Raw genomic sequence first — 70,062 nt, 5'->3', positions numbered from 1 at the left:
TGACAATGATTATCAACACTGTCAATAAAAATGAACTTGATATTAATAATTGTAATCTATCAGTGTCATTCCATGTTTGGGTTTTTTTTTTTCTTTTTGGGTCACACCCAGCGATGCACAGGGGTCACTCCTGGATCTGCACTCAGGAATTACCCCTGGCGGTACTCATGGGACCATATGGGATGCTGGGGATCGAACCCAGGTCGGCTGCGTGCAAGGCAAACGCCCTACCCGCTGTGCTATCACTCCAGCCCTGTTTGGGGGTTTTTTTGATCCTTTTGTTTTAAAATTGTATTTTAGGCACTGTGATTTACAATATTGATATTGGTAAAAAAAATGTGTATTTTAGGCAAATAAACATTCTCACCTCACGTCCCCCTCCAACCAGTTCTCAGTTTCTGTTGCCTTTGAGTGTCAGTGACACCATCAGTTATTATAGTTATTAATAATGATCCACTGTTGTCATTACTTGTTAATTGCTATTAAACATCAGTTACTGCTTACCACCATTCTCAAGAAACACTAATGTTTGATTGTCATCATTAGTATTCTTTTCTTTTAAATTATTCTCAATTGTTACTGGCTGTTAAAAATTAACAGTGAGCGCATATGCTGCCTGAGCCCATGTGCTGCTTGTGCCCGCGTGGCCGAGCACATGTGTCGCCCGAGCACATGTGTCGCCCGCATCTCCCCTCTTGAGATGTGTACTTTCATGCATTCATACTTCTGTGTATAAAGTTCAGTAATGTGTAGGGGCTTCCTCCACCCTTGGAGAAGCCCGCGTTCTCTCTTGAGCGCGTTATTTTCACTATTCTCTCTCCCACTTATCCCTTCCTTTTTCCCTCAGAAACCTCTAAATAAAATCTATTTACTTCAAAAAAAAAATTAACAGTGACCCATCAAGATCAATAAAGTCGTTAACGGCAGCCATGTCTCCAGACTGTGAACTAACTTTTGCTTTATGCGGCCCCAGAAAGGGAAATGATGAAATTTCCCACTTAAATCTCCATGTACTTAATTACTAAAACACAGAAATCCTAAACCTTCATTATATCTCTTCATTCTCATTTGTGGAGAACTAATTATCAAATGTTTCCTTGTCAATAGGGCCGTATTTTGGGGGGGATAAACTCCAAGAAGAATAGTGAGTTCTGTGTTGAAATATGGAATGTCATCAAGGTAAAGAAAAAATGAAGTGAACTTTATCAGTTACGCAGGGGGTGGGGGGGTGGGAGGTGGGGGGGTGGGAGGTGTACTGGGTTTTTTTTTTTTTGGTGGTGCAATATGGGCACTGGTAAAAGGACGGGTGTTTAAGCATTGTATAACTGAGACATAAGCCTGAGAACTTTGTAACTTTCCACATGGTGATTCAATAAAATAAAAAATAAAATCATTAATGGATTTGTAAAACATAACTGTCTAATCTTTATCAGTTCATATTGTTGTCATTGTTTATGACCTATCAGTAATTCTTTTTACTGGTCTCTTGTTATTACTGTTACTATTTGTTGACCAGAGTCAATCATTTCTCAGTAATTTTCTATTTCTCTATAAAACAGAATATTCTCTATTTTATAAAATAGAATTTTTTTGTTTTTTTTTTTTCTTTTTGGGTCACACCTGGCGATGCACAGCGGTTACTCCTGGCTCTGCACTCAGAAATTACTCCTGATGGTGCTCAGGGGACCATATGGGATGCTGGGAATCGAACCCGGGTCGGCCGCGTGCAAGGCAAACACCCTCCCCGCTGTGCTATGGCTCCAGCCCCATAAAATAGAATTATTTTAAATAATTCTGATTATTGAGACTGGAGCGATAGCACAGCCAGTAGGTGCATTTGCCTTGCACATGGCCAACCCAGGTTTTATTCCTCCACCCCTCTCGGAGAGCCCAGCAAGCTACCGAGAGTATCCCGCCCACACGGCAGAGCCTGGCAAGCTCCCCATGGCATATTTGATATGCCAAAAACAGGAACAACAGGTCTCACAATGGAGACGTTACTGGTGCCCGGTCGAGCAAATCAATGAGCAACGGGGACGACAGTGCTACAGTGCAGTGCTACATTAATATACCATTATTATCGCTATTAATCTTTCTAGTAACCAGTCATATATGTAATCTTATAATCTCACCCTGACACCTGCATTTTGTGGGTGCATTAAGATATTCATCTCGCCCACCTCTCAGTTCCTGTGACTCAGTTTACCTGCCCAGGCCCTCCACATAGTTCTGAGGAGAACATCTGCCCCAACAAAAAAACACAAGAGAGCTTTCGCCTCCTGACGCCCCGCACCTGAAGCCTCAAGCACAACCAGCTGTGTGACCCTAGGCACTCACTCACCCTCTCTGAGCAGCGTCAGGAGGGAGGGGCCTTAACTAGTCCATTGTCACTCTGACCTACTGTAGTGTAACCCCCAGAGCCCCCCATCCACCCAACCCCTGCCCTGAGACCAACTCCAGCACTGACACCCCCCAAACAACCCCTGCTCTAAGACCCCTCAGTCACCCCAACTCCTGCCCTGAGACCCCCACACCCCCTGAATCCTGCCCTGAGACCCCCCACACCCTCCAATTCCTGCCCTGAGATGCCCCACACCCCCAATTCCTTCCTTAAGACCCCCCACATCCCCAACTCCTGCCCTGAGACCCTCCAATACCCCTGGCTCCTGTCCTGAGACCCCCACACCCCCAACTCCTTCCCTGAGACCCCCAACACTCCCGACTCCTGTCCTGAGACCCCCAACACCTCTGACTTCTGCCCTGAGCCCCCCAATACTCCCAACTCCTGCTCTGAGCCCCCATGCCCCAAATTCCTGTCCTGAGACCCCCCAACCCCTGACTCCTGCCCTGAGACCCCCAACACCTCTGACTTCTGCCCTGAGCCCCCCAATACTCCCAACTCCTGCTCTGAGCCCCCATGCCCCCAATTCCTGTCCTGAGACCCCTCCACACCCCTGACTCCTGCCTGAGACCCCCCAACACCCAACTCCCGCTTTGAGACCCCCCAATACCCACAACTCCTGCCCTGAGGCCCCCTGTCCACCGCCAACTGTCCCCCAACTCTCCCTAGACCCCCAACCACTCTTACTCCTGCATGGACCCCAACTCCAATCCCAATTCACTGCCATGGGACCCCCCACCTCCCCACTCCCTGTGGTGGGACCCCCTGACCCTGGAGGGCTCGGGGGCTTCCCAGTGGGAGAGACGGGGTCGATGGGGGGGGTTGGAGTTCTGGCCCCCCAGGGTCCGCTGGCTGTGGCTTCTGGGGTGTGCGGCGTGCAAGGCGGGCGTCTCCCCTGCTGTCCTGTGGCGCCGGGGCGGGGAGGCCTCGGGTGGGCGCTGGCCCGTACGCAGCCTCGCGCTGGTCAGGGCTGCCCGGGCCTGGAGCGGGTGGGGGCCACCAGGGCTGCCCCCGTGATGCCAGGGGGGATTCAGCACTGGGACTCGAACCCAGGACTGGGCAAAACACACACTTCGCCTAGATGCAGCCCCCAATCCCATGGGTTAGTCTAGGGCCGTCTCCCCCCCAACCAACTTGACAGACCCCACCCCCACCTTGTGGTCTCTGAGCACTTTAGTCCTGGCTCCCTTCTGCTTCCAGCCCGAGCCAGCGGCCCGCCCCAGCCCGGATTGTGAGTGACCATGGTCAGAATCAGATCTTGGCCCAGTGTCCTCATGCAGGGGTGACCTGGGCCGAGTCATTTCCCTGCCTGCGCCCTCAGTTTTGTCATCCATGAAATGGGACTGTTGGCCTCCGGGGCCCTCCCTGAGTCCTTGGCATCCATCCCTCCCCGGCCTGTTCTGCTGGGCGTGTGTGTGGTCGGAGGCGGGGGTCCCTTCAGAGGCAGAGACCCACATGCAGAGGCCCCTCGGCCCCTGGTCCGGCTGGGAGGATTAACGAAGGTGGACAGCTGGCAACCTTTTCTGGGTGGAGGTTTCTTCGGGTTATACTCAGCAGTGCTCATGGGTTACTCCTGGTTCAGTGCTCAGGGGACCCTACAGGGGTCAGCCAGCCGCAAGGCCAGAGCCCTCCCTGCTGTCCTATGGCTCGGCCCCTCTGGCCGAGCGCTGTGCCCCGGGCCGGACACTGGTCTGTGGGCAGCTCCGGGAGAGTCCCCGCGTCAGCCCTGACGCAGCCGGGCTGGCCGACACGCGCCATCGCACAGCCCCGGGGGCCCGGCACCCCACGCACGGAGCCTCCGGCCCGCTGCAGGAGGACGGTGCAGCGTCCATCACTGGAGCCCTGCCCGGCCTGTGCGTCCAGGGGCTCTGCAGGGTCGGGGCTGACGCAGCCTGGGGTCCCCGGGGGTCCCCCCCCACCCTGGCACACGGCCACACCCTGCGTCCACACCCACACCACCCACACAGAGCAGGGTGGTCCCCGAGCAGACGGGCCCCTCACTGACCACCCGCCCCGTGCCTCTCTGCTGCGGGGCCTGGAAGCTCCCCGGGTGGGGAAACTGAGGCCCGGGGAGGGGAGACTCACAGGTCAGGCTGGCAGAGGTGGGCAGGAGCGCCACCACCCACACCCCCCGTGGTCTGAATCAAATCCCGGCAACCAGTGTCCACGCTTCTCAGCATCACATTCCCCTTTCAGATGGGGAAACTGAGGTACAGGAGCGCGGGTGGGGTCGGAATGCGCCCTGCGTGGCCCATCCCAGGAGGCGGGTAAAGCCCAGCCACGGCCCTGGGCCGCCTCCGTGGGGCTGGGAGCTTCCGGAGGGGCCCGCAGCCGGCAGATGGGGGGCCGGATCTGTCCTGTCCGTGCAGACCCCCGGGTATGGGGGACGGGCAGAATCCGACGCAGAGACAGGCTCTGACCCTCTCCGGGGTCAGTAGGGCCCTCTGCACCCGTCTGGAGGAGGTGGGCGAGGAAGCCGTCCTGGGGAGAGGCCGTGAGCACAGTGCTGGCCCCCCGAGAACCAGTGGGCATGGCGGGGTGCGGCCTGTGTCCCTTTCCGTGACGGCAGCTGCGGGACACGGGGGCTCCCGTATGCCCCATGACCTCCAGGTCACCCCCGGCCCACCCGGAGCTCTGCAGCAGCCGAGCTCCCCCCGTCCCATCAGCCCTTGATCCCGTTCCCTGGCCGGGGCTCCTGGCCGGCAGGCGCGGCCCTTCCCCTCCCACTCCGTGCTTGGCAAGGGGCGTGCGTCTGTTCTGCGGCGGGCCCCAGGGGCCGGCTGGGGCCAGCGGTGGGGGGCGTGGGGGGCAGGGCGGTGCAGTGACCCTTTCTGGGGGCCTGTGGGGGGCGCAGAGGCTGCAAGCCGCAGAACCCCCAGCCCCGGGGAGACAGGACTTTCCACACCAGCGTCCACTGGGGCAGGTCCTGGCGGGGCCCCCCAACTTTCTAGGGCTGTACAGGGGTGATGAAGGTCCCTGCCGGGGGTCTCCATGCTGAGGACTCTGCCTGCCCCCAGCCTGCCCCCCAACGGTCCAGGTCCCCCTCGGAGCCCCATGTGGGGTCCCCAACCTCTGCCCTCTGCCCTGCGCTCCGTGGGTCTCTCCCCGGGTACGGCAGGTGTTGTGGGATACCCCGAGCTGCCTCTTGCAGCAGGAACCCCACCCCCGGAAGCAAAGTGAGGGGTCTCCCCAGAGCTGTGCCCGGGAAAGCCCCCCACCCCCCACCCCCCGAGGCTGCCCTGGCCTTGGTTTGCTTTGTGGAGTCAGAGAAAATACTTTGACCGTTTTACGGGGGACTCTGGGCAAGCGCAGGGAAGGAGGGGCCGGGCCAGGCCGCGGCCAAGAGCAACAGGCTCCGAGGCAAACCCTGCCAGGAACACCCGGGGCGGAGGGTGCCCGGCGGGGGAGCCCCCAGCCTCCTTCCACCCCAGGGCCGCCCCCGGGGCCCCCCGGCCCAGCTCATCCCCCTCCCCTCCCTGCTCTCTCCCTCGTTCCCCGGCTCCAGGTTCACGTGGCCTCTCATCCCCTCCCACACTGGTTCATTCGTTCATTCATTCGTTCATTCATTCATTCATTCATTTATTCGCTGCCACATTGGTCCCATGGAGACAGCAGTCACATTAGCACAGGACATGGTTCCCACCCCGGCGGTCTCAGAGCCTGGAGGGGGACCAAGGGGCAGGAGGGGAGGGGGTCGGCCCCCAGTTGCTGAAGGAGGGGAGCACACAGGCCTGGGAACCGGAAGCCTCCGAGCACAGTGCTTGGGCCGGAAACTCGAGGCTCATCCTCTCTGGCGCGGCCCTTCAGTGTGCTCTGCTCTGGCCGTGCCCCGCAGCCCCTGGGGTCCCCGGCTCTCCCCCGGGGCCGGGGTCTGCAGCTGGAGGCAGGCCTGTACTGGCCATCCCGGGGACACCGAGGGCCCCATCCCCTGCACCCCTCGGCACTTCCTGTGCTCTGGGTCACCAGCCCCCTCCATGGGGACCTCGCCCCTGTGAGGCCCGCCAGGGACGCGCTGAGTGGGCTTCAGGAGGGGAAGAAAGAGGGTCTGGGAAGCCGGCCCAGCTGGCCGCCCCTCCAGCCACTCGGAAGCCCGTGGACTGCGCCCTGGGGCCGTAGCACTCCCCGCCGAGGGCAGCAGGTCGACCTGGGGCCCACGGGGGACCTCTCTGAGTTCCACGTCCGAGGGGCCACAGAGGCTCTGTTGAGCGGGTGTAGACGGCAACACACAGCCATTCGCCGAGTGGGTGTAGACAGGCCGCAGCCACGTGCTGAGCGGGTGTAGATGGCAACACAGCCACTCACCAAGCGGGTGTAGACGGCGGCACCCAGCCACATCCAGAGCTCCCCATGGCTCCACTCAGCAGGTCAGAGTTTGTTTTTGTTTTTGTTTTTGTTTTGGTTTTTGGGTCACACCCGGCAATGCACAGGGGTTACTCCTGGCTCTTCACTCAGGAATTACCCCTGGCGGTGCTCAGGGGACCATATGGGATGCTGGGAATCGAACCCGGGTCGGCCGCGTGCAAGGCAAACGCCCTAGCCGCTGTGCTATCACTCCAGCCCCAGCAGGTCAGAGTTTGGCTCCTTCCAGGGGTTCCTGGGCTTGCCCAGAGGGACCCCAACAGGAGGGAGGACTCGAGGATTGCAACCAGCCCGAGCCCGTGCTCTGGTCAGCTCTGGCCAGGCCGCCTCCTGGGATGTCTGCACGTACTTGGCAAACCAACTGCGGGTTCTGGGGGGCCGTGAGGAGGGGCACAGCCCACGGAGTGTGGCTTTCAGGGACGGACCTTAGGGTCAGCACCGAGGCACGGGGCCCCGTGCCGTCCAGAGGACACAAGCTGGGGCACAGTCTGGGGGACGGGTAAACTGAGTCAAGGGCCACACTGAATGGTGGGGGAGACCACGGCAGAGTCCCAGGCTCTGGTGCAGTGTGGCCTTGGGAGAGGAAACGAGGCGCGGGCGTGTGAGAGGGCCCCGTGGCACTCAGGAGTCAGCCTGGCTCCGCCACGGCCCCGCAGTCATTCAGGAGCCGCACGGTTCCAGAGGCCCGTTTCCTTGGTGCCTCCGCTGGGACATTCTGCCGGCTGCCAGCCAGAGCCAGAGCCCAGCCACGCTCAGGCACGTGTCCCTGAGCTTCCCCTGCCAGGTGCCGCTGGCTGGAACCCTCCTGCCCCCGCTGCAGCAGGGCCGGGTGGCGGAGAACCCGCCAAGGGAAGGAGACTTCCCCAGGAAGCGGGGCCCGATGGGCTGCAGGGACCGTGAGCAGCGGGAGGGCGGGCTGGAGGATGCCAAAACAGTGACACAAAAAACCCACCCGCAGGTGATTAGGGTCGTGTTGTGGTGGTATTACCTGGTGCTTCCGAGTGACAACCTGCAAGTCGTGAACAACTTCACTCTAGCCTAAGACTCTCGGTGGCCTCAAACCATGGGAGAGTTGGGGGTGTCTAGCTTGAGGTAAGGCTTGATCCAGTCGCTTCAAGGGGGTCCTCCACAGCCCTAGTCTGAGCACCCAGGACCTGGGGCTTCACGCTAAGTTGCTGAGTACAGGGCAAGAATGTACAGTATCTTCACTGGAAAAATTAAACTGACCCCCTAATCCGACATGCAGAAGCGACTCTTGGATGATTCCGGAGTCAGCACGTTTGGTGACATAAAAGAGAAAGTAGGGGCCGGAGCGATAGCACAGCGGGGAGGGCGTTTGCCTTGCATGAAGCCAACCTGGGTTCAATTCCCAGCATCCCATATGGTCCCCCAGGTACCTCCAGGAGTAATTCCTGAGCGCAGAGCCAGGAGTAACCCCTGAGCATTGCTGGGTGTGACCCAAAAAGCAAAAAAAAAAAAAAAAAAGAGAAACTAGGACCCCCCATTCCCACCCCCAAACACCTAATGTTACCCTCAGACAAAGGACCCTCTGGAAAAAGATTATTTTCCAACTTCAAACTGTCTTACAAAACAGCAGTGATGAAAACAGTGTGGTGCTGGGATACAGACAGACCCTCTGGTCAGTGGAACAGAACTGAAAATCGGAGACACTCCCTGAGGTATTCAGCCAGTCAACCTTCAATAAAGGAGCGAAATTATGACTTAGAGCAAGGAAAGCCTCTTCAACAAGTGGTGCTGGGAAAACTCGCCAGCCACGTGCAAAAAAACGAACTCAGCTTTCTTCCTAATCCCATGCATAGAGGTCAGACCGGAATGAAGTGAAGCAGACAGCAGACCTGCACTCACAGAGGAAAACAGGGGCAGGATCCCAATGACACTGAAGCTAGGGGCATCTGAAGGCTGAATCACCACTGGCCGGGCAAGTGGACGCCAAGATAAACAACTGGGACTGCGGTAAGAAGTTTCTGCACCTCAAAGGAAATGATGACCAGAACGCAAAGCCAGCCACAGTCTGGGAGAAATCATCTGCCCACCACTCATCCAATCGAGGCTGAGTGATGGGCAAATAATTTATACACAAGATATTTATAAATCACTGTCAGAACTCTACAAGAAAAAAAAAAAAGTAACACCCAAGCCATCCCCAAATGGGTGAAAAGACAAATAGAAAATGCTCAAAAAAAGAAACACAATGGCCAAGAGGCATATGCAAGCATGCTGTATGTCACCAATCACCAGGGAAATGCCAATTCCAACAGCACTGAGGTGGCACCTCATCACACCAGAGACTGGCACTCGGGGCTAGAGCGATAGCACAGTGGGTAGGGCGTTTGTCTTGCATGTGGTCAACCCAGGGTTCGATTCCCAGCATCCCGTTCCGTCCCCTGAGCAACGCCAGGAGTAATTCTGGAGTGCAGAGCCAGGAGTAAACCCTGAGCATCGCCGGGTGTGACCCCCCAAAAAAACCCAAAACCAAAACAAACAAACAAAATAAAAAAACAGAGACTGGCACTCATCAGAAGAACAGCCACCAGCATAAGCGAGGGTGTGAAGGGAGGGGACCCTCATTTTTCCCTGGCGAGATCACTGGTAGGATTGTTGACGGGTTCAGCCTTTTGGGAAAACAATATGGACATTCCTCAAAAAAACACTAGGAATTGAGCTTCCCTAGGACCCCGCAACTCCACTTCCAGGAATATGCCCCAACGACCCAAAAGCACAAGAAATAAATCTTCAAAAGCCATCTGCACGCCTGTGTTCATTGCAGCTCCGGAACAGCCAAGTCTAGAAACAGCCGAAGCGCCCGAGGACAGATGACTGGATGGCGACGCTTTGGTGCAGACACACTGTGGAATACTACTCGGCCGTGAGGAAAGATGAAGTCATGCCTTGAGCTGCTCTGCGGATGGTCTGGGGAGGCTCCTGCTGAGTGAAATGAGTCAGAGGGAGAGGGACAGACGAAATGATCTCACTCATCAGCGGACAGGAAGCCCAGTAGGAAGCAACGTCAGAGGCAACAGAAACCAGGAGCAGAACCGGTGGGAAGCTCGGCAGTGCGGGGTGGGGGACAGGGAAAGGCCCACTGTGACAGGGACGGAGGGAAGCGGTCACTCTGGACCAGGGCAGGGTGCGGAGAAGAGGGAAAGCTACACGCACGCGACCAGTTCAGTAACTGTTGCAAACCAAAGGGCCGAAAAGTATGAGGGGGATTTGGGAAGAGAACTGGGGACCCTGGTGGGGGAAAGTGGACACCGGCAGAGGGAAGTGGACGCTGGTGACGGGATGGGTGTCAGAGCACGGTATGCTGGAAACCCAATCACGAAGAACTTTGTAATTCACTGTGGTTTAATATTTTAAACTTAAAAGAAAAAAATAGAGGTCTAAACTATTTAAATAAAAATTTAAGGGGCCGGAGCCATAGCACAGCGGGTAGGGCATTTATTTGCCTTGCACGCGGCCGACCCAGGTTCGATCCCCGGCATCCCATATGGTCCCCCAAGCACCGCCAGGAGTAATTCCTGAGTGCAGAGCCAGGAGTAACCCCTGAGCAGTGCTGGATGTGACCCAAAAAGCAAAAAATAAAAAATTAAAAAATTAAAAAAAATTTGAGAGAGAGAGAGGAGAGAGAGAGAGGAGAAGGGGGGAGAAAGAGAGAGAGAGAGAGAGAGAGAGAGATTTCCTCCAAAGCCACTTGGAGGGAAGCGGAGGGGGTGGCGGAATGTGGGCTGAGGGAGTGTGTTCGAGTCCCCAGGTCATTGCAAAAGCATTTCCGAGAGGGGCCTGACGCTCTTCTGGCCTTCGCCAAGGGTCCCTCTGAGCGAGCCTGCAGGACGAGATGCAGGAGAGGGCCGGGAGGGCCGGGCTGAGCCCAGCGAGAGGGGTGGAGGGAGGCGGGGAGCTGAGCAGTGGCAGGAAGGGAACTAACCCCTCATCCACAGACCAGCCGCGTGCAGTGACCCCCAGCTCCCGAGCCTGGCAGCTGGGCAGGAAATGACACCTCACAGAAACGGGGGGGGGGGCAGGAGACAGGACGCCCCTGCCCCCCACCAGCCAGGCACAGACTGTCCTGCAGGAGGACGCCCTGGCCAGGACACCGGCCCCGGGAGCAGGCCAGAGCGGGCCGGGCTGGACCCGTGTGCCCGGTCTGGTATCAGACGTCGGGGTAATTCCACACGCTTTTGGGCACAGCTCGGGCCCTGCAGAGCCAAGCTCTGCGCAGCCTGTGCCCTGGCGGCTGGCCACGGGCATCATCTGCAGAGAATATTCGGAGATGTAAACATGATTTCATCAAGGTCCGTGTGTCAGGGGACACATGTGCAGACGATGGCAGCCCATCAAACTGTGGAAATTCTGACCCGGACGCTCAGACACAACAATGCGGGGCCCCGCCCCCGCCTCCTCCTGGCCCGCGCCCAGTTCTCAAACATGGTTAATTAATGTAATGAATTATGACAAACGTGGATGGCGCCTCTGATTTGTGGACAGCTGATACAAACAGAGGCCGTGCCAAGAATCCCAGCGCACACATATCACACACACACTCTCACACACACACACTCCCACACACACACTCTCCCACACACACACTCCCACACACACACACACACACACTCACACACACACACTCACACACACACTCTCACACACACACACTCACTCACACACACTCACTCACACACACACTCCCACACACACACTCCCACACACACACTCCCACACACACACTCCCACACACACACTCCCACACACACACACTCTCTCCCACACACACACTCCCACACACACACTCCCACACACACACACTCCCACACACACACTCTCCCACACACACACTCCCACACACACACACTCCCACACACACACACTCCCACACACACACACTCCCACACACACTCCCACACACACTCACACACACACTCACACACACACTCCCACACACACACTCCCACACACACACTCCCACACACACACACTCCCACACACACACTCCCACACACACTCTCCCACACACACTCTCCCACACACATACTCCCCCACACACTCTCACACACACTCCCCCCCACACACTCTCACACACACACACTCTCACACACACACACACTCTCACACACACACACACTCTCTCACACACACACTCACACACACTCTCACACACACTCTCACACACACACTCTCACCACACTCACACACACACACACACACACACACACACTCACGTTATGCGCATGCGTGCAACCACAGTTCCACCCAAAATAGCTTGCAACCAGGTTTGTTGAAGTCCATGGCTTTTTCTTCATCCGGTCTGGAACATGCCAAAAAAGGACCCACAGAAGCTCCAGGTGCAAGAGTGCTGTCTCTGAAGGCCCAATTCGCCTCACCATGGCCCGTCCTCAGTCACCCCTGCCTGGCTCACCTCCCTCCAACCCCGCATTCCTCGCACTGTCTGAGGCCCTGCTTATCGGGGGAGGCCTGGGTCCCCTCCCAGAGCCCTGCCAGGAGTGCCCGGCCCTGCAGAGCTGGGGGTCTCTCCTGAGCACAGCCCCCCCCCCGCCCCCCACACACACGTGTGCACAAACGGACAGAACTCCATTCCGGCCAGGCAAAGCGCCCGTCAGAAGGCCAGTCTGGGATTCCATCCCCAGACCCCACACGGTGCCCCCAGCGACCCCCCGGCATGGGTGTGGCCCCGAAACCCATAAGCGCAATCCAGAAAGAAAGACTTAAGTCAGAACGCTTAAGTTACAAGCAGCAGAATGCCAGTGGCACGGGCTTTACGCTGAGACACACGGGGTGCGTGGAGAGGGGCAGTGGCGGAGCAGCAAAGGGATCAGCGCGGAAAGACACTCAAACCTCGGGCGGGGGCAGCGGGGGGGTGGGGGGCTGAGACATGGGATGCGTGCTGGGCTGTCTCTGGATCCCTCGCCCCGGGCTCCCGGGCTCTCACTCCCGTGCCTTCCGGGTGGGCAAGCGTCCCTCTGTCCCCCAAGGTCTCTGCGCCGAGCAGATGTGCCCCGCTCAGCGGGAGCATGGGCCCCTGCGCTTCCCGTGTCCAGCCTCGCTGCCCACACTGGGACCGCCCGACGCCTCGCCCGCTGGTGCAGGCCAGGGCCCTGGGTTGGGGAGTGCCCAGCTGCCCCGGCCCACCCAGGGGCCTCTGATGTCCGAGGCGCCTCCTGACTCTGGGGCAGAGAGCAGCTGGGTCCAGGCCTGCAGCGAGCACCCCTGCTAGGAGTGATTCCTGAGCACAGAGCCAGGAGTAACCCTGAGCATTGCCAGGTGTGACACCCCCCCCCCCAAATAAATCCCCAAAGAAAACAGAAACACCAAGGCAGGGAGATGCCTGAGCCTCCACGCCTGCACAGCACAGACCCTCGCCCCGCGCCCCAGCAAGTCAAGCGGGGCTCGAAGCGCTGAAGACCCGTCAGCGCCCCCTCCCCCGCCCAGCCGCTGAGCATAACTGGCAGGGGCATAACCTGGCCAGCACCGCTGAGGAGGCCCAAGCAAAGTCAGTCCTGAGCCATCTAGACCTGCACACTTCAACTGCCGACCAGTGTGCGGGTGCGGGTGTAGACGGATTGAACACCCCCGTTCTGTGTGCGTGGGAGGCCAGCCACACAGCCGACCACCTGCTAGGACACAGGGCTGCTTGGCCCCGGGCGGGCTCCTCCGGCCCAGACAGACCCAAGTGGCCTCAATAAACATTTTCCACCTGTGGGAGAGCCACAGCTCCTGAGTGAGGAAAGGGAGGGCACCGAGTCCCTGCCCTCCCACCGTCTGTCTCCGTCTCCCGGGCCTGCCCCGCTGCAGCGCAGGCGCAAATCCTGCCTCCCAGGGCCCCGGAGATGGGGCAGGGCTGAAGGCCGAGCCCAGTCCATCTGCAGCGCTGACCCTGGCTTGGTCTTTTACCTTGCAGCGGGTCCCCCAGGCACCATGAGGGATGAGATCAGATGTGGCCCCCAACAAACAACTAAGCAAATGTCTGCTTCCTCTTCAGCTCCCAGCGAGGCGCCCAGGGGTGAGCCCAGCTGAAGGTGCACCCCGTTACCTTCCGGAGAGGCCTCAGCTTCCTCCGAAACCCTCGGCTCCGCCGTCTACAGCACCGCCACGAGTTCTCACGGTTGTAAAGTGGCTGCCACCGCTCCTGGCATCGCAGTCTCCTGGCCAGACTCCGCCGAAGGGTCACAGCTGCACGGCGGCAGCGGCTGCAGGGCAGGCTGGGGAACGCCCCAAGAAAAGCTCCCACGGCCTCCCACCCTGCCTCGCTGATAGGCTGGGATGGTCACGTGGCCCGGCGGCGTCCCACCCCACCTCGCTGATAGGCTGGGGCAGTCACGTGGCCCTGCTCAAGCTGGGAGCGCTTATAGGCTGGGACGTCACGTGGCCCGGCGGCATCCCTCCCCGCCTCGCTGATAGGCTGGGGCGGTCACGTGGCCCTGCTCGAGCCCGGGAGCGTGATCACCTGCATGAGCCTCAATGCATTGAGGCCGAGAAGAGGCGAGTCCCGCGCACAGCGGAACTTAATCGAGTCTGTGTCCTCCCAGGTTCCGGAGGACCCTCCGGGGCTTCACACAGCTGCAGAAAGACGAGCGGGCATAAAGCTCTGTGCCCGGCCACGGGGCTCCCTCCCAGGCCCCCCCACCGAGGGCTGGCCCCTGCCCCCGCCTTTGCCTTTTCGTTGAGTTCTCTGGCCCTTACCAGTTTGTCTGTCCATGAGTCAGTCTGTTGGTGGGCACTGGCCCAGTGGGGGCACCCCAGCGCCTAGGGGTGCCCTGGGACTTGGGATGCAGCAAAGGGAACCGCCAGGGCCGCAGGGAGGGGGTGGCGGAGAGAGGGAAGCCGGGAGCAGACAAAGAGAGTCCAGCGGCTGCGGTGGGCCCGGGAGCCCTTTCACCGAGGGGCCCAGGTTCCTCCCTGCGCTTAAATAAACCCTTTTACCTCAATGACTTGCAGCAGAACACAAAGGCTTTGACTCAGCCCGGGGAGGCAGAAGTTCAAACCCAACACTAATTGCCTCCCGCAGAGGTCAGAGGCCAGCCTGGGATTGCCAGGGAGACAAAAGCAAAGCCCTTGACTCCTGAATTAGCTGCTCCCCCTCCTGCGGTCCCCCACAGCCCTCCCCAGTGTTGTGTCGCAGGTGGGTGAATGGAGGGAAGGAAGTAGAAGCGACTCTGGGGAGGGGGTCGGAGGGGGGGAGGTCTGTCCTCAAAGGGTGTGGAGATGAACTAGCTTTGTCCCAGACACTTGCACCTTCTACAAATTCCCTTAGTCTCCAGCAGAATAAACCTGGGTTGAAACCTTAAATTCATGCCCCCCCCCGAACACCCCCCCACACCTGTTTCCATTTGGGGGGAGGGTAGATCAGGTGTAGGCAGATGCTATTGCTTCTCTTCCAAGGCCTCCCCTTCCCCCAACACAGCCCTTCCCTTTCTGCCCCTGGCTCTTCGGGTCTCCTCCTCCTCCAGGAAGGGCTCCCTGACTCTCCTTCTGCATCTTGTCCCCCACTGTGCTGCGGGCATCTGCGGGCGGGTGGTCCGGCTATCGTCTGTCTCCTCGTGACACAGAGGGCCTGCTGGCACCAGCAGCCCAAGAAACTGATTACAAGTGGCAAAATGAGTTGGTTTCTTTAAAGATCAGATCTGGGGGGCTGAGAGGTAGTACGGGGGTCCTGCCCACGGCTGACCCCACTCCATCTCTGGCATCAATGGGGCACTGGGTCCCCTGGGCACTGGGCACTGCCCAGAATGACCCTTGAGCACAGAGCCAGGAGTAACCGCCAAGTACCACCACTGGTGACCCAAAAACCAAACACAAGAAATAAATAGCAATGAAAGTGCAGGGCCTGATCAAGCGTGAACGAACAGCTCTCTGGGCTTCGGGGGCCGGTTTGAGGGTCCCAACATTTAGGGGCCATGACACCTGAGGTGACGGTTGTCAGAGACAATTTAAAAAAGTGCAAGCCTTACAAAAGGTGTCCTCTTGTCTCATAGTTTGTGTTGTTTGTTTCCCAGGGTGCTTCTCCAGGCCTGGAAAGAGACACCCACATCAGTGTGGTGGGTGGGTGGGTGGACAGGTTCAGGGACGGAGGGACGGGTGGGCAGTCAGATAGACGGATAGTAGAGGAAAGGTGGGGAGATGATGCTCAGAGAGATGCACGGGTCAGAGAGAGGTGGTGGGTCAGGACAGGTGCAGGGAGGTAGGGAGGCAGAGGCAGGCAGGGAGATGACAGACAGCAATATACACACATGCAAGGGAAGATGGATGGAGGGCTGGAGGGTGTTCACACACACACACACACACACACACACACACACACACACACAAACACATGCAGGCGCCAATAGAGCACACCGGCAGGTAAAGACAGCTGAGTGGATGCGGATAAGGGCTGGAGAGACAGGACAACGGAGAAGGCACTTGCCTTGCACACAGCCAAGCTGGGCTCAACCTCCGGTACCCCATATGATCCCTTGACCCCCCCACCAGGCGTGACCCCTGAGCACAGAGCCAGGAGCAAGCACTGCTGAGCATGGCTGTGCATGGCCCCCAAAGCAAAATCAACACCAGCCCCAACAAACCCTCTCCCAGCAGGGAGGGGAGAGAATTCACTAACAGAACTGGGGAGAAGGACCTTCTACCCTTCCCCCACACAAAGCTGCTGGTACTCAGGAGATGGCAGTGAGCACCGCCCCTCTTTGGGGATGGCAGGGTGGGGGCAGGACAGAGACTCAAGTCTGGACTGTGGCCAGGAGGGCCGCCTGGGCTGCAGGCCTCCTGCGAGCAGAGCAGGTGAGTAGAAAGTCCTGCACTAATGAGGGCCCGGGCAGGGGAAAAGCAGGGCCTGCACGGCAGGGGGGACCTGGCCAGGATGAGCCTCAGGGCCATCTGGTCCCCAGCCCTCACCTAACTCCTCCTGCAGACCCTCTGCTAATTGCAGGCCTGGGGGGAGGGGGGCCTTCTCGTCCTTAGCACCTCATTCGCCATTGTTTCTCAGGAAGGGGGCTGTGCGGCTAATGGGGCATCCTGGGGAGTGGGAGTCACCTGGTGGGCAGGAGCCCCACAGCCAGACACCCCCATCGACCTCAGGAGCTCCTGTTCCCCTCTGCACAGAGGCCCCCACCCCAACAAGCACTGCAGGCTTCAGAGCTGCTGGGGGAGGGGCATGTGGGACAGGGAGGGCAGGGTGCCCATAGGGCTGACAATGTCTCAAAGACCAAACGCCTTCCATGGGCCTCAGTCTCTCCATCTGTAAAATGGACCACCTCACCCCTCACTCCCAGGGCCCTTGAGCCTGTCCCACGAGCTCATCATGCCCAGGGAACCATCCAGAACTGGCTTCTGTGCCCTGACTTGATCGTCCAGATTCACCCCAGAAGTGTGTGAAGAGGGTCCTAGGCGGAGGGTGGGGCGGCAGGTAGGCAGAGACCTGTGCCCCACACCTCTGCCTACCCCAGGCATAGTTTTCAAAGCGGGTGGGAGATAAAGCCCATTTCTCCTTCGTGTAAAATGTATAGACTGGCCCTTGTTCTATCTGCCTGGCCCTATCCCCCGGTTTTCTGTCTACACCACACCAGCATTCGCGCATTCAGGACCCACCAACAGAGGGCTGGCGAGGAATCGGAGGAACACCGTTGACGGGGCAAACACGTGTAAACCCCACCTTGTTCAAGGGCCAACTCATCTCTGCAGACAAGGGCTCTTAAGTGCAAATGCACTGCTGGAGGTGGGGAGAGAGTGAATGAATGAATGAGTGAATGAATGCTTGCTTGCACGCACGCACGCACGCACAAAGGCAGGCAGGAAGGAGCAAGGCCTGGTCACGGCGCAGCGGAGATCACAGAAGGACGAGCACACAGGGGCCTGGTGGCCCCACTCCACCTCAGGGTGTCTTAAATAATTTGTCGATTGTTTTTAATTGTTGAGGCAGTAATACTTGGTTCATGAAACTGCAATATACAGAGAGGTGAAATAAATAGCTTATATATATAATATATATAATATAGCTGGTTTTAAAATATTCCCTTATCATTGGTGTACTAGGTCACGTGAGTCGTGGGGGGGCCTTAGCAGCATCCGCCAGAACCGCGAGCCATGCAGGGTCGCCGTGATTGGACGAGGCGTCTGTCGTCGGAAGTCGGGGCGCACGCTTCCCCTGCGCGAGTCTCGGGGGCAGCTTGCAGCGGACAATAAATAAATGACTGCAAACCAGACAGCGATTTTTGTTGGAGTTGGGGGCGAGGAAGGGGGCGAGAAGGGGGGAGGTTTTGGAGGAGGGACAAGAAGGATGTCACTATTTCCTCGTTCTCTTTTTTTTTTTCCTTTTTTTTTTTCCTTTTTTTGTTTTTGTTTTTTTGTTTTTTTGTTTGTTTGTTTGTTTTTGCTTTCAGAACCTTTGGGAAAAAGGACTTTGGTTTCTCCGAGTGTCGAGTGTCGTGTACGTGTTCTCGCCCTCGTCTGGGGGCGACTGGGGCGTTGTCTGTTCCTAGAGAGAGACAAGTGCCGGTCCTGGGCGTGGGTCCCTCCGCGTTGTCAGTGGGGGGTTTCAAGTCAATCGTAAGATCCTTATCGCGCCCCCCCCACACAAGAGTTCTAGTTCTGTTTTTTTTTTTTAAACACAATGTACAAAAATAGAGCTTCTTCCTTATTTTTCATGTAAAAATATTCCTCTGAGGCAGTTCTCTGTGAGTGTGAGTGTGGCCGGGGTGGCCCAGGGTGGGGGGTGCGCTGCCCCCGGGGCCAGCCTAGCCGGGGTGCGTGGGGCGGACCCTCCGGGACCGCTTGGTCACTGTGGTATACTTAAAGGGCTTCTGCAGCTCCGCCTGCCCCTTGGGGTACCGCTTCATGAAGTGCACGTCCTGCTGGTTTTCCCGCGTCTTGGGGCCCTTGCGGGGGCGGCCCTTCTTGGTGAAGCCCACGTACCAGCCGGAGTACTTGGCCGACATCAGGGCTGTGTAGTTGTTCTCCAGAACCTTCTCGATGAACACGCACTCCTTGCTGGTGCCGTCGGGCTATGGGGTAGAGGGGAGAGAGGAGAGGCGGTGAGGGGGGAGAGAGCTGGGTGGGGGGCAGCAGCGTAGACAGCCCTGCCCTTGCATTCTTCCCGCCCCCCCCCAATTTACGTAGCAGGTGTCCGGGCTCTGTCCTGCGCCCCCCCCCTTCTCCACTCCTGTGCCACCAAGAGATCCGCCAGTAAGACCCTCTTTCCAGGCAGCCTCCCAACATCCAGCGGCCCCGGGGGTGAGCGGCGCCCCCCCAAACTGGGAACTTAGGCAGCTTTGTCACCGCCATGAGGGAGGACCCGGCCTGACCAGCTGTCCCCCCCCCACACCCCCGCCCCAGGACCCAAAGACCCAGGGCAGGAGAGGAGACAGCAAAGCTTGGTCACAGCCCCTGGGCTCCCGACCCCACTGCACTGGGCACCCTGACCTTCTGGTCTGGTCAGCCCTTCCTGTTTGCTTCTCTCGCTTGCAAACGCAAAAGGAACGCCCCCATTCGGACGCGTGTCCTGCCGAGGGGCAGAAGGGTCCCCCACCTAAGACTTCTCACATGACCAGCCTCCTGCCGTGCCTCTGGAGCCGAGATTTCTAGCTATGGAATTGCGGAGCCTCGATGTGAATTTCCTGGGAACCTGTGCCAGGCCGGGAGCACTGGACTGGGGAGCTCTGAGCTAAATCAGTTCGCACGCTGCCTTGTGGGACCTCCGGCTGCCTAGTTGTGCCATCTGAAATTGGGACAATGATGCCCACATCAGAGGGGTGAGGCGTGGCGTGCAGTAACGAGCCCGGTGCCCGGTGGGAACCTGCAGCATTATTTCCAAAGAACGTTATTTCCACGTCCCCCTCAGGTCAGAGCTCTGCCTGGAGTGCTGTTTGTTGGTTGGTTTGGTCTGGGGGGGCACACCCAGTGGCCTCACTCCTGGCTATGCCCTCAGGGATCACTCCTGGCAGGCTCAGGGGAACCCCGTGGAGTGCCAGGGATGGAACCCCACCAGGCAAGCCCCGGCCTCGCTCCGGCCCCAAGGAGTTCTAGAAGGCAGAGATCAGACATCCTCCTTCTGCCCGAGACAGCCCCAGAGCCCAAGGTGGCAGGGTGGGAAAGCGGGAGTTGGCCGGCCTGAATCGGCCATGCTCGAGTTTCCAAAGAACATCTCCAAATTTAGGCCAGCCCCACCGCTCGTTCCGGACGGCCGCCCGGCCAAGTTGGAAGCCTGGCGCTCTGGCCGTGCGTGGAGGTGAGGTGTGAGTTCCAGCCTTTTGTTTGAAGTGGAAAACGGGCCGGGGCTTCCAGGAACGTTCACCTTTGTGCAGAGGGCAAGCCTGGGCCTTGCAGACAAAGTGCTGAACTTTGCAGAAAGGGGCGGGCAGGGAAAGAAAGCACTCTCTGGAGGCGGGGGTGTTTCCAGGAGGCCACGGAGCAGGCCGGGGACACTCACAAGACCCGGGTTCAGGCCTGGGGGAGAGCAGAGCTATGAGGGAAGCCTTGTGGCGGGGGAGCCAGGGGCAGTGGGGAGGAAGGGCTCTGGAATGCAGTTACCAGGACCCCGGGAGCCACAGGGCTCTGCAGGGCTGAGCTGCCCACCGTGGGCTCCCTGACATTCTCCTCGTGGCCCTGGTGGCAGCCAGGCGCTTTCAGACACTGTGCGTGGGACATCCCCAACCCCCCCCCCAAACCCTGGGAAAATGCCAACTCCTCTGGCACCCCAGACCCTCAGGGGTCCCGTGGAATTGGACTCGCACCTCCTCCTTTCCAAACCAGAGTCCTGTTTCTTCCTACTTGCTCTGAAGACGGATTTTGATTTAATTGTGTTTTGTCTGCGGTGCTCAGGGCTTACTCCTGGCTCTGTGCTCAGGGCTCACTACTGACAGGGCTCGAGGGACCCTGTGCAATGCCGTGGGGTCAAACCAGGGGCAGCACCAGGCCAGGCAAGCGTTTTAAGCCCTGTGTGCTGTCTAGTCCCCAATCTTGATCTGAAAGCGGACCCAGCCCTTGGGCTCTCGCTACAGGAGACAGAAAGGTCGCGCCCCCACGGCCTAGTTGTTCTCGGTCACACCCAATGACAGGGTGCCAGAGAGCGGGTGCTGCGCGAGTGACTGGGAGTAAGGTCCCAAACAGGTGCGGTGTCGCCTCTGGAAGGGCGGCTGGGGGGTTCAGGGACATGCAGTGAGGACCAGAGAGGTGCAGGGGGGCTCCACCAGCCCCTCTGTCATCCCTTGCACAGATGGGGCACTGAGACAGGGTCAGGGGGTTCCTGGCCTGACACACAGAATTCACAGTGGGGCTGTGGGCGGGGCTATGGCGGGGCTGTGGGCGGGGCTGTGGACAGGCTGTGGGAGGCTGTGGGCGGGGCTGTGGACAGGCTGTGGGAGGCTGTGGGCGGGGCTGTGAACAGGCTGTGGGAGAGGCTGTGGACAGGCTGTGGGAGGCTGTGGGCGGGGCTGTGAACAGGCTGTGGGCGGGGCTGTGGACAGGCTGTGGGAGGCTGTGGGCAGGGATGTGGACAGGCTGTGGGAGGGGCTGTGGACAGGCTGTGGGCGGGGCTATGGACAGGCTGTGAGAGGCTGTGGGCGGGGCTGCGAACAGGCTGTGGGCGGGGCTATGGACAGGCTGTGAGAGCTGTGGGCGGGGCTGCAAACAGGCTGTGGGCGGGGCTGTGAGCAGGCTGTGGCCAGGGCTGTGGACAGGCTGTGGGCGGGGCCATGGCTGGGGTCATGGCCATAGACTGAAGCTATGGAGAGGCTGTAGGGGCCATGGGCAGGCGGTAGGCAAGCTGTGGGTGGGGCCATGGATTGGGGTCTGGGTGGAGCCACAGGCAGGGCTGTGGACAGGCTGTAGATGGGGGTCTGGGTGGAGCCACACAGTGGACAGGCTGTGGACGGGGCCATGACAGACTGTGGGCAGGCAGCAGACTGGGCCTTGGGCGGGCCCTGGGTGGGGTTGTGGGCAGGCCTTGGCTTTAGGGCCCAGAAGCAAAGACTTTCAGGGTCTGCAGTGGACAAGGCCAGGGCAGTCCCCATAGAAAGGCATCCCTACTGTAGCATAAGGACCAGGAAGGCAGATGGGGCTGGGCCCCGCCCCCAGCACGGCAAAGAAGCTGGAGCTCGGGGACGCCAGCTCCCTCTGAGCAGTGGGGCACAGGTTCTGGAACTTTCCTTTTTTTTTTGGCGGGAGAGCTGTAGGGGGGCCCATCTGGCAGTACTCTGGGGCCAGTTGATTCTGTGCTCAGAAGTGACCCCTGACGGGCCGGGGTCAGCCACCACCCCTGCCCTCTCTGGCCGCAGCCCTGACCACCACATGGGCACCGCCTCTGAGGCGGGGGCCCCAGGCTACCACCCATGTCAGCTCGTTCGGGCCCTTGTTCCCAGGAAGCCAGAGCAGAGCTCATGGGCAAGTCAGGGAAGGATGTGGGTAGAACCGGCTATGGGGGGGGGAGGAGGGGGCAGCAGGCCCAGCGTCTGGGGGACCCTGCCCTGGTGGAGCGGCTGAGATAAGGCGGACACTCAGGCCGCTGCAGAAGCCAGAGAGAGTGAAGGGTGCTGGGGACAGGAGAAGTCAGCTGGGGACCCTCCTGCCAAATCTGGGATAGATGGGCACAGGAGGAAACACCTCTGGGACAGGTGGGCAGAGGTGGGAGCACCTCTGGAGCCCCTCAAACCCGCCGAGACAGAGGAGTCTGGAAGATGGGGGGTGGGTTTGCTGTCCCGCTGAGCGGCCAGCAGAGAGGGAGAGGGGCAGGAAACCGGGCCAGCTCCCATGGACGGTGACTCAGCGGCCAGCCGGTGGGCGGGAGCGGCCCGAGGGGACAGGAGTTGCTCTTTTGACCCCAGGCCATCCCTCCTGGGGTCAGGATGCCGGGAAGCCACTGGGCAGACAGGGAGGGAGGGGCGGGCAGGCCCCGGGCACTGCAGACTGCGTCCCCTCCTTCCAGCAGGAAGACGCGGGCCAGGCCAGCAGCTCCCCAGCGGGTCGGGCCAGGGAGGCGGCCGGGGCAGTGGGCAGGAGAACAAAGCGTCTGACTCGGGCCGCCACCCGAGCCCCAGACGCACGGCCAGGCCGGGCCCGGCCAGGGGACCCGCGCCCACCGCCCCCAGCCCCTTGCCCGGTGAGGGCGCATGGGACTCACTAATTCAAACCACTCCCGGAGCAGAGCCCTGCCCGTTACTAGCGCTTGGCGCTCGGAGCAGCTGGAATCTTTTCCTTCCAGACGGGGCTGGAATGCGAGCTGAGTGTGGGACGCAGGAGCGGAGCCCGCCCAGGAGGGGCAGGCCTTGGCCTTGTCGTCTGTGAAATGGGGTCGGTGCAGGGGGGCGGGGGCGCCCCATGGCACGATGTTTTCTGTCTCATGCCCTGCAGGAAGGAGGTGCTTGGTGAGCCAGCGGGGGGTGGACAGGGGTGTCATCCGGGCCAGGCCTCACAACTCAGGACTCAGAAAGGGGCAGGGGGGATGGAACAGGGGTTAGAGGGCACGGCCCTGCACGGTGCAGACCCGGTTTGATCCCCAGTACCGTATGCGCCCCTCCCCCGAGGTACACGCATCCCAGGGTACAGCCCTGGGGGCCCCTCGCACAGATGCCCAGCCCCTGTCAGGCCCTGGTGCTGAACCAGGAGGCTCCCCGCCCCCCGGGCACTCGAGAGCCCCCGCCTTTACCAAAGAACGAGTAAGAAATCTGAAGCATGTCCCTCCCCCCAGCAAGGAGAGGCTGCCAGCACACCACCGACCAGCGATCTGCCAGGACCCCCCGCACCTACCCCTGGCACCGCACCTGCTCTGCAGACCCCTCCTCCACAGCCCTGAGACAGGTGGGAGAAAGCGGGGTCATTCCAAAGAGGGGAGCAGGGCCCCATCCAACGCAAGTGTCTGAACGTCGCCAAGAAGGGCCCCCAGTTAAAAAAAAAAGAGGGGGTGAACACCCCGAAACAGCATGGTGGAGTCACGGAACCACTGGCACCAGCTCCCCCTCGCCCTAATTGGTTGCATGCAGCTCTCTGGCCTGTTCCAAAGTAATAAAATCTTCCTGAAACGCTAGAAGCTCGGGCCCGGCGCTGACTCGGCGGCTGGGTTCCCGGCTGGGTTCCGGAGGCGCTGCTCCGGCAAACCCCGGGCACGGCTACAGTCGCCGCAGCATGCACTGGCCGGGACCCCATGGCCACCAGAAAACAACAGGGGCCCGCACCCGCTCCCAGAGTCACAGCCCAGGGGGCAGAGTGACAGCACAGCGGGGGAGAGCGTGTGCCTGGCACGCGGCTGACCCGGGTTCCATCCCCGGCAGCCCGGAGGGTTCCCCGAGCACCACCAGGAGTGATTCCTGAGTGCAGAGCCAGGAGGAACCCCCGAGTGCTGCCAGGTGTGACCCAACGAGCCAAAAAAAAAAAAAAAAAGCCCCAAAGTCACAGCCAAGGCTGACCTGGAATTGGCAGGAGGCGCAGGGCCCCCGGGGTGGGCTGGGCCAGAGAGAGAGAGCACGGCACGGAAGGCGCTGCCCGGCCCGAGACAGACCCACGTCCCACCCCTGGCTCTTCGTAGGGGCCCCCAAGCCTGCGAGGGGCGATGGTCCCTGAGCGGAGAGCCAGGAGTAGGCTCTGAGCATCTCTGGGTGGGTGTGGCCCAAACGCAAAGAAAAAGAAAAAGGGGGAGACGGAGGGTGGAAGCTCCCGGCCGCCCACACTCACCTTGCCCACGAGCTTGCCCTTGCGGTTCATGCACAGGTAGAACTCGGTCTCCTTGCCCTTGATCCGGACCTGGCTGCCGAACGTGTCCGTCTCCACTAGGAGCTGGGCTTCGGGAGCAAAGGAGAAGGAGACACTTCACGGTGTGGCCTGAGGGACCCCTGCGGCCCTGTACACACACACACACACACACACACACACACACACACACACACACACACCACACACATACACACCACACACACACACACACCACACACACACCACACACACACACACACCACACACACCACACACACCACACACATACACACACATACACACACACATACACACCACACACACACACACCACACACACACACCACACACACCACACACACACACACACACACACACACACACCACCCTGGGACCCAGATATCTCCGGCCAGAAGGATCTGTCTGTGTCCCGGGCACCACCCTCCTTCCATCACCCCATCTCGGGCCAGTGCACCCCAGAAGCTGCCATTTCTGGAACAAGAGTCCACGGCCAGTGTCCACGGCCACTGCGCCCACATGCGCCCCACCTCGGGAGGGGCCCGGTTTCCGCCAGAACCGCATCAGAGGCTGCCCAGGGAGTCTCTGCTGGCCCCCAACAGCAAGGAGGTCACGTGACTGTAAGGAGGAGCCCCCACAGGAAGGTCATGCTCTGAGGACCCCCCCAATCCAGCCCCCCTACCCCTGAGCCCTGGCACCCAGCAGCTCTGCCACAGGGCCGGAGAATCGGGCTCTCTAGGAAGGGGGCTGTCCAGGGCTGGGCCCCAAAGCCCTGCGTGCACAAGGGCATCAGGCGGCCACAGGGAGCCGTCCCCTGACCAGGTGTGCAGTGTCAGACCCACACCCTCCTCAGCCACCCTCCCTCCCCAGAGAGTGCTGTGTGACCGAGGGAGGCCCAGCACCCTCTCTGTGCTCCCATCTCTGATTCCCACCGCCCCTTCCCTCTTCCCCCTCCCCCCTCCCCCTGACCCTTTCACTTCCTCACACCTGCCCCTTCCTCCCCCTCCAGACTGTAATTGCAGTGACAAGGGACTTGTTGGTCCATAACAAGCCCCCAAAAATCACAGTCATAAAGCACAGCATCTTTGGAGCAGAGTTTACCTTGGTGCCCCTAAAGTACCAAAGTATGATTTTAATAAAAAAAAATTTAATATAGACCCTGTATCCTGCTGTGAAAATTAAAACCATGTGGCACGCAGGATTCCCAATAATTAATTTAGCCCTCCTCTGACACCATTACTAATTAAAATATGATACCCACCCTTCCAAGGAGAAAAAGAAGAATTTACATCCACGTTAAGGTTCTAACAAGACTCCAGTAATCCTAGACAGCGGGCGGCACATTCCTCTCCCCCTCCCCCAGCCCCAGTAAACAGGGGGTCAGAATATTAACGAACACAGCAGAGTGGGGGCCAGGCCCTCGCCCCCCCCTTTCCACTATAATCCAAAGTCCCCAGAGTCAGAGCCGGGACGGCTGACCAGTGCACAGAATGGTTTTTGGGGGGCTTCTCACCAGGGCCTGCCACCCCCACCCCAGAGTCCGTGAGTCCCTGGAGCTGGGGAGTAGGGGAGGGCGGGTGGAGGGACCGGGCTGGGGGGACACCATGGGCCTGCTCTGAGCTCCATGGGGCGAGTCCCCCTCTCACAGAATGAGGAGAGGTGAGACGAGCACCACACAGGGGGGAGTCCAGGCACTGGGCACCAAAGACAGGGCAACGTGGGGCTGGAGTGATAGCACGGCGGGGAGGGCGTTTGCCTTGCACGCGGCCAACCCGGGTTCGATTCCCAGCATCCCATAGGGTCCCCTGAGCACCGCCAGGGGTAATTCCTGAGTGCAGAGCCAGGAGTAACCCCTGAGCATCACTGAGTGTGACCCAAAAAGAAAAAAAAAAGTAGGGCAACATGTGCCAAGGGTCAAGGTGCCCTCCTGGCCCCCACTCCCCACGCCTGCAGCATCTTTGGGGTCCCAGGAACACCTTCAGGCACCGAAAGCCCCCTGAGCTGGGGTGCAGGGATGCCGGACCCATTTCTGGCACAGCCACCCTGCATAAGCCACTCCCACGGCCTCAGTTTCCCTCCGAGGGCCTCCGTGTCCTGGCCGGCGCGAGGTGGAGGGCAGGGGCAGCCTGCTTCGGATTCTTCCTGGGGTCGGGGGCTAGGAGGGCTTCATCACGGGGGTGAAGCCTCGGGACTGTGAAGGGGTCCCAGCACTGGGTGGGTGTGCTTGTGGGGGCCACACACGGCGGGCTCAGGGGCGAGTAGGGTGCCGGGATGGACCCCAGTGGGACATGGGCAAGGCAAGCACCCTCCTCCCACCTGCTGTTCTTTGGCTCGGGCCCCCAGGCTGGGTTTCTGCCCCCTGTCCCCGTGAGCCCACTGAGGTCTCATCCCCCCAAACTTGGCGACCTCGGTGTGTCTGCTCCCCTCCCCGGGGATCTGTCTGGGGGCTCAGCCATGCCAGGCACATGCTCAGGTGCTCAGTGACAGCCCCAGCCTGTCCCCCTGTGTCAGGGTAGGCCCTGGGGCTTCCAGGAGGCTGCAGGGACGACCCCCCCAACACACACACATCCACCACGTGCCCAAGAGAAGGGCCCAGAGTACGGGTGGCCTTGGGGAGCCCCTGAGTGGCCCACAGCCCCCCGCCGCTGGGTCAGACGCAGACGGTGGGGCTCAGAGCAGCAGAGTGGGAGAAAGGAGAGAGAGAGAGGAGGGAGAGGGGAAAGGAAGGAGAGAGGGAGAGAGAAAGAGGAGAGAAAGGGAAGAGAAGAGAAGAGAGGAGAGGAGAGGAGAGGAGAGGAGAGGAGAGGAGAGGAGAGGAGAGGAGAGGAGAGGAGAGGAGAGGAGAGGAGAGGAGAGGAGAGGAGAGGAGAAGAGAAGAGAAGAGAGAGGAGAGAGAGGAGGAGAGAGGAGGAGAGGGGAAGAGAAGGAGAGGGGAAGAGGAGAGAGAGGGAGGGGACCAAGAGAGAGGGAGGGAGAGGGAGGGAGAGGAAGAGAGAGAGGGAGGGAGAGACAGAGAGAGGAGAGAGAGGGAGAGGGAGAGAAAGAAAGGGAGGGAGAGAGGGAGAGAGGGAGGCAGAGGCAGAGGCAGAGGCAGAGGGAGAGAGGGAGAGGGAGGGAGAGGAAGAGAGAGAGAGAGAGAGGGAGAGAGAGGGGGAGGGAGAGAGAAAGGGAGGGAGAGAGGGAGAGAGGCGAGTAAGGGAAGGAGGAAGACCCCACCTTCAGGATCACATTGGCCCCAGAGCCTGCCCACCCCTCAATATCGCCCTATTGCCCCTCGCCCCCAGTGTATCTCTCCTTGGCCCCAGGGGGAGTCTGTGGTACGACCTCGCACTGGCAGCCCCTCTGGGCTCTCCGTGCCTGCCCGCCCTTCCCCAGTCCCCCCCAGGTGGGTAACCCAGGATGGGAGGGGTGGGTGCTCCTCTCCAGCTGCAGGAGCCCCAGTGCCCCTCCCTGGGACCAGCCTCTGGGGGCCGACCACTCACAACTCTGCTCAGCTTCTTAAAGGCCCATGTGCTCTGGCCACCCACACCACAGTCCAGTATGACCCCAGGGCCTTTGCATCCCCTGCCCGGTGCCCAAAGCTTGCCCTGGAGGAGAGGACAAGGTCTGCACGTCCCCCAGAGTCACACCTGGAGACCCTCCCCGCCCTACTCCATCCCCCGAAGCATAGCACCTAGGGACCTTTCCAGAAGCTCGGAGCAGAGGACACTGGTGCCAATAACCCAGTAACCGCATCCGCGGCCGGGGAGGAGGGACACGAAGTGGGGAGGGGCGGGAAGGGCCAGAGCACAGAGCTCCCAGGACCCTCGGCCCTCAGGACTGGCTCCACGTCACCCTCACTGAGGAGGTTGTCGCGGGACCCCCAGAGCCCCCAGGGGGCCAGATGGTGCCGGGCTGGAATGAGCCCTGGTCCAGCGGGGAGGGTGCTGGCCCCGGAGTCGTCCCCAGCACCCCACAGCCCGCCAGGGGCGATCCTGAGCCCAGAGCCGGCAGAGAGCCGCGTGCACGGCCGGGTGTGGCTGCAAACCCCAAACTGCTGATGCGGAGCTCCTGGGTGCCAGCCGTGACATCAGCGCTGACTCACCGCCCGCTGACATCACACCCCGGTCAGAAGCGCACTGTCAGCCCCGACCGGCGGGTGGGGAGAGAGCCCCAAGGTCACGTACGTAGGTCAGGGAGTCTCTGTTGCCACCGGCCTCGCCACTCGCTGGGGCAGGGCTCCCGCGCCCATTTAGCAGATGGAGAAAGTGAGGCCCGGAGCCCGCCCAGACCCTTGACACAGTCCCTCAGCCGGTCCCCCACTGGGGGCAAGCCCGGGCCCTCACCTGGGGCCCTTTGGGTTTGGAGGACACGGGGACAGGGAGGGAAGGAGAGAGCCCAAGACAGACGCAGCACGCGGAAACACAGACTACCGCAGAGCTGGAGCGCGGAATGTCCCCGCCCAGGGCCTGGGTGCTGACGCCCCAGATTCGGGGACGTCAGTGGAAGGCAGGGCCGAGCCCGCCCACCCCCGCCCCAGTCTCTGCGGCACGGCCGGCACGGACTCTGGCATCCGTCCCGGTGTCCTTCCCCCCGCAGGGTGTCCTTGTCACAGGAGACAAGACACGGACAGTGCAGAGCTGCGGTGGGGGAGACGCCCACGCACACACACACACATGCATCTGCACGCGTGTGCACGCACCCATGCTCTGCTCACACTCGCATGCCTCTGCACACGCCCGCACACCCGCAGGCCCCCTCGGCTCCCCGGAGCAGCCCACCTGCCACCTTCTCCCACGGGCCAGTGGGAAGGCCGTGACGCGGACGGTGGGACCCTCCAGCCCCCTCCCTGCAGCGCCCCCAGGCCTGGGGCTTCCGGGACGTGGGCGGACCCTGGGGGAGATGGAGAGCCACCACTGACCCGCCACCCCAGGGGCTGCCGCGGGCCCCGGGGTGAGGGAAGTGGGGAGGGGCCAGGCGTGCCCCCGTCCTGCTCACGGGCTCAGCAGGGTCCAGAAGCCCCCCACCCTGGTGCCCTCCTGTGTGTCTGCGCAGCCCCCGGGGCTGTGGCTGAGCCCCACTAACTGTTCCTGCTGTGACCTGCAGGGCACTGGGTGGGGGGACACAAAGAAGATTCTGGATTCTCGCTGAGTGGGGGGGCACAAGGTTCGGGGGGACAGTGTCTGGGCTTCCGACCACACCCAGGACAGAGAGGATGAACCCCACACTGCCCCAGCCCCCGAGACCTGGCGGTGTGGGGGAACAGGCCGGGGAGAGGGGGCCCGGCCTCTGGGATGGAGGTAGGGGGGCGCTGGCCCAGGGCAGAGAGAGGCCAGGGGTCTCACGAGAGCCGCAGGGGGGATGAGGCCGGTCAGACCTGACGGGGGAGAGGGCTGAGACCTGGTCCCCGGCCTGCGGCCCCTCCAGCAGTCCCAGGGTGAGGGCTGTGCTGAAGGCCCGGCTCCCCTCGGCCGTCCTGGACAGTCCCTTCTAGAAGGCCCCGGAACCAGCCTCTGGGCTTCCGCCTGCTGGTTCTCTGCCCTCTGGCGCGGGTGGAAACAGGAGCCGTAAGGTGAGCTCCCGCAGCCCTGCCCCCCACAGTCCCAGCACAGCCCCGCGTCCCCTGGCCCGGGTGGGGAGGTGACCTCACTCGGGAAGAGACTGCCCAGGCCCAGAGACGGACGGGGCAGAGCGTGGTGCCCTGCAAGCGGCACCACGCCTAGTCCCGAGCCCCACCGGAGGGGGCCCTGAGCACGGAGTGAGAGATAAGCCTCAGCACCACCTGGTGTGGCCTAAACACACACACTCACACACACACTTACACACTCACACAACACTCACACATTCACACACACACTTACACACATACGCAGACACACTCATACATACACTCACACATTCTTACACACACACTCACACATTCACACACACTCATACACACATACACTCACACTCATACACACTCACACACTCACACACATTTACACACTCATACACACATACATTCACACTCACACACTCACACTCACACACATTCATACACACTTACACACTCATACACACATACACTCACACTCACACACATTCACACACTTACACACTCATACACACATACACTCACACACTCACTCACACTCACACACATTCACACACTTACACACTCATACACACATACACTCACACACACTCACACACTCACACACTCACACACACACAAAGCCCTTTTTCAAATGGAAGCTGGCGGGCAAATCCTGTCCTAAGGCTTTTACATGCAGGGCTGGCCCCGCTCCCCCCGACATGCCCACCCTGAGTGAGGACCCCAAGCCCAGGCTATCCCCTAAGCACACCCAGAGCTGGGTGCCCGCCTCTGGGCCGAGCTCTCCCCAGCCCAGCTTCTCCCTCTGGGCCTGGGGACAGGGAGGCACAGCACAGCCATGCCCTTGGCTGTCCCGGCAGCTGGCAGCTCAGAGCCAGAGACACTGGTCCTAGCGTAGCTGGGTTGCTCCTCCCAGGTGACAGCTGTCAGGGCCACACACAGCGCCACGGGCTGGCGCTCACCCTGCCTGCGCCCGACACTGCTTCAAGCACTGGCACCGCGTGGGGTCTCCCCCAGCCCTACCAGGAGTGAGCCCTGAGTGTGGCCCAGCTCCCCGCCCCCCTCCACCGAAGAAAGGTGACTACTGTCTACAGAATAAAGCAGCGGGAGCTGATGTCAGCCCAGAGCCCCCCGTGCCCGCCTCCCGAGTCTGCCCCTGAATTTCCCACCAAAGCTCCACCCCAAGCGCCCCAGGAATGATTTCTGGGAAACAGGGGGACGTCTGCAGGATGCTCGGGAAAGTGTCCAGCAGCTGCCCCACTGCCGCCTGCCGGGGCACCCAGAGAGCGGTGGGCATCTCCCAGGCCAGCCCTCACTGAGGCCGGGCCACGGGCAGGCTGGACACCGAGACACAGGCCTCTGGGAGGGTTCCAGATCCCACGTCTCCCCAGCCGCTAGCTGGAGCGGGACGCAGGCTGACCGCATGGGCCAAGCCCCCGTGCCCTGCCTGACCCACGCTCCCGCCCCCTCCCCGCCCGTCCATCCCCGCGGGCAGGGCGGGTCCTGACGCAGCCCCATAAATCACCGTCGATAATATTCCTATTGATTATCTCGATTGGGAGCCTGTGTGGGCGCCATTGTCCCCTGTCCTCTCCCGGCACCAGATGGGCCCGTCCGCTTCATCTGCCTTTCTAATGTGACATGGCCGCAGAGCCCCGGTGGCCAGCCTGCAGGACAGCACGGCCCTGAGAGAGGCCCGTCCACACCAGCCCTCACGGAGCCGCGGGACACACCCCGCAGGACTAAACTCAGAGTCGTCGGCATTCTGGGCTTGCAGGGGGCCTGGGCGCTGGGTGTGGGCAGCAGCCTGGGCTTCCACCCCCTGGCTGGCACGGGCCCCGAGCACCCCAGGAGTGACCCCGACTCGGACCCCCCATCTGCACCTGCACCGCCGCTCCCCTCCCCCGCCAGTGACCCTCGAGGCAGAGCGGCGGGCAGAGGGCTCCATTTCCCAGCACATCATCCCCCGGAGAGCCACCAGAAGTGACCCCGGGGTCCCGTGGGCGTGCCCCGTACCACGGCCCCGCACCCAAGAAGTGCCCCGCCCCCGCACTTCGCCCAGCCCTGGGGTGGGACAGGAGGAAACAGAGGCCCTGAGCTGGCAGGGGCTGGCAGGGGGGACGCCCCAAGCCTGGGGCCAGGAGGAAGATGGGAGAATCCGGGGGCTCCTCCCCCAGCCCCCAGCACCCCGCAGGGCGCGTGCCTCTGTCCCGGGGCCTGGACAGATGGCCGAGACCACCGTCTGACCCCCCTGTACTCTCCCAGCCCGGAGGGGCCGGCCAGTGCTCTGGGGGCCCCCCAGGAGGGCACCCCCTCCCGCCCGGGCCAGCCAGCTGCCCCTTCCCTGGCAGCAACTGGACAGTGGATCCAGGGAAAGGCCGCACCTGTGCAGCCCGCACAGTCAGGGTCCGCGGCCCGGGGAGCTGGCGCCCCAGCGGGCGGGGGCGGGGCAGGGGAGGCCATGCCTGGACGGGCGAGCGGGAGCCCCGCGCCCGGGCCCCCAGCGACGGCGCAGCTGCCGGGCTCGGGCCCACCGCGAGGTCAGGCCTGCCCCCGGGCTGCGGGAAAACAAATGGGCCAAGATAAAGGGTCCCAGAAATTATTTGTCTTGTTGTCAAGTGGCGACTGTGTCGCTCAGGGCGCCGGCAGGCGGGCCCGCCAAGTGGGCAGGCGGCCGCACACACCAAGAGCTTCCCCGCTGGGCCAGGGGCCCGGGACCCCACCCGGGACCCCACGAGGCAGGAGCCGGAGGGCGGAGGGCTGGGGGCTCTCACCACTGCGAAGGCTACAGGTTGGGGGGCTGGGAGAGGGAAAGGAAGGAAGGAAGGAAGGAAGTCGGGGTCACTCCCCGGCGGAGGACGGGCACAGCTCTAGGGTCAAGGGCAGGTCAAGGGCACAGTGGGGCAAGGTGCCTCACAGATGCAGCAGGTCAAGTCTGCAGCTCTGCAGCGAGCACGCACGCACACATGCACACACACGCATACTAACACACTCACACGTGACACTTCATTCACTCACGTACACACACTCAGTTCATACACTGGTACACACTCACACATCATTCATACACTCACATACACACTCACATATACCCTCTCAGTTCATATGCACACTAACTCACTAACACATGTCACACTTCATACACTGATTTACATACTTAGTTCATACACTGATACACACTCACATGTTATACTTCATACATTCACATACTCTCAGTTCATACACACTAACACACACATGTCACACTTCATACACTCATTTACACACACTCAGTTCGTACACAAACACACACTTCACACCTCACACACTCATATGCACAAATACATACTACACATGACACTTTACACACTCACGTCCAAACTTCACACACACACTAGCACACATTCACACACATTTCATACACACACATTCAACTTCATACACTTTCACACACATTTCATACACAAACACACACTCATGACACTCCATACACTCACGTACACGCACTCAGTTCATACGCCAACACACGTGCACACATCACCCCTCACACACTCACACACATACTCAGTTTATACACTATTAGTCACACAACACTGCTTCATACACTCAGGCACACACAGTTCATAGACATACTAACACACACCACACCTCTCACATACACACACGCCCACATCACACGTCATGCACTCCCACACTCCCACACTCACGCCCACACATTCACACTCACACACTCAACGCACATCCTGTTCATCCACACGTACCACACGCGGACGCTCCCCCGCCTTTGTGTTACTCACTCGGGCATGTCCAGTCACGGCCCCCAACACATCCTCACATGCACACTCCATTTGAAGGCGCTCTCGCATGCCTGCACATACGACACATGACACACTCGCACGCTCACGCTCACACACACGCACACGTGAGCCAGTCCGCCCCACACACAGAAGCGCAGAGCACTGCCCCGACACTCCCCGCATCCAGGCGCGTGAGGCACCTACCATACTTGTCCCCGTCCTCGCCGCGGGCGCTGATCCTGCGGCCCAGCACCTGGATGTGCTTCCCGCTGGTCCGGCTGTAGAGCTGGTACAGCCGCAGCTGCTTCCGGCTCACATCGTCCCGCGCCCGCGTCTGGTTCTCCACGTGGATGCGGAAGTCCACGTTCTCCTCAGCCGCCAGCACCTGGGCGGGGAGAGGGCAGTGGGTGAGCCTGGACCCGCGGGCCCACACTGCGAGGGCGAGAGGGGTCCCTGGTGCGGACGGAGGGAGGCCCCACCAAGCCCACCCGCACCCGCGCCCCGGAGAAGCCCCTCTTGGCTCTGCGTCCCTAGTCTGACCACACCGCCCACGGTCACCCTCGGTCCCACCCCCGCTCTCCACTCCCAGCCCCTTCCCGAGCCTGCCCTCTCCCTGCCCTCGCCAGCCGCCTGCGCCATCACGTGGCAGGCATCCCCCATGCTCCGGGGTGTCCCCTGACACGTTGGGGGGCAAGTTACCACATGGGAGCCAGAGAGAGAGACAGAGACACAGAGAGAGAGAGAGTCCAGGGGGCAGGGGCAGGCCCTGCGTGTGGCTGACCACAGAGGAGATCCCTTTCATCCTGTCTCCGGCCACTGGCCGGTCCCCGCTCCCCTGAGCCCGGCAGACACAGAGCACACCCCTGGCCTCAGGACATTTGCACGACTCTGCCGGCCACCCTCCTGCCCTTCCTGACTTTCCACAGGGCTGTGCACAGATGCCACACATTTGCCTGCTGCTCTGAGGCCAGCCCTCCTGGCCGCCCCCTGCTCTCCACCAAGCTCCGGCTCTCTTTCCGTTCACTGACTGACACCGTGATCACTGCCCTGCCTTTGGTCTGTGCCCACAGGCCCCGCCCCCTGGACATCGCCAGCACCCCGAGATTCGAATTGTCTCGTTTGCTGCTGCCGGACCCAGCACGACGGAGAGTCAGACTATCCACCGAGTGAACCAAGGGGCAAACATCGCTTGAGTTGGAAAGACTCAGATCCCAACACCCCAATCATGTTAACACAGGCCGGGGGTGGGGGCGGGGGCAGGAGAGACAGTGAGGGGTGAGGGCGCTGGCCTGGCACCCCCAGCACCAGGCACGGTCCCGTGAGTGCCCCTGGCATGCCCCTCCCCCCAGATAGAACGCTCTCGAGGTACCAGGCTTAAGGCTCCGCGTGCACTGGGTCGCTTCTGGATTGTTCTCCGCCACGGGGCCCCCGAGCACAGGGCAGGGAATGACCTCAACTCCGGACCAAGTTAAAATGGGTTTCCCTCTGCCCTCCTCGGTGGATTCCTGTCCCCTAGGCCGACGGCGGGGGAGGCAGACGGTAACTCTGTCCTTCCTCCTGGCTCTGCCTGTGCTCACGGACCTCTCCTGGCGGGGCTCAGAGAACCGGGGGGTCGAACCCTGGTCAGCGGCATGCAAGGCAGGGCCCCAACTGCTGTGCTGCCCCTCCAGCCCCCGGGGCTGATCTCCGGCAGCTCACGCACTCTTCCGGTTGGTTCCGTGTGTGCCCGAGGGCACGACTCCCAGGACACAGCTGCCCCAGCGCCCATCTCTGCCCGGAGCTTCCCAGGAGGGGCCCTCCATGGCCTTCCCAGCCCTGGGTCTGTGGCCATCGCTGACATCGTCCCCCGACTCCCAGCCCAGTCAGACCCACCGTTTCCCCACCCGCTGCTGCCGCTCCCATGTGGAAGGGTGGTCCCATGTCACAGAAGGGAAAACTGAGGCTGCCAAGTCTCCCCTCCTGGGCTGCTGTCAAGACAGCCCGCATCTTGGGGGCTTTTACTGGGAGGGGGGGAGAGTTACCCAAATCCGTGTTCAAGGCTTGGTGCTTGGAAAAAGGGGGTCGCTCCTGGCAGAGCTGGGGTCCAACCCGGGCCTCGTGTGTGCAGAGCATGGCTGAGCCCTTTGTCCTCTGCATCTCAGAGGACAGCCCCCCCCCGACACACACACATCCCTCAAGATGAGACTCACTCACAGTGAGGGGGGTCCCCACTCTGGCCTGTGACCCCCAGTTCACAGACAGAGAAGTGAGCACTCTGAGAAGTTTGGGGGGCATGACCCACGCCCCTCAGCCCGGCGAGGCAGGGCTGGCCTGTCCTTCCCTCCCGCCACCCCCAAAGGCCAGAAACCAGAGACTGGGGGCATAGATGGGGGGGCATCCCCGCCACCTGGGGTCCCCACTTCCTGGAGCTGCGGCCTGCCCTCTGCGTCTCCTGCCGCCTTATCGACCGGAGGTCAAAGCAATCTCCTCCCCCGCTCCCGGGGGGCATGTCCTGCCCAGTGGTCAGCCTCCCAGTAATGATTTTCTCCCTGGCCCACTGGCCAGAGGCAGCGGGGTGACCGGGGTCAGCAGGGGCTCGCCGGTGGCCCTTCCTCAGCGTGCAGGAGGGCAATCCATCTTGCACAGCCTGCGTGGCCCCGCGGGAGGAAGCTTCGGGACCCCGGAAAATCAGGGGGACACCTGGTTCCTGGGTGGGACCCCCAGGGCCGCCCCTGCCTTCCTTCAGACCCTCCCCCCAGCCGTGAGTCCAAGCCATGGGTGGGACTCCTGCTGGGACCCATCGTCCTCCCCCCAGACCTAGCTGGTTCGGCCCCTCGCCTCCAGTCCTGCCCAGTGCCAGCAGAGAGCTGAGAAGAGCAGACCTCAAGGAAAAAGCGGGGGCCAAACGGGTGGCACGGGGTTAGGGTGCTGGCCGTGCATGGGGCCAACCCTGGCTCGATCCCGGGCACCTTGTGTGGTCCCCTGGGCCCTGCCAGGAGAGAGCCCTGAGCACTGCTGGGTCAAATTTGCATATTTGACCCAAAATACAAAAATTGTTTTTTCCGGATGGCGGGAGGGGGGCTGGGAGCGGGGAGGGGCTGGGGCTGGAGCCCAGGGCTCTGGCGGGCTATGCAGCTTCTGGCCCCCTGACCGTTTCCCGGCGTTGCCCAAGCACCAGCGGCGCGCAGACAGAGGCGCGGGTTCTGGCCCCTCGCTCCTCGCCTGCCCCCTCCCAGGGCAGGGTCTCCGGGGCACTGGGGTGCTGCAGAGAAAGGAGGCCTTCCCGCGGTCAGCCCTCGCCCCTTCTTCCTGGGGGCCAGCAGCCTTCCTCACGCAGGGACAGCCCGTCGTGGGGTCCCACCTAGCTTAGGGTCCCAGCGACCCAGCCCTGGTGGGGTCTCGGACACACACACCTGTCCGAGGGCAACGGGAACCCCTCCCCCCCAAAACCAAGTCCGCCTCTCGATCCCAGCCCGCCCCAGCTGCTCGCCGCCTGCTCCCGAGGTCCTGGCAGCCCCTCTGGCCCCCAACACAAGATGTCTTGGTACACAAAGAGGTGGGGGTGAGCCCCTGCCGTGGCCCCAGGAAACAACAGAGGACCCCCCAGTCCTGGCCTCTTCCTCACCGTCCTCCTCAAAGTCCTGCTGTTCCTCCTCCTCACAATCCTCCCATAGTCTTGCCCCCACCGTCCCTTCCCCGCAGTCTCCTCCTCCTCAGTCTCCTCACAGAGTCCTTCTCAGTCTCCTCAGAGTCCTCCTTAGTCTCCTCACAGTTTTCCTCAGTCTCCTCAGAGTCCTCCTCAGCCTCCTCAGAGTCCTCCTCAGTCTCCTCAGAGTCCTCCTTAGTCTCCTCACAGAGTTTTCCTCAGTCTCTTCAGAATCCTCCTCAGTCTCCTCACAGAGTCCTCCTCAGTCTCCTAAGAGTCCTCCTCAGTCTCCTCACAGAGTCCTCCTCAGTATCCTAAGAGTCCTCCTCAGTCTCCTCACAGAGTCCTCCTCAGTCTCCTAAGAGTCCTCCTCAGTCTCCTCACAGTCCTCCTCAGTCTCCTAAGAGTCCTCCTCAGTCTCCTCACAGAGTCCTCCTCAGTCTCCTAAGAGTCCTCCTCAGTCTCCTCACAGTCCTCCTCAGTCTCCTAAGAGTCCTCCTCAGTCTCCTCACAGAGTCCTCCTCAGTCTCCTAAGAGTCCTCCTCAGTCTCCTCACAGTCCTCCTCAGTCTCCTAAGAGTCCTCCTCAGTCTCCTCACAGAGTCCTCCTCAGTCTCCTAAGAGTCCTCCTCAGTCTCCTCACAGAGTCCTCCTCAGTCTCCTAAGAGTCCTCCTCAGTCTCCTCACAGAGTCCTTCTCAGTCTCCTCAGAGTCTTCCTTAGTCTCCTCAGAATCCTCCTCAGTCTCCTCAGTCTCCTCAGACTCCTCAGTCTCTTCATAGTCTCCTCACAGTCTTCTCAGTCTCTACAGCCTCTTCAGTCTCCCCCACCTCTGTCCCTTCAGTTCTCTTCACCATCTCTTCACAGCCTCTTTACAGTCTCCTCACCTCACAGTCCTCAGTCCTCCTCACCGTTCTTCCAGTCCTCCTCAGAGTCTCCTTTTCAGTCACCTCCTCACGGTCCTCTCCATAAGTTTCCTCCTCAGTCTTCCTCACAGTCTCCTCCTCAGTCCTCTCCCTCCCCGTCTTCCAGTGAGTCCTCCTCTCCTTCCTCCTTCCTCTCCCTTCTGCTCCTCCTCCTCCTCCTCCTCCCCCGCCTTGATCTTCCAGAACTCCCCCTTCTGCTCTCGGACCCACGCCCTGCACGAGCTCCTGGAGTGGCGCCTCCAAGCGCCGCCTCCCTCTCCGCTCTCCCCAAACGCTTCCTCGACAGCGGCCTGGACTGAGGCCCCCGCGAGGCCACCTAGGCTCCCCTCCTTCGGCGGGGCTGACCTGGGCAGGGCCGGGCCCGCCCGAGGCCGCAGGCTGGCGCAGGCTGTGCGGCTCGGGTGCCAAGCTCTGAACCAGCTCTGGCTGCACCGCCCCTGAGCTGCCCCAGCTGGCACCCCCAGCCAGACGGGGGAGGAGGCCCACCCCTGGGTCGGGGTTTGGCGCGGTGGACGCCCCCGCCCTGCCCAGCTTCTCCCCTTTCTCCCGCCCCACCCAGCCTGTCCATGAAGCGCGGGATCACCGATGCATTGTCCGGCAGGCCCTGGCCACCGCGGGGAGGGGTGCCACCGGCCCCGCCGCCCTGCACACGTCAGCGCTCCTGGAGCCTCGCACAGGGCCCGCTGCCCACCGGGAGCCAGCCTGGGCAGACCCCGCTCCCGGCTCCTCTCCCCGATTTCCTGAGAGCCCGAGGGTGAGGGATGGGCAGGACCGCGGGGCGGCCCACCCTGCACTGCCCACCGCTCTCCAACGGGTCCCCGCGGGGCTGCTCTCCCCGCCCCGGGGACACACAGGCCGCTTCAGAGTCTTCACCAGGGTCTTCACGTTTGGTCTGGGGGCCGCGCCTGGAGGGGCTCGGGGCCCCGCGTGCCCAGGCTGGTACCTGGGCCTGCTTGGGTCAGTGTTCCTGGGCCAGTGCTCAAGCCAAGGGCTGGGGAGGTGGACAGCCAGGCCCTGCAGAGGGTCCCGAGCCCCACCCAGCAGCGAGCCCTGAGCACTGCCAGGGGTGCTCCCTACCAGAAAAAAAATAAAAGGAAGAAGGAAAACAGGCCTCCAGGCCAGGTGCCCCGCCCCCAAGCCCAGCTGCGGGGGGGGGGGGGGGAGGGGCACAGGCGCCGGTCCCCCAGCCCTGACCCCTCAGACTTCTCCCCAGCCAAGGAGCCCCCCTTGCGCTGCAGGCCGGGCCCACGGCCTTGCTTGACTTCCAGGAACCAGGAGCTGGCGAGAAGCAGCCGCCCTGCACCCAGAGCCTTGACTCAACACTCGGAAGGAGCCGCCGGGCAGCGGGCCAAGGGCTTCCCCCGGCGACCACAGCCCGCCCTGCCGGCAACCTCAGGAGGAGGCTCCACAAAGGAGGCCCAGGAATGTGGCGGGAGGCGGGGGCTGGAGGGCAAGCTCCTATGCATCCCTGGGAGCCCCAGTGGAAAGGTGCACGGGGTCAGAGGGGGTCAGGGAGCAGCGGGGAGGGGGGAGGGCCAGTCCCTGAGCACCCTGGGACACGCTCTTGGTGCTCACACAGTGCAGGCCCTGCCAGTGCACTTGCTGGTGGCCGCTAAGGAGCACCCCTAAAGGAGCCCCTACTGCATCCCCTGTCTGAGCCACAGCGCCAGACACGGGGCCAGGCCGTGTCCCCCGGAGTGAGGCGTGAGGCTCAGAGAGGTCGAGGGGCCAGGGCCGAGTCACAGAGCATGTGATGAGGGACACACAGACCCGAGTGCAAAGGCAAATCTAAGCAAGGCTGATGCTGCTGTCCCATCAGTGTCCCTGCTGGGGGCTGGAGTGGCTCAGAGTGCTCATGCTCACACACACACATGCACGCACACACACTCACACATGCACTCACACACGCACTCACACACACACTCACACACTCACACACGCACTCACACACACGCACACATGCACACACATGCGCACACACACATATTCACACACGCGCACACACGCACTCACACACACGCACACATCATACATACATGCACTCACACAAGCACACTCTACTCACACACAAGCACATACTCATATACTCATACTTATACATGCACTCACACATGCACTCACACAGACATGTGCACTCACACACTCATACATGCACTCACACACTCGTACACTTACACCCATACATGCACTTACACAAGCACATACTCATGCACTCACACACTCATACATGCACTCACACAGACATGCACACCATACACTCACACATACACATAATATACACTCATACATGCACTCACACACATATATAAGCACACACTCATACACTCATACTCACATGCACTCACACACAAGCACACACTCATATACTCAGACTCATACATGCACTCACACACTCATACATGCACTCATACACATATGCAAGCACACACTCATACCATGCACTCACACACACTCACACATATATGCAAGCACACACTCATACATGCACTCACACACACTCATACATGCACTCACACATATATGCAAGCACACACTCATACATGCACTCACACACACTCATACATGCACTCACACACACATACATATACACACACACTCATGCATCCACACAGGAACACTCAGACACACTAACAAAATGTGAATACACACACACACATACACACACACACATGAACACCCCCGTATATATACACACACACTCATCCAGATACATTCAATGTCACACATGCACACGCCACCCCTACCTGCACACACACACACGGCCCTGCCACCTCGAGGGATGAGCCCGCTCACAGACAGCCCCTCTGGACCCTGTCATCGCACTGACCCCGGCGGGGCCCAGAGGAACCAGACCAGAGACCGCTAAGGACCGGGCTGCGGTGGCCCAGCACCAGGGACTCTGCCTCTCCTGGGGCAGGCCTGGCCTCACAACGCAGAGGGGGAGCAGAGGCCCTCCAGCCTCGGACCCGGGACCCCAAACACCTCCCCGTGCCCCGCCTGCTGCCCCAGGACTGATCCCGTGCTCAGCCCAGAGCACCGCACACAGGAGCCGCCGGAGTGACCCAGCCCCGAGGGCTCTACCCCGCCCCGGCAGGCAGGGCAGAGCCATCAGCACGGAAGCCCCATCGGCTCCCAGAGTGCTCTGACGGGGGCGGTAAAGGGCCCTCGGGAGCAGGGTCTTCCTCCAGGACGGGAGGGGTCATTCTCCTGCCCGTGTGCCGGTGCTTGAACCCGGGGCTCCTGCATGCTGAGCTGGTGCGCCAGCCGCTGGCGCCATCTCCCCTGCTGGCAAGGTCAGGCCCCGAGCCCCTGTCACCACCCGCTTAGGGGACGGCATGGTGCTGCAGGTGGTCCCACGGTGGCCGACGCAGAGGCCCAGAGTGGGTGACTCACTCGGCCCAGGTCGCCCAGCAAAGCCCTCACTTGAAGCAGGAGCTCTAAGCAGGCGGCTGCCATGTGGCACGGGTGGGTCCCCGGAACCTGGAGGTCACAGGAGACCCCAGCCCCCCCGCCCCCTGCCCTCTGCCCCCCGCCCCAGGCATGCAGGGCAGGCTGGAGGCCACGTGCGGGAGCAGACACGCCGCCCCCGCCTGGGAACATGGGCAGTGCCAACCACCAGAAATTCGAAAAATCCTCCTGCTTATCTGGGAGCAGGTGACACTCCCTGCGGCAGGAATGCCCTCGGGCTGCTCCCCGCCCCTGCGCCACGGAGAGGAGAGCAGAGGGCCTGGGCCCGGCCCACCCCGCAAAGCCAGCCAGCCCAGACCAGAGCAGGCCCGGGAGGCGGGGGGCTCAGCTCCCCGCTCCCCCAGGGGACACTATCACAGGGAGCAGCGAGTCACAGGTGGGCCTGCGGACCCCCCTCCACCCAGCCCCTGTGCCTTCCTCAGTATCCCCCCCGCCCCCCGCCTCCTGCCCTGTTTCCGGAGAAAGTGTGCCCGGCATGGGGAAGGAAGACCAGAGCCTCGGGCCGGAGACAGCACCGAGTGCTTTGACGTGCACAAGCACTGGGGCCCCTGAGCACTGCCGGGGGGGGGTGGTGGCCCCAAACCACGAAAACTCATGTCTCAAACCCCACATCTCGAGGCTTAGCCCCGACCCTGGTGAACGGATGCAGGCCCAGGTGCTGAGTGACTGACTCCCTGACGGGACGTCAGAGTTTGGGTTTGTGTTTGGTTTCCAGGCCACACTGGGCAACGCTCAGGGCTGACCCCCGGGCTCTGCACGCAGGAATCACTCCTGGCAGGACCAGGCTGGGATCGACCGCGGGGGAGGGGGGGCAGGCAACATGCGAAGCACCTTCCCCGCTGCACTAGGGCCACAGCCAAGATCTGTTTGTTCGTTCCTAGGAGCCATGCTTGGCTGGGAGGGGAGGGGTCTCCCGGCTGCACCCCGGCGGTGCTCTGTGGGTCTCACACTTTTTGGCGCTGCCCCCTGGATGTGACTGTTTGAGGGAACGCCAGGGAGGGGCAGGAGAGATGAGACAGCAGGTAAGACGCTTGCCTTGCAGGGAGCTGACCCGGGTTCGATCCCCGGCACCCCACTGACTCCCACGAGCCCTGCCAGGAGCGATCCCTGAGTGCAGCCGGGTGTAACCCCCCCAAACCAAACCAAACAGAAAGTCCAGCAAAGGACTGTCCGCTCCCGGGCTTGCTCCTAACCCTGCGGGGTCCGGCGTGGGAGGGGGGGCTCTCCCATCCCCTCCCAGGCAGCCGGCACAAGGGCCCCCGACCTCCCCCAGGAGGCCAGGTGTGGGGGCTGGTCGGGCCGTTCCCAAACTTGACCGCACGCCAGCGCAGGAGCGGAAGGGGCCGGCGGGAGCCCCCGGTGGGCTGGGCAGGCGCGGCTGGACAATGTCCCGCAGGTGCCGGCCCGGCCTCACGTCATTGTCGCTGCCCAGCCAAGTGCAGAAAAGCAATTTACTGGTCACGCTGCCTGCTCCCCTCGGAAATTTTTAAGATTCTTCCGATTTGAGCGACCCGCCGTGTCCCAAGTCTTGAGGGGAAGGGTGGGTTTTTCTTTTTTTCTTTCCTTTTTTAATTTATTAAATTCCCAGCTTCCCACTTCCTGGGGTGGCCGGCGGCAGAGGGTGGAGCTCGCCAAGGGTCTGGCCGTGAATACGCTCAGGGCAATGTCGGTGGGGGGAGGGGGCGCAGGGGGGTGGCGTGTGGGGTCTGGTGGCTGATGGATGCCAAGAAGGGGAAAGAGCTCAGAAACTGCTCTTGGAACTGGACGCGTCCCCCTGCAAACAGGGAGATGGGGGAGCCGAGGGCACAGGTGGAGCCATTCTCCAGAGGAGTGGGGGACCCCCTGGACCACATCGTCTAGGACCTTAGCCCCAGGGCCACCACCTTCCCAAATGAGGACACAGATGCACAGAAGGTGCCTGGGGAGGCCAGCTGGGGGTCCGGCTCCCCCAGTGTAAGACCAGATACCTTTGCCATGCTGCAGGGGTCAGCAGGAGGCCCTGCCCACCCCGCCCCCACCCAGGCACCTCTCCCAGCTCCCTGGGAATCTGCACCCCCTCCGTGGGAAGTGCCCAGTTCCCGGCCAGTGCCACAAGCAGCCGACTTCCGGCTCTCGGTCACACCCCCCAACCTCATCTGCCTCCACCCCGCCTTCCTCCCCAGCAGGGATGGGGCAGCAGGGAGCCTCCTGGGATGCTCGGATGTGCGCTGGGAAGCCCCCCCCACAAGCCTGCCTGGGGTCCCCTCGTGCGTGGAGGTTTTCAGAACACCCCCGTCTCCGTGACTCCACCTGTCGCCCCCCTCATCCAGGTGCACGGTTTCCGGGTCCCAAAGCAAGCCAGGCTGAGTGGGGGAAAGGCGGCCAGGGAAGGGGGCGCGGGACAGGGGAGCTCTGGTACCTGCTCCCAGGCCGAACCCCCACGTGGACCAGCCAGCTCTTCCCCGAGAGCCTGGCTCCAGCTCTGGCTAGGGGGGCTAGGAGCCCTCCATCCCATTCTACCCCGACCCCGCAGTGCACACGGCTCCAGAGCCGCATGCAGCAAGCGTCTCTGGCACCCACAGCCCTGTGCCAACGTCAGCGCCCCCCTCGGCCCCCAGCTGGGCACTCAGGAAGAAGGCTCTCCCCCCGGGCACAGAGCAGAGCCCCGCAGTGACCCGGGGGCCTGGCCTCTGCGCGGGGACTCAGCTGCAAGCCAGCAGGCCAGGCCTGGCACTGGCCTCTCAGGCAGACCCCACCCTCCCCCAGCCCCCGCCCCACCCCCACACAGGGTCACATCTGCTTTGGCAAACAGCCAGTCTGAAGTTCCCGACTCCAGCCCTATTGATTCGCAGAGCCGCAGGGGGCCCTGGGCGGCCAACAGGAGGAAACATCCATCCCTGGTCCTCCAGCCCGGGGATCTCGCCCAGCTCCGTGCCCATCCCCAGGGTGACGACCCTCTCCTGAGAGGGAGCAGGGGCAGGAGACTCCGGCACGACACCCCCAAACACTGCAGAGGGTTGCTGACGGGGTGTGAGTGCATAGACATACGGATACACACATGCATACACAGATACACAGACACACACACACACATACACAGACACACAGAGATACAGACACACACAGAGATACAGACACATGCATACACAGATCCATGGACACACACAGATATACAGAGATAGACACACATATGCATAAACTGATACACGCACACACAGACACACAGAGTTACAGACACACAGAGATACAGACACACATATGCATAAACAGATACAAGGACACACATATAGATACACAGACACACACACAGGCACAGACACAAAGACACAGAGATATACAGAAACACACACAAAGACACAGACACACACATACACATATGGACAGACACACAGATACATGGACACACACAAAGACACAGACACACAGATACACACACAAAGACAGATACACAGACATACAGACACAGACACACACACACATCCCACTCACTGCAGCCAAAACCCTAGGGCTTCTCTCTGGGTACCCCCTGGAACGGGAGGCCACCCCCTAAGTATCCCTTGCCAGTGAAGACACCTGCCTGGTGCTCAGAGGGAGGGGAAGGGGCGCTTGTCGCTCCTGGTCCAGCCCCCCCTCCCCGCCCCTCCCGGGCAGGTCTAGGTGGGGGGCGCAGGGCAGCTGGCACTCCCCAGCCCTCCCTCCGCCCCGCTCCCATGCTGAGGCTGCCCAGGTCTGGTTCCAATCGGCGCTGAAGTCGCTCCCTCTTCCCCTCCTCTCCTTGCCTGCACCCCTCCCTTTCCCTTCATTTCCACGGCGTTCCAACTGTCTGCGTGCCAAGACCTTCCCGAGTCTGAGAGCTGCTGAAGTAACAGATCAGATTTTAGCAAGTGCTTTCCAGGCTGCGCGCCAAGCCCTCTTCTGATTCACGAGAGCGAGCGAGCGTGAGCGGGGAGCGAGGCGAGGTGAGGGCTCCATCACCTGGGGCCAGGGTGCTGAGACCCCGCCTTGGGGAGTCGGGGGCAGACCACAGCCCCTTGGCCCAGGTGCCCCTCTGCCTCTGCTCCCGCTCCCCGGTTCTCTCGCTCGCTCTCGCCCTCGCTCTCTCTTCCTCTCTCCTTCCTCCTCTCTCCTTCTCCCTTTCTCTCAATGAGGCAAACGCCTTCGAAACCACAAGAGTAATTTACAACTGAAGCTTTTGCTCCCCGGACTCCCGGCTGAAAAGCGCCTTTTTTGTTTGGAAGCAGCGCGCCCAAGGAAACGCTTTGGGTCCCAACTCCTCGGCGGCGGCGGCGGCGGCGGCGGCGGCGGCGGTGGCGCTGGGCAGGGACCAGGGGCCGGGCGCATCCATGGCAGCGGCTGAGCTCGGGGCTCTCCCGCGCGCGCCCGGCCGCAGCGCCCCCGCGCCCCGCTGCCCCGGGCCGGCCGGTCCCCCCGCGCGGCGGCGGCGGCGCAGGGCGCGCGCGGAGCCGCCCTTCGGCGCCTGGGGAACAGGTGCACTGGGCTCGGCGCCCAGGAGGGGTGGGGCGCGGGGAGGGGGGCGCGGCCGGCGCGAGGGGGGTCGGCACGGACCCCGAGGGGGGAGGAGGTGTGCGCGGAGCCCACGTACCTGTACCTGGAAGCACAGCAGCAGGAAATGTAAACACCTGCGGGGAAGAAGAGACGGAGAGAGGCGGTCAGCGGCGCTTGGGGAAGGGGCGCGCGCGCGCGCGCGGACAGACCGAGCGCCGGACGGACGGGCGGGCGGGCGGACGGACGCGCGGCCGGGCCGACTGGCGGGCGGGCCGGGGCGCGCGGGCGCTTACAGGCAAGTGCAGGCGGAGGGCGCCGGATACATCGCTGGGCGGGGGGCAGGCGGCGGCTCCTAGCCCAGCCTGCACATGTCCGCTCCGCGCGGCCGGGACCGGGCGCCTCCGCCGCCGCCGCCGCCGCCGCCGCCGCTGCTGCTGCTGCTCCCTGCTCGCCGGCTGCTGCTGCTGCTGCGGGCTCTGCTGCTCCGGGGCGCTCCGCGGCGCGCCCTGCGGCATCCGCGCCCTCCGGGGCTGCGGGCCCCCGGCCGGTGCGGGGCGGCGGGCTCCCCGGCTGTCCGTGCGGGCGTCGGCGCCGAGGCTCAGGCCCGGGGCGGCATGCGCGGCGGGGCCGGGCGGCTGGCGGCGGGGAGGCGGCCGGGGCGCGCTCTGGGGTCAGCGCTCCGGGGCCGGGGCGCGCGGCTGCAGCACGCCCGCGTCACGGCCGCTCCGTCTGGGCGCCCGCCGGCTCATGTCTCCTCCTCCGCGTCTCTCCGGCCGTGCGCATCGCCGCCTCCCACCCCTGGCGGCGGCCGCCGGGGCGTTTTCTACGCGCGGGCGGCGAGGGGGCGGGGGGCCGGGGGCGGGCCCGGGCCCGAGCCGGCACAATGAGGATGCGGGGCCCGGGGGCTCCCCCCTCGGGGCGCGGCCGGACGGGCGCTCGGCTCGCCCGGGTGCGCCGCGCCCACATCAAAGGCGGCGCGGCCTCGCTCGCCGGCCCGCGGGGCCCCGGGGTGCCGCCCGGCGCGCGGACCTCGGCCCGGCCGCGCGGCGGGCGAGCGTGGGCGCCGTCGGAGCTCCGCGCCCGGGCGCACGGGCCGGCGCAGCGGCGCGGCGGCGGGCGGCCCGGGCGGCCGCGGGGACGCTCGGCCCCGCGCTCGCTCGGCGGCCCGGGCCGCGCACCGGCGCCCACCGGGGGTGCCCGCGGAGGGGGCGGGCCCGGCCCGGCCCCCAGGGCGGCCCCGCGGCGCGGGGGGTCCGCGCGGGGTCGTCGTGCCCGTCCCCCTGCCGTGCCCCCGCCGACCACCGGCCGGGGGGTCCCGTGCGGCTCGCGGGCCCCGGCGCCGGGAGGGACCGAGGGGGTCCCCGGGGCGGCGCCCCCGCGCGCTCCGCCGCCCCACTCGGCGGCTCCGGGGTCGGCGCCCCGCGCGCGGCGGGCCCCCGGCGAGCCACCGCGCTCTGCACGACGCGCGGCTGCCACCCAGCGGCCCCCGGCCGCGCCGCAGCCCCGCTCGGCCGCCGCGCCAGGCCCCTTCCTTCCGGCCTCCTGGCACGGGTCTGCAGCGGGGCGGCTCTGCCCAGGACCCACTTCTCACCCCGCGCGGGGCCCCTGCCCCCTCCCGCGGCACCGCTCCTCTCCTTCCCACCAACTGTCTCGCTGTCTCGGGCCCCCGACGGCCAGGCTCCGCCTTGGCCTGATGCTAAGGGAAACAGGTCAGAGTGGGAAAAGAAACTGGAGAACAAGCTCAAAAAAGCAGAACTCAGGAATCCAGACTATTTGGCTCGAGCTGGCCTGGTGTCTTTGGCTGTGGCTGATAATCCCATTTCGCCAGGGCATGAGCAGAGGTAGGTGCTGTCAAAACGCTGCTATTTATTTCCTCGAGCCAAATAGGATGATAGGAAAAATGAGACACCCAGCCCTTGTTCCAGACACCAAAAACCTCCCTGCAAGCTATTTTCCGGGGGTTTTCAAAACAGAAGCCTCTTTTTCTTTTTTCCTTTTTTTTTTTTTGTTTTTGGGGGCCACACCCGATGATGTTCAAGGGGTTACTCCTGGCTTCACTAGACTCAGCAGTCACTCCTGGCGGTGCTCAGGGGTTGAATGTGATTTAATTAACACAGCTCACAGCTCCGGCACCGAGGTGGTGAACAGATGGCCTGTTTTGCCACTGGTACAAGCACAGAAAACCTTCCAGGATCGGGTGCTCAGCGAGGGGAAGCCTCTAGGGGAAGCACTAGACAACATTAAAATTGGCTTTTTTTTTTTTTTTCCACCGCTGGAACTGGTTTTGCAGAACGGCTGGTACCAGCCCATGTTCTGGTGAGAATGAAAGCCCTGGGTGTATGCGGGACAGGACTGCTCCCATGGGGCTGTGTCACCAATCTTGATCAATCTTGAAGGCAATTTCAGATCAAAGGAGGTTGGTTAGATGATGGGCTGAGTTAGCCAGGGGAGGGGTGTGGGGGGAGAGAGGAAGCGGGCCAGTGACTTGAGGACCTCTGACGCCAGCGGGGAGACTTCCCTTTATAAAGGACGATATTTAGGGACACTTTGAAATGCATGTTTAAACTGTCCTTGGAATCTTGACAAGTATTTGTATTTATGGAAAATCCTCTCAGGCAACCTCCTAACCCCATCACACTTACTCGGGCTTGTCTGTGAAGTCTGGCTTTTGATTTTTGGCAGGGGAGGGGAGGGGGTACAGAGCTCAGGGCTGGCTCCTGAGGGTAACTCCCAGAGCAGCTCAGGGACCACCTGCAGTGGGTGGGCTGCATGCAAGGCCACCACCTCCCCCCTGTGCCCCTCACCTCCCCCCTGCATCTTTAGATTAAGCTGCTTCTGTTGCTGTTTTCAAGCAGTTGCTTCCACGACTGCGTATCCCATTTGTCTGAAGGTTTACCCACCCAAGGCCTTGAAACTGAGGCTCCAAATCCAGTTTGTAAACAGTTTCGCCCAGGTGTTCGATGGAGGGCTCAAAGGGCTGGAGGGGACACAGGTGCAGGCGGGACCTCTGGACTGGTGCCCCCTCATGCGCAGAGGTGGCCGCACCTGTGTGCTATTCCCGGCGTCTGCAGAGAAAAACACCGTTTCCAGAGCCAGGTCTCCTGGGAGAAGGCCCTGGGCGTGCTGGGCGAGGAGGTTTCATTAACCGGATGGGAGGTGGCCCTCCAGGATGGCTCTCCGCAGAGCCGTGGGGCAGCTGTCCTGCATTCTAGCAGACTCTTCCAGCCCAGTGTGAAATGACGAACAAGATACTGTCCCACCTCTCCAGGCCCGGCCGGTAGAGTTCAGGATCATCTGAAGGGCAGATTATCTTGGACGGGAGCATTCCCCAGCTCGGAAAGGTGGACTCATAGCTCCAGTAGGACCGAGACGCTTGAACAAAAGCACTTCAGACTCCCAATGTTTTCCAAAACCAGCGCGGCTTCAAACAGAATCTCTGATGCCAAGTTCATGAGTCAGGGAACAACTGGATCTTTGGCACTGGGAAGCCTGGGCTGTCTGCAGTGAAGTAACTTGGACCCCATTCACCCCAGAACCCACACCCCCTGACTGAAGTTCAGTATTTGTCACCCCTTTCCTCTTGGATAATCAAACTATCCCTCTTCCTCATCCTGTTGACCTTCCCCTTCACTAAACATATGGTCAGTTGTATCGTAGACCCTTGAGTCTTCAGCCACTGCCCCACAGATGTGCAGGTTCGTAAAGATCGAAAACCACTCGCTGTGCGTGCCAGGAAGAGCGGACCTGTGGTGCAGGTCAGGTGCCAGCCTGCAGGTGCCCAACAATGATCTAAACTGACACCTGCAGGGGCTGGAGCGATAGCACGGCGGGGAGGGCATTTGCCTTGCACGCGGCCGACCCGGGTTCAATTCCCAGCATCCCATATGGTCCCCCCGAGCACCGCCAGGAGTAATTCCTGAGTGCAAAGCCAGGAGTAACCCCTGTACACTGTTGGGTGTGACCCAAAAAGCAAAACAAACAGACACCGGCAAGCTCCAGCTTAGAAAGCAACAGTAGCTGTCCCAAATGCTGGTGGGAAGGGGAGGTCACTGCCTCCTCACAATGACATTCAAGCCACCAAATGAGAACTCTTGACAGGTCCTTTACTGCCCAAGTGCGCTAGTAGGTCCCCCCCACCCCTGTTCCAGAGTCTTACCTGATCACCCACAAATAACAGCCCAGGGGCCAGAGCAACAATAGTATAGTGGGTGGGGCATTTGCATTGAATGTGGATGACTGGGGTTCGATCCCCGGCATCCCGTATGGTCCCCCAAGCACTGCCTGGAGTAATTCCTGAGTGCAGAGCCAGGAGTGACCCCTCAGCATGGCTGGGTGTCAGAAAAACACCCAAAAAAGCCAGCCCCATCTCAATGAGCGCCAGCATTCAGGGGTGACAACCCAGCCATGGCTCCTGGCCCACAGCTCTCCCTAGCACATGCCCTTTTTCGTGAGAAGGATCAGTACTCCGTAGGGAAACGCACCTGCAAGGACCTGAGACCTTTCTGTCCAATTATAAAGGTAGAGAAGCTGTTGAAGATCACTGCAGCTTGATGGCAGGGGTGTCTGGAGGGTGTTTTGTGGGTGAAGAAAATGAAAGACAAAACACAAGTTAACTCACTCATTCCTTTCAGAGGTTACAAGGGGATCAACACTACTGTGTGCTGGTAAATGAAAACAAAGACCAAAGAAAATGCCTACAGAGGGCTGGAGCGATGGCACAGCGGGTAGGGCGTTTGCCTTGCACACGGCCGACCCGGGTTCAATTCCCAGCGTCCCATATGGTCCCCTGAGCACCACCAGGGGTAATTCCTGAGTGCAGAGCCAGGAGTAACCCCTGTGCATCGCAAGGTGTGACCCAAAAAGAAAAAAAGAAGCCTACAGAGTAAATGGGGTCTAAGGCCCAGGACTAAGTTATTTATAATCACATTCAGAGAATGGCAGACAAAAATGCAAGTTACTCCACCACCAGTTCATAAGTAAAAGACATTTTGAGACTCAAATACTATTCCTTGTGGATGTACTCTAAGTTTTCAGGACTAAGAACAAGCCCAGTTTCTCTCACAGATCCTTCTAATAAATACAGAAAAATTACTCGAGACAAAGGAAAAGCAATTGTCTTTTATTCTTGTTCTTTTGAAAATTAGTAAGAGCTTTAGGATGGCAGGGGGCAGGAACAAACATTTGTGTTCTACAACAGGTACCTCAATCATTCAAAATAAATGGCAACCCCCACTTGATCCCCTTATTTACAAGCCCAGGAGTAAATGTTCAGATCACCACCAAACTTGGTTATTATCTAATAACTAGCACCATTAACCAGGGGGACAGGACAGCACAGCAAGCGAGAGCTCCACCCTCAATCTCAACACTGAGCAGAAACAGTTATTGAATCCGATTAGCTGTCAGAGGGTCAGTAGCAAGACAAAAAGAGCCAATCAATTGCTTAACAGTGAAGTTTAATGAACCCCAATACTAAAGAGCCAACCTCAGGGCCTGGGAGGGCCACCCCCAGCATCGATGTTTGGGGTAAACACACATGCGCACATACTCCTAACTGTCCCAGGAAGGCAATGCTCTGAACCTGGGGAACACTGATGTCAGGTGTGCGCAGACACCAATTTCTAGATGGCTAGTCTTGGTTAAGGCGCTGGCCTTGCTTGTCAGCACCACAGCTAGCCCGCAGAGCTCCCTCAGGAGCATAAAACCAAAGCCAACAGCAAACTGTGGCCCAAAAATCCAGGAGAGAAAAGGCAGCCAACAACTGCCTGAATTTTCATGTCCACATTGAAGGGGTTTGAGCAATAGTCAAGTAGGGAGGGTGCTGGCCCTGCCAACCCCAGCCCCACCAGGCGGCTGGGCAGTGGCAGGTGTGGCCCCTATGAGATAAGAAGGGATCTCAGAACAGTATATAGTTACTGGCCTCGCATGTGGCCGACCCAGATTCACTCCCCAGCACCACCAGGAGCAAGTTCTGTGCACTGCCCAGTGTGGCCCCAAATCCAAACACACAGCACTTACTTGGTTTGTGTGCATGCAACCCTTTCAATCAAGCCGATGTACTTACACCCTCCTATAAAACCTGTTAAAATGTATGCAGAGCTGCTCCAGGGGAGGTATGTCCTGAGAGGAAAAGCGGGTATCGGCATTAACACCAGCGCAAGAAACGGTCTATGGGGCTGGAGAGCACAGCCAGCAAGGTGCTCGCCTTGCAGCACCCCACATGGTCCCTGAGCACTGCCACGTGGTCCCAAACAAAACATGTCTAAATGACCACTCGCCTCACCTATCACTGGGAAAATTACCTGCAGGGCCCGCCAGTGCCCGCAGCCTCCGGCACGTCCTCTAGCTTGGTCAGCACGGAGTGAGCTGCTGATAGACTAAGCCGCAAAGTGATGGATGGGGAACGACTCTTCAGGTTTGTCTACACCCCAAAAAACCAAGCACACAAGAAAACAAAAAGTTCAGTCTCTTTCCTCAAGTTTAAAGGAAAAGGACCGAGGAAGAATATCCTAGAGAACATTCAGGATTATTTATGAGCCCTGACCACTGCCAAGGGGGCCAGTGCCTGCCACCTCCCCTCCCTGCTCTTAGCAGGAAAACTACTCGCTTATCCAGGTATTGCAGATGCCCCAGCCAGGATCCAACTGAGCCTGGCAGTGGGCAGACATCTGTCACCAGGGCCTACAGGACTAGCCCGATGTCCTCGGGGAGGCCTGCAAACACTCCCTCCCGCACATCCAAACTGCACTGATGTGCACTATTATTCTGGGGAAATCAAAGAAAATAACTCAGTTTGTTCTAAGAACTGGGTTGAGGATGGCTGCCAGTTTTTTGGGGAGCGGAAAGAGGCTGGCCAGGTGGGAAGGTCCGAGACTGGTGGAAAAAAAGTATCAGATGTAAAGTCTAAGCACTAACCCTTCAGTGGCAAATGTCATCTGGGGGATAACCCCTCTGGAGGGGGGTTAAGGCAAATGATTTATCATCAGACTTGAGCGTGTACTACTGAACTAGGGGCATTTCTTTTTTCTGACGAAGGCTGGCGGGAAATAATAGAGAAGCAGTGCTACTTTATTAAAATACTGAGTTTATTTCACATGTATATTTTCGTCTCCCCACCATTCCCATCTGTCTGACCACCTCTACTACTATGTCCTATCATAACATTCCATACATACTTAAAACCAAGTGAAAGGGTGGAGTTCCATCCTTAAAAACTAAACAGGCATTTTGGACAACACATTCTTGGCTATGGAACCTGGACAACATTTATCAGACACGGCAGGGAAAGTTCTCGCTCTGCATTATAAAAAGGACAGCCAGATATCAATGTTACAGAAATGAAATAAGACGGAAAATCTTTTAACAAACTGTTTAAACTATTTTCTTAAAGAGACTTCCTCCACTGCCAGAGATCTTGAATAGCCTGGAAAAAAAAAAAAGGCAATGCGGTTAGGGAAGCACAACACTTCACAGACACCAATAAATCAAACCCCGTCTCTCCGTACAGCCCAACAGATCCATTTTTCATCCCACTGCCAGAAAGGTCCGTGCTACATAATTAAGAACTTACTTCAAAGCAATTTATACTCAGAATAATTTAACTTCAAATACTTCCATTCAGACATAGAATCATGGGATTCTTTGTAAGCAAAGCCAATTGTACCAATTCACCGAACAGCTTAGTACAGGAAATTAAGAGGCAGGATTGAGACCAATTTGGCAAACATTGATTCAGCGTTAGGACTGGGGCAAAAAAAAATAAAGCAGCTAAGCTGATTTCTAAGTCTACAAATACAAATGCACGTGTACATGGAGTACTAAAAAGGAGGGGAAAAGAAACCCCACAACCACAACAACAAAAAAACAAGAAACAACCCATGAATCACATTTCCTCAGCTCCCTATTTTACAGAAATGGCTGATACAAACCAAGGAATTTTTACATTTCCTATATCCTTCTGTGTGCTAAGATTTAATGAAGGGGCTGGAGCGATAGCACAGTGGGTAGGGCGTTTGTCTTGCATGCAGCCGACCCGGGCTCGATTCCCAGCATCCGTTATGGCCCCCCGAGCACCACCAGGGGTAATTCCTGAGTGCAGAGCCAAGAGTAACCCCTGTGCAATGCTGGGAGTGACCCAAAAAGCAAAAAGCTCCTATTGCTAGCAGACTACAAGTCTGTCCAGACCAAGCTGTCCTTAGGTACATATATATGGTCTTTGCTGAAAATTCACATATTCAGATCCTATGAATATTCTGAGTTGCTCTTTAACAAAGAGCCTACACCAAAGCATTCATTTCCTCATTCCCAAGCCCTGGAGCTCAGGCCACCACCCAGCCTCACTGAGCCTCCTCCGGCCCTAAGTGGCTCGGCCGCCCTGCTCTACGGCCACAGCTTTCACCTGCACCTTGTTTCTGAGGATGACTTTGGTGCGGGTTGACGGCACCGTGTCTCCTGTGCTAGGTGCCCCAGTACATGTTTACCGCCTCAGCCTGCTGACTGTGCAGTTTCCAGCTCTCACAGCAAGGCCTGCAGAAGCACAGCACCCGCACTTCCTTTCAAATCAATGGAGGAAACGCTCTTTCCTACCAACTCTCACAAACTGAGGGCCAGGCAGCCCCAGGTAGCCAAAGGAGGCAGCAAGGAAAACCACAGCTCATTTCCTTAACCAAAAATCAAGGGAGGGAAAAAAAAAAAAGTCGAATCCAGCAACCACGCGATCTGCCCACTGTACAAAGCGTGGAAAAATATACTTAAAGCTATCTTCTCGTGGCTGCCAAATAAATTCTCAAGAATTTCCAAGCACTCCATTTAAAAGATTTAAGAATCCTAAGTTCGATCATGTTTCCAAAAAATCCTGTTACCTCCTGGTCGGTCATCCGGAAGCAATTCTTCACGTAATTGATGAACTTGGCTTCCACTTTGGGAAGAGAACCACCCTATGAAGACAAAAGTGACGTTCAGGTACAGAGGACAGGGGTCTTGCATTATCACATACTAGATGGTCCACACCTCTCCTTCCAAGGCTTATCATCTTGGTGAGTCTGATTTAGGCCCAGAGGACACCTCCACAGACACTCAAGCTAATATTCTGCCCAAGTTCCCGCCATCTACTTTTAAAAAAACATGCCACGCATCACGAAGAGCTGGAAAGGTCTTGTATGCCCAGGAGCCCAGTTCCGGTGTACAGACCCAGAGACAGTGAGCTAGAGACCGAGGTCACTCAGATGTCTGCTGGACTGCCTACCATATTCAACCACTTTGAAGTATCAAATTTGAGACACTTTCCTCTTTTCAACACTTTCCAGGCCAGAGACCCAAATGGTCATTTAGACCATTTAGTACACAATAACCTGTGAGTCCAGTGTAACCCCGAGTCTAAGGGTTTATGATATTGAAGAGGAAATCAGTTTACATTTCTCCCATCTTTCATCAAAATTTGGCAGTGCCTTCATTAGGACAGTTGGAGGAAACAATAGAATGAACACCCAATTATTTTCAAAGTATTAGCACAATTTCACATTTTCTCTATCAACTAGAAAATTTTAAGCTCGCTTCAATTTTCACCATATAGTGACTATCAGTCACTCTTTGAGGGAGCTACAAATATAATTAGGTGAGGGAAACACAGCAAAGGACAGCGGTGTGTCAAGTTTCACTGGATCCACAAGCCCAGACAGTCCAAGAAAGGACCCAGCCAGGAGCCAGCATCTGCAATCGCGACAGCTGTGCACAGCTGAGACTCTTCTGCCCCCTGCTGGCAGGCAGCGCCTCACACCAGACAAGGCTTTTCTTGGTATCACCTCTCCACACAGGACAAAGCACAAGGAACCTCACATTTGAGTTAAATCATGTAGGAGGCATCTAACAAGGAAGCCACATACCCTCCCCACTGGATCCAGTTTAAGGAAACACAGGGATACTCACTTTTTCTATACTTGCTTGCATTTTTGCCTTAATGTCTTCTACAGAACTGGGCCCTTTTGGTGTTTTAGGAGTTTTCTCCTGTTTTTTGAAAGAGTCTTGGCCCTATGGGGGGAAAATTAGGTTCAATTTCTTAACAAGTGTTCTTAAAACTCAATGCACTTTTGTGTTTTCTAGTCTTATCTTTGAAGGACAGCTGCTCACTGAGTGAAGTGCAGTTTGTCCTTCAAAGCCAGCCAGCTCATCCCTGCTCTGGTTTCCTTTCAGTTCCACCGAGTCTCAAGCTGACGACCCAGCCTGCCAGCAGAACTGGAGCTTCCCCAGCTGCTTCACTGGAGGGCTGGGGTTTTTGCCACTTACTTTTGATCGTGGTGTGGATGGTTTTGAGTCTTTTCCATTCTGGTTTGACTTTTGTGCGTTCTTGGTTGGAGTATCTCGTATAGACTGCAACAAGAAATTGATCTGAAATCAATGTCTACACAACAGACACTGGTATAAATAAAACTGCTTAAAGCACGTAAGAAAATCACCAAGGCCGAAATGGGCAATAATTCAGAAGACAAAAGGCTTCTGGAAGGGTTCACAGGAGACAACAGGAGGAGATCATCTCCCATCCCACTGCCCGCAGAGCTTAACAAACTAGTTCAGACCACAGACTTTAGCGGTAAGGCACTAACTAAATAAAACCTTACTGTCTTGCCATTTCTGGCAATCTTGCCCGCGGGACCATATGGGATGCTGGGAAGCGAACCCGGGTCGGCCACGTGCAAAGCAAACGCCCTACCCGCTGTACTATCGCTCCAGCCCCTCGCACTTACTTTCTTGACTGGAGCTTTTTCTTCTGCTTCCTCATCATCGAAGTCGTCGTCGTCATCACTAGAGAGAGGATAAAAGTTACTGACTCGGCACCCACTCCTGCAAGGAGCACAAACCACAAGGCCTGCCACTGAGACCTGCGAAAAATGTCCCAACCTGGGGATGCACCAGCACATTTGGGGGAGGGTCCATGCATCCAAGTTCTCATGTGGCAGTGAGATAGGAAATGCAAGAAAACCCAATGTCCCACACTGGCTAAAGGAAGACCAAACTGTCACAGTGAAAAATATTTTGTCTTTTTTGGGGGTGAGGGGAGGTGCCAGAACCCAGGTTTGGGTCATATTATCTAATACAAATGGCTGTTAATACTGAGCGATCCCGGGCCCCAAAGAAATGCTGCTGTGCGTGGATGAAGTTTGAAGACACGTGAAATGGGATGGCTTCAATGGCAGTGGCACAGAGCTCCAGGTACAGAATCTGTATAGATACTGGGGGAGGGGAGGGCCAGTGGCCTCATCACATTAACAAGAGTGAGCAGGAACAGAAATAATATTGAATTTAAAAAAAACCTCATTACCTACTTTCATTCAATTTTGTGTTCAGGTATATTCTAGGATTTGGCACCCAAAGTGGTGAAATGCTTTATAGAAAAAAGGTCTTCATCAAAATAGTTTTTTTTAAATGTATCTTTATTTTTATTTTTATTATTATTATTTTGCTTTTTGGGTCACATCTGATGATGTTCAGGGGTTCCTCCTGGCTCTGCACTCAGGAATTACTCCTGGTGGTGCTCGGGGGACCATATGGGATGTTGGGAATCGAACCCGGGTCAGCTGCGTGCAAGGTAAAATGCCCTACCTGCTGTGCTATCGCTCCAGCCCCCATCAAGAATATTTTTTTAAAAAAATTTAAAAATTCACCTGTTAGAGGTAAATTATTTGTTCTAACATTTGTTTTTTAAAATGGAAACAATCCTTATACCCTAATGTTGGTATGTGTCAAAGAAGCAACAATCTTGCAAACAATCAGTTCACAAGACCATTTCTACTGCAGTTACAGTTAACATCTAAGTTATTGACCAGTGTGTGTGTGTGTGGGGGGGTGTTTCCTGTTCCCATTTTTCCTGAAAGCATACTCTCTGCATGGGAACAGCCATTGTTCCAGTATGACAGGGAGGGTGAAACTGGCATACCAAAGAGACTGAGGGCAGTTCAGGTGATTTCTTAAGAGTCTGTGGGTTAATTCTGGACTATGAATTCTTCCTCCACCGCCCATGAAGAATCAAGTACCAAGATTTTTATAAGCAACTGACTAGGATATCCCCGACTTAGATGATGCTTGTTTCTGACCCACACCCAGCGGTGCTCAGGGGACCAGCTGGGACATAAGGACTGAGCGCAGGATGGCTGTGTGCAAGGCCTGCGCCCTTCCGCTGCACTATGGCTCCGGCTAAAATGTCCTCCACTGGGCCCGCTGCATTGCTGCATAACAGCCCGAGCAACTGCGGCTGCTGGAGCCCCTCTGGACCTTCCCTGGCCTCCAGCCTCCACACCATTTCAGCCTCAAGTAATCACTTTCCATGGTTGTTGCAAGACCAAAATGCCACCGAATCTTTTGCCCCAAGGCATGAACTCTTCCTGCTTATGCAAGAATTCTTCCCCTTTCTGGAAACTTGCTGCTAACATCTACTCTTCCTCTCTTGCTACCTAAACAAAGACCACTCAGAGACACGAAGATGGAAACAGCCAAGGTTGCCAGTGTGCCGAGTTGTGTCCAGCAGACACTCCCCAGTACCAGTTAGTTCCTTCTCCAAGATCATATCAGTGAATTAGCTGGACATTCACTAACCCTGGACACTGAGAACTCAGAAGGCCTCCTACTTGTTTGAGTTCCAGATGCCACTGCATGTAGGAAGGACAACTTACGGGCAGTTATGTCCTGTACACGTTCGCCTGGGTGTGATCAGTGATCAAACTCAACCATCAAATCTCATTTAGAACCTCACTATACACCTTTCAGGAATGAAAGAAGCAGCTGCATTATTCAAATCACTCCCCTTATAACATGATATGCCCTGGCTCCAGACTGTTACTCCTCTAGGAAATGTCGCATTGGTATTGTCTAACAATGAAGATGCAATGCCCTGAAAGGCCCACAAGCCCACCAGTACCCTGTCCATGTTTTATTATTTTCCCACACCAGCATGTGAGCACTTCACCCTTCCTTTCCTTAGTTCCTCCTGCCAGAGGAACCCGGTGAATGGTTTTCTTGAACTGCCCCATGCAACTGCAAAGTGTCCAAGATCACACTCACTCTTCCTCATCATCGTCGTCATCATCGTCATCGTCTTCATCCTCATCTGCAGCAAGTTTTACTTTTTTCTTCAAAAAACAAAAAACACAGATCAATTATCTCAGGAACAAGCAGTGATCCCAAAGTCCTGAATTAAAGGACTAGACATCCCCGGAGAAGAGCTGAATGCAGGTCCGGTGTTCAGACTCGGGCCCGGACACCCCAAGACCCCCGCCATGGAGGGCCCCAGTAAAAGAAAGGCCCCACACACCTGTGGCACCTTGCTGCCGCCCCCAGGAGCAGAACGCTTTCCAGATATGCTCAGGAGCTTCACGTCGTCGTCCTCTTCATCTTCTGACTCTGCGTCTTCCTCTACGGCTGAAACAGACCCTTATTAGTCACTCTCAAAGAAGGGACTCGCCAGAAGCCTTCCCAGGTCCCCCCCCTCCCGCCCCCTGCCCCAAGCAGTCACCTACCGACCAAGTGCTGCCCGGAGATGTGCACCGGCCCGGAACCGCACTTCAACCGCAGAACAACCGGTGGGGTGATCTCAAAGCCCCCAAGGGAAACCTGGAGCAGATTGCGAAAGTCACTGAGTTTTGTGGCCGGAAAGGCGAAGCGCGTGCCGTGATTCCTACTTACCACGTGCGCATTCCAGGTATGCTCAGCAAACCCACAAGATACAGCCCAAGCACCTCTGATAACCACGCTCAAAACCCAACCCCCCAGCCCCACTGCCAGACACAGCGGTGTCCAAATACCCTATTCTATCCTCTTGGTAGAATTTAAACATGGGATAGGGTCAAACCAGAGGTTCCCAAACTAATGTGGACCATGCCCCCTAATCGCTAAGCAAAGCCAGTCAAGTGTCTCCAAAATGCACTCAAAGCTACTCGTTCCCTCATCCCATTTTTCCAACCCACTTGGGAAACGACTGGATTTAACTGACACGGAATCCTAAGTGTGGGTCCTATTCTCACCGTTGGCTGCACCGACATTTTCAAAGTTGCCAGCGTCACTTTAATCGGACTGCCTTCATAATTCATGGCTTCTGCTTCAACGATGTGCAGCTCATCCTTGGCACCAGCCCCCAAGCTGACCTGCGAACAGAAAGAACAGAACTTCAGGCTCTGGGCGCAGGACAGGTGAAGCAGTCCGCGACCTTCCACTAATGGCACTAGTGCCAATGTTTTCACGCTTAACGGGACAGCATCAGATGCTCCTATTTGGATATTTGTGATCATTTGTTTTGGGGCCATATCCTGCTGTGTTCAAGGGACCCCACGGGATGCCGGGGATTGAACTGGACTCAGTCACATGCAAAGGAGGCACTACATTTCTGTATCCTGATCAGCAGGTTCCTTGATTTATGCCCCCTCAGAGCGAGCACCTAGTATGTGCTAAGCGTAAGATGGGCTTAGAACCCAGAGGGATGATCTCACTACACTCCAGGGACTAACAAAAGTTAAGTGGACTTTACCTGTTAAGAAAACCGAGAGGTAAAGATGCCACATGGACACAGTCTACACGCAGCAACAAAGTCACAATTGTAGAAAGGATGCAGATATGGTGCATGGATAGGAACTAAAGCGGAAATCAAGAGAGATCCAATAGTCATTTTTGAAAGTCCCCTACCGTTCTCAAAGACAGCTGGTGCTCATTTTCATCATTATCCACTTTAAAATGATAATCTTTGTCTGCCTTTAGCTCACAACCTGTACAGGAGAAAAAGCAACCAGTAACTTAAAAGACGACACTGTGGAAGCAGGCCAGGAGAGTTTGCAAAAATCTTAAGGGGAAATTCCGCACACTGGTAAACTCCATCCAGACATACAATGTTAAAGTTTAAGACTTGTTACAGGCATCTACACGAATGCACACGTGCCCAGCCTTCCAATTAATTATGTCAAGGCAAGGATGTAGGTAAGGGACACAGGTGGCAGCAGGCTATTTAGTAGCAGAAGCTGTCCTTGTCCCCGGGTTCCAGCACACCCAAACACTGCGAGGACCAAAGCTGCATCAAGTAAGGACATTTAACTGCCCACCAAATGCTACTGGTACACGCCAAGTTGCTCAATCGAAATGTATCCATATGGTATAGAAAGAAAACCAGCTCGGGGCTTGAGGTGCGCGGTGCCTAAGGCCGCCCTTGAAACAAGTAACACCGGAGCAGGCAGGCCATTAGCAGGGGATCCAGCCTGCCCGCGGGCCGACGCTTCCCTGCCCGGAAGGGGGAATTCAACAGCCCCAGGTCTTTACGGACTAACCAGCAGCCTTTGTTTTGTTTTTTGTTTTTGCTTTTAAACAAAAGCTTTTGCAACCTACACCTACCACCTCCCGCGCCTCCTTTATTCAGTACCGGTAGCAGGTCCCACTGTAAGACCGAGAACCCTCCCCCTTAAAGACACCTCCCCCAAAAGGACCACCTTCGGCCAAGGGGGGGGGAAATCCCAGGTACCGCAGCGGCACCGGGGGGAGGGCAGCAATCCCCCATCAAGGGGAAAGCCCTGAACAAAGACCTCGGAAACCCCGGGCGCGACCACCTCCCACGGCGCCCCACCTTCCCCTCCCGGCGGCCCCACAGAAACCTCCGGAGGCGGGGGGCCGGGATACCCCCGGAGGCCCGGATGGAGCGCCCACACCCCCTCCTCCCCCCAACCACGTGGCAACCACGTGCTCCCAGCGGTTGCGGCCTTCACACACCCCGCCGCGCCTCCCCTCCCCCAGCAACCGGACGATGCCCGGGGGCGGGGGGGCTCAGTCTCCACCTGGAGCCCCAAGCCCCCAGCCCACCACGGGGCTGGTTGTCCCCTGCACCCCTCTGGGCAGGAGAGGGGGCCCGGGCCCCTCCCCACGAGCCCACCTCCCGCCCCGCAGCATCACCGCCCAGCCTCGTCCCGGCACCCAGGGCTCAGAACGCAATTTAACCGCCCCCAGCGAAGGGGACGGGGGAGCTGGAAAAATAAAATAAAATAAGGAGAGAGGGTCTCTGCCAATCGCGTGCCCGGGGCCGGCGGGCGGACGCCCCGCGGGCCCGCCCCACGTTTATTTCGACCCCACACAGGCCCGGGGTCCTGCAGCGCGCACGCCCAGCATCACCGGCTCTGCAGGGCCCCGGCGGCCGCTGGCCACTCCTCGGGGCCTGCAGCCGCCCAGGCCGAGACCACCGACTCCCACCCCCGCCCCCCGGCCACCACCGCCCCAGCCACGGCGGCAGGCCCCGCTCGGCCTGGCTCCGGCGCGCCCCCCCGGCCGTTACCGAAAAGGTAGTTCTGGGGCCTCAGGGGGCTCATGTCCATGTCCATCGAATCTTCCATGGGGTGGGGGCACGCACGGGCGCGGCGGAGAAGGCGAGCGGAGACACGCGGCCGCTGCAGCGGAGGAGCGCCGCGCAGGACGGAATCGCACCAGGGAAAGGACGCGGGTTCCCTGCGCACCTATATAGCAACCCGCAGATCTCGCGAGACTTCCCCCGAGGCCCCGGCTCCGCGCGCGTGCTCGGGAGCCCCCTCCCCTCCGCGGCGGCCCCCCGCTCCCCCGCGCACGCGCCCTGGCACCCGCCTCCTCGCTCCCTCGCCCCCTCCACCTCCTCCAGGTACCGCGCGGGCTCCCGCCGAGCATGCGCACTTGGGAGCCCGGCCCCACCCCGCCTCCGGCGGCGGCGCGGGTGCGCAGGCGCGCTGGGGCGCCCGGGAGCCAGGCGCGCGCTTGCGCGCACACACATCCCCCCGCACACACACACAAACGCGCACAGGCACGCGCGCGCGTGCTCCCCGCCTCCTCTCAGCGCCGTCCACGTCGTCCCGCTGAGGCGCGCGGGGCTCGCGCCCGCTGTCGGCGCAGCCCACCCTACAAAATGGCGGCCGCAGCCGGCGGGCCGCCTGTAAGTAAGCCGGGCCGGCCGCCGCCGTCTCGCCGCGCCTGTCCCTCCGCGTCCGCGCCCCCGCGCCCGCCTCCCAGCGCGCCCTGCGGACCACACGCGCGGCCTCGGTCGGGGGAGGATGGGGCCCCGCGCCTCAGCGCCGGGGGCGGCCGGGGCCTCGCAGCCCCGCAGCACGTGAGGGGACAGTCGCCGCTCCGGGGCGGCCACCCCCAGAAAGACCCCTGTGGGCCACGGGGGAACAGACTCCCACAGCACGTGAGGGGACAGTCACCAGTCCACACTCCAGGGCGAGCGTCCCTGGAAAGCGCCCTGAAGGCCACGGGGGCCGGACCCCACAGGATGTGAGGGGACAGTCACCACTCCAGGGCGAGCGTCCCTGGAAAGCGCCCTGAAGGCCACGGGGGCCGGACCCCACAGGATGTGAGGGGACAGTCACCACTCCAGGGCGAGCGTCCCTGGAAAGCGCCCTGAAGGCCACGGGGGCCGGACCCCACAGGATGTGAGGGGACAGTCACCACTCCAGGGCGAGCGTCCCTGGAAAGCGCCCTGAAGGCCACGGGGGCCGGACCCCACAGGATGTGAGGGGACAGTCACCACTCCAGGGCGAGCGTCCCTGGAAAGCGCCCTGAAGGCCACGGGGGCCGGACCCCACAGGATGTGAGGGGACAGTCACCACTCCAGGGCGAGCGTCCCTGGAAAGCGCCCTGAAGGCCACGGGGGCCGGACCCCACAGGATGTGAGGGGACAGTCACCACTCCAGGGCCAGCGTCCCTGGAAAGCACCCTGAAGGCCACGGGGGCCGGACCCCACAGGATGTGAGGGGACAGTCACCACTCCAGGGCCAGCGTCTATGGAGGCCACTGGGCCTGGACCTCCACAGAACGTGAAGTCACCCTTCCAAGGTGGACATCCCTAGAAAAGCCGAAGGTTGGGAGTCGGGATCCCCCCAAAGCCTTCCCATGCCCACTGTGACACCTTCCCCTACAATGCATTAGCCCATTTGGGGGTAACTCAGGGAAAGGCACTGACCCCATCCCCCAAACTCATACTACACCCACTACAAAAAAAAAGAAACTAGTACCCCTTCTCTGGACAATCCTTGGAAGTGAAGTAGAGGAAGTGGAACGACCCCTTGACATGACAAATCACATCCCACAATCCCAGAACCCTTTGACAAACCGCATCCCGCAATCCCAGGACCCCTTGACAAACTGCATCCCACAATCTTCAGGACCTCTTTTGTAGAGCTCCTGGTTATGACATCAGCAGGTCGACTTCAAGGGGTCAATGAAGGGGGCTCAGGTGTCCAGGCGCAGGAGGTGCCCTCAACTCAGTTTGACATCCGGGCCCCCAAAATTTAGAGAATACTGTAAGCAATAAAAAAATAGAGGCAGCAAAGCCCTGAAGTTAATGAATGCTTGAAACCTTTTTTGTTTTTAAATAAATTAAAGAACACTTTGGGTATTTTTGTTGGTTGGTTGGTTGGTTGGTTGGTCTTAGTTTTTGGTTTTTGAGCCACACCCAGCAATGTTCCTGGCTCTGCGCTCAGGGATCAGTCACTCCCGGTGGGACTCAGGGGAACATATGGGATGCGGATATCAAACCCAAGTCTGTCACATGTGAAACAAGCATCCTCCCCGCTGTACTATCACACCAGCCCCTCCTTACCTTTTTAATCAAAATTATAGCCTGTGGAGCAAGTGCCTGGAGTGCACAGGGCCAGGATTAGATCCCTAGAAACTCCTGAGTACCACCAGGTGTGGTCCTTAGAAAAAAATCATCATCATCACCATCATCATCATCATACCGTTGATCGTCGATTTTCTGTCTCAGTAACATCTCCGTTCGTTCTAGCTCTGAGATTTTAGCAGCCTCTCTTCACTCGTCCTTCTCAATGGTGCCGCATTGACTCTTTCAGGGTCAGGGGAATGAGACCCAGCATTGTTACTGGTTTTGGCTTATGAATACGCCATGGGGAGCTTGCCAGGCTCTCCCATGTGGGCAGGAAACTCTTGGTAGCTTGCCAGGTTCTCCAAGAGGGAGAACTAGGCTACAAGCTTCTGGGAGCTTGGTTTTATAGTCTCTGGATGTTGGCCATTGATGGGATTACACAGCACCGGGGGCAGTCTGTGTGTGACCGCCTAGCTACTGGAAAATGGGGAATCTGAGTGGAAAAGGCCCATTCCCGATCCAAGCAGGCTTGGAGGTCTCAGCCCCGGGTCCCACACACCTGGGTTCTTCTGCCAGTACCTTCATGCGTGAGGCTCGTCCGAACGTGTAGAGAGGGGCTTTGAACATGGCTGTGGCTGGGTTCTGGAGGTCTTTGGCTTGGGGGGCTCTGCTCGGGGTGGGGAGGGAAACTCAACCCACCCCCTGCGAGAAGCCCCGGTGAAGATAGCCAGCGTGGGGACAAGAGACTACCTCTCTAGCTCCAAATATTATGTTTTTTGGGGGAGGAGTTTCACACCTGGCAGCACTCAGGGTTTACTCCTGGATCTGTGGTCAATGATTACTCCTGGCTGTGTTCAGGGGGACCATATGGGGTGCCAGGAATCGAACCCAGGTTGGCCACGTGAAAAGCAATGCCCAACCCGCAGTACTACCACACTGGCCCTTACAATTTTTTTTACAATTTTTTTCGCAAAAGCAGTGTGTTCCAAGTGAAAGGGGAGCCTCCTTGCCCAGGAATCCTGTACTCTTTTTCAGTTTTCTTTTGTCTTGTCTTTGGGTTTTTTCACCTCTGCTAGTGCTGCTCAGAAGTTACTCCCAGGGCTGTCAGTGCTCGGCTGTTGCTTCTGGCAGTGGCCTGGGGACTATCCCATGCTGAGGGTCACACCCGTGCCTTCCACACATAGAGCCTCTGCTCCAGCCCTTGGAGCCCTCCCCTTGGCCCAGACCCTATATACTCTAAACCACTGTATTTTCTAATCTGTGGTAACAGTAATTTTAGTAATAATAGTTACACAGTTACAACCAATGCTAGAATAAAATAAACAAGAAGAAAACTAGTAAAACGTTGGCCTAGAGCAGCTGACAAAGTGAAAATGTCCCTTTTCTGCAGCCTGGTCCAGTATTCCAGGGTTAAGCTCCTTTATGGTTCGTTATCACTGTGATTTTGCTCCCAAGCTGTTCTCTCTTTTTTTTTTTTTTGCTTTTTGGGTCACACCTGGCAATGCACAGGGGTTACTCCTGGTTCTACACTCAGGAATTACTCCTGGCGGTGCTCAGGGGACCATATGGGGTGCTGGGATTCGAACCCAGGTCGGCCGCGTGCAAGGCAAATGCCCTACCCGCTGTGCTATGGCTCCAGCCCCGAGGCTCTTCTCTTTCTTGATTGGACTTTTTTTTTTTTTGGGTCACACCCGGCGTTGCACAGGGGTTACTCCTGACTCATGCACTCAGGAATTAATTACTCCTGGTGGTGCTCAGGGGACCATATGGGATGCTGGGAATCGAACCCAGGTCGGCCAAGTGCAAGGCAAATGCCCTACCTGCTGTGCTATTGCTCCAGCCCCTTGATTGGACTGTTGTGTCAAAAGATACACAGTTATGTCTGGTTTCCTCTCCTAGTGTGTGTTACAATCCCCAGGTTTCCAATGAAGTTTTCCATTCATCTAAGTTTTAATGACTGTTATCCCACCTACCTTTGTTACCTGCAATTCTAACAGAAAGAATTTTCTGGTTTTTATCAGCGATAAAAATCAGCTGGAGCGATAGCACAGCGGGTAGGGCATTTGCCTTGCACACAGCCGACCCGGGTTTGATTCCTCCGTCCCTCTCAGAGAGCCCTGCAAACTACCGAGAGTATCTTGCCTGCACGGCAGAGCCTGGCAAGCTCCCCGTGGCGTATTCTATATGCCAAAAACAGTAACAAGTCTCACAATGGAGATGTTACTGGTGCCCCCTCGAGCAAATCAATGAACAATGGGAGGACAATGCTACTGATTTTTTTTTTTTTTTTTTGCTTTTTGGGTCACACCTGGCAATGCACAGGCATTACTCCTGGCTCTGCACTCAGAAATTACTCCCTGGTGGTGCTCAGGGAGCACCATATGGGATGCCGCGTGCAAGGCAAATACCCTCTACCTGCTGTGCTATTGCTCCAGCCCCTTTTCTAGTTTTCTTATCAGTTTAGAAAAATACTTAATAAATAATCACAATAATTCCTTTTGTTTTTTTACTTCCTTTTTTCAGAAGAATGGACAGAAAATCCTGTCATCAAGCGGGCTTTTGTTTGTTTTTTGTTTTGTTTTGGGCCACACCCAGCAATGCTCAAGGGCTACTCCTGGCTCTGCATTTGAATTGCTCCTGGCCATTTGCTCAGGAGACGATTTAGGATGCCAGGGATCCAACCCAGATCAACTGTGTGCAAGGCAAAAGCTCTACACATCACACTGACCCATTTTTAGTATCTTCATATGCATATGATTTTAATACAACAATTAGAGTTTTCATTCTTTTCTCATATTTTCTGCTCACAAAGGTTTTTTTTTTTTTTTACTTTTTAGGTCACACCTAGCATTGCCTAGGGGTTTCTTCTGGCTCTGCACTCAGGAATTATTCCTGGCAGTGCTTGGGGAACCAACCATACGGGGTGCCGCAGATCGAACCTGGGTCGACTGGGTGCAAGGCAAGCAAATACTTTACTATCGCTCGTGCCCCTCACGAAGGTTGTTTTGATGGTAAAAGTCCTCTTCAAGTTGGCAGTGAGATCTTCATAAAATGACTTCTTGATACTTATTTCTCAGGGTCAATCACTGTTAATTGCTGATTGTGTTCCCAGGCTGTGTTCCCTTTCTTGGCTGGATATTTCTGAGGTTACAACCATGCTGTAGCACTGTAGCACTGTCGTTCTGTTGTTCATCGATTTGCTCGAGTGGGCACCAGTAACGTCTCCAAGGTGAGACTTGTTACTGTTTTGGCATATCGAATACGCCACGGGGAGCTTGGCAGGCTCTGCCGTGCGGGCGGGATACTCTCGGTAGCTTGCCGGGCTCTCCAAGAGGGACGGAAGAATCAAACCCAGGTTGGCCGCGGCAAATGCCCTACCCGCTGTGCTATCGCTCCAGTCCAACAATATTACAACTATAATAAAAAGAATTTTTATGGATGCGCTTTCTTATTTTGTCTGCTCTCATAGAATATTCTAGATGTATCTTTTTAATCTCTGTCCCTTGAGGGCTCTTGCTCCTCCATGGGAAGCAGTATTGGAGATCAGATTCTGGTTGCAAAAGGTGCCCGTTGCTTATGAGTTTGTCGTTTTTCTGGGCCTTTTCAATAGGCAAAACTTGGAAACTCTTTGATAAAAGTTAAAGTACTGTCTTATTTGTTTCACATCTTTTGGTTTCGGGCCACACCTGATGGTACTCAGATCTCACTCCTAACTCTTTGTTCAGGGGTCACTCCTGGCAGCACTTGGGACCGTATATGGTTCCATGGTCGCCAGGTCAGCTCTCTGTAGGGCCAGTGCCTTAACTTTTATATTATCTTTTTTTTTTTTTTTTGCTTTTTGGGTCACACCTGGCGATGCACAGGGGTTACTCCTGGCTCTGTACTCAGGAATTACTCCTGGCGGTGCTCAGAGGACCATATGGGATGCTGGGAATCGAACCTGGGTTGGCCGCGTGTAAGGCAAACGCCCTACCCGCTGTGCTATCGCTCCAGCCCTATATTATCTTTTTTGACCTTTTTCTTTTGGTGCGGGGGGAGTTGGTTTCCAAAGTGTGGGACGGGAGCCACTCCAGTGATAATTGGTCAGGTTTTCTGGCTGGGCCTGGCCCCGTTAGGAGCCCCAGTACTGGTGAGGGGGAGCGTGGCATGTCAGAGGTGGAATTCGGGGCCTGGTCAGGCCGGGCACGTGCTCCAGAGCTTTAACCATTTCCACAGCCCCTTCCTCTTCCTGTCTCCCTCCACTCAGCAGGATACAGAGATTTCTTTTCCGCATCCCTTTTTATTTATTTATATTTATTTGCTTTGGAGCCCTCCAGGGCCAGAGTGATGGTACAGCCCCGTCTTGCATGCAACCAACCTGGGTTCCATCCCCGGAACCCTGTACGGTTCCCGAGCCACACCAGGACAGATCCCTGAGTGCAGAGCTAGGAGTAAGCCCCGAGACCTGCTGGGTGTGGCCCCAAAAACTATATATATATATATATATATATATATATGTTTGGAGCCCCTGAATTGGTGCTCAGGAAGCCGTGCCATGTTTGGATGAGCCAGGCCGGTGATTCCATGTAAGCATCTGAAGACATAGTGCTGTTCAAGGCCCTGGTGATGCCAGGGATGATTTGGACCAGCCCATAGTCCTGGGGGCCTCTAAGGTCACATCCAGTGATGCTCAGGGATTCTGCTTGGGGACTCTCTGGTGCCAGGAATCAAACCTGGATCGGGCGGGGCTGGAGCAATAGCACAGCGGGTAGGGCGTTTGCCTTGCACGCGGCCGACCCAGGTTCGATTCCCAGCATCCCATATGGTCCCCTGAGCACCGCCAGGAGTCATTCCTGAGTGCAGAGCCAGGAGTAACCCCTGTGCATCGCCAGGTGTGACCCAAAAGGCAAAAAAAAAAAAAAAAAAAAAAAAAAAACACCTGGATCGGGCATATTCTAAACAAGTGTCCTCTCTGCTGTTCTCTCACTCTCATCCTGAATGCCCATGTACTTTAATTTACTTAACCAATTTGTGGACATTTGAACTGTTTCAAGTTGTGAGCTATTACAATTAGCACAGTGGTGACTTATGCCTTTATCTTTTTAAAAAATGTATTTATTTGCAAACACGATAGTTTGTAAGTTTGTAACTGTACCTCACGGTGATT

At 58.7% G+C, this 70,062-nt stretch overlaps 2 protein-coding genes across 2 annotated transcripts; both read right to left on the bottom strand.

Moving 5' to 3' along the window:
- Positions 1-17,716: 17,716 nt before the first annotated feature.
- On the bottom strand, positions 17,717-46,915 carry FGF18 (fibroblast growth factor 18). Its single transcript, XM_055128254.1, has 5 exons — positions 46,627-46,915; positions 46,431-46,467; positions 34,036-34,216; positions 24,446-24,552; positions 17,717-18,786 (listed from the first exon to the last, which is right to left on the bottom strand). The coding sequence occupies exons 1-5, from the start codon at positions 46,656-46,658 to the stop codon at positions 18,520-18,522; spliced, it is 624 nt and encodes a 207-aa protein (XP_054984229.1). The 5' UTR covers positions 46,659-46,915; the 3' UTR covers positions 17,717-18,519.
- Positions 46,916-51,431: 4,516 nt separating this feature from the next.
- Positions 51,432-62,848, bottom strand: NPM1 (nucleophosmin 1). The gene is made up of 11 exons (XM_055127740.1): positions 62,622-62,848; positions 60,998-61,077; positions 60,343-60,462; positions 59,839-59,932; positions 59,634-59,740; positions 59,384-59,451; positions 57,073-57,130; positions 56,615-56,698; positions 56,258-56,359; positions 55,195-55,269; positions 51,432-53,756 (listed from the first exon to the last, which is right to left on the bottom strand). Exons 1-11 carry the CDS (start codon positions 62,677-62,679, stop codon positions 53,718-53,720), a joined length of 885 nt encoding a protein of 294 aa, XP_054983715.1. The 5' UTR covers positions 62,680-62,848; the 3' UTR covers positions 51,432-53,717.
- Positions 62,849-70,062: the final 7,214 nt, after the last annotated feature.

The sequence above is a fragment of the Sorex araneus genome, chromosome 2 (genome assembly GCF_027595985.1).
Source record: "Sorex araneus isolate mSorAra2 chromosome 2, mSorAra2.pri, whole genome shotgun sequence".
Taxonomy (NCBI): domain Eukaryota; kingdom Metazoa; phylum Chordata; class Mammalia; order Eulipotyphla; family Soricidae; genus Sorex; species Sorex araneus.
This window is presented reverse-complemented; position numbering and strand designations above follow the sequence as displayed.

Excerpts from the sequence above, each read along its gene's own strand:
- FGF18 (XM_055128254.1), bottom strand. The coding sequence starts at position 46,658 with ATGTATCCGGCGCCCTCCGCCTGCACTTGCCT. Across the intron at positions 34,217-46,430 it reads TGCTGTGCTTCCAGGTACAG|GTGCTGGCGGCTGAGGAGAA; the intron begins GTACGTGGGCTC and ends CTCCCCGCCCAG. Across the intron at positions 18,787-24,445 it reads AGGGCAAGCTCGTGGGCAAG|CCCGACGGCACCAGCAAGGA; the intron begins GTGAGTGTGGGC and ends TCTACCCCATAG.
- NPM1 (XM_055127740.1), bottom strand. The coding sequence starts at position 62,679 with ATGGAAGATTCGATGGACATGGACATGAGCCCCCTGAGGCCCCAGAAC. Across the intron at positions 60,463-60,997 it reads ACCAGCTGTCTTTGAGAACG|GTCAGCTTGGGGGCTGGTGC; the intron begins GTAGGGGACTTT and ends TTCTGTTCGCAG. Across the intron at positions 56,699-57,072 it reads AAAAAGCTCCAGTCAAGAAA|TCTATACGAGATACTCCAAC; the intron begins GTAAGTGCGAGG and ends TTCTTGTTGCAG.